Here is a 54,025-nt window from a genome sequence, read left to right as displayed (position 1 = left end):
GCCAGGGATAGGAAGCACTGGAAACAGGAGGGCTTTGTGCCACAAAGGCAAGCTGTACAAGAGGACAGCTGTGCAACAAAACCATCTTAAAGAACTTTTTTATATACATTTATATTTTGTAAAGTTTACTCTTCTATTAGTAGAAATAAAGGCTTTGAATTTGATGTGTTGCTAAAATCACAGTAATAATATTATTTCGAATTCCTATTAGCAATTTATAGAAACCTTAAGCTTCGGAGCATGCTATTTATATTTTTTCCCAGCGTTTATTCAACTTTCATTTGAACTGTTACACTTCCCATCCTACATATCCTGACGATATTATAATTATGCCTCCATTATTAATGCAGGTTTTTTTTATTTTTTTTTATTAATATTTTTCTACTCCCCTGCCATTGTGTCCAGAGACTTTTTCTATCTCTAAAATTTACAATAAAACATGATACATTATATACGCCCCGGCAACATCGGTAATATTATTATTAACAATATTCATGGGCGAGCCGGGGCGCAGGCGCAGGTTTTCTTTTACATAGTTCTGGACTTCAAAGTATTATTTAGTTAGTGATAGTATCTCAAATATGGTAGATCATTTTCATGTCAATAAAAAAAAATGTTGCCGCGACTTCATGAATGACGAAGTATGGGCAGATTTATAGCTATATATTATAGGTTAATAATTGGCAAGAGCAGTGTTGGTCTTACGGCTTCAGCGTGTGAAGAGTCAAGGGATGAGAGCATCCCTAGGTTCGAACCCCGATTGTGGACTAATCTACTTTCTGTCTCTGTGTGCATTTAACACTCGCTGGTAAGGAAAATCTTGGACCCAAAAAGTAGACGGCGTATGTCCGATACAAAGGGCTGCTCGCCTAATAAAAAAACAATCACGAAACAGACACAGAATTCTGAAGCTTAGACATATAAGGTTGTAGCGTCACTGGTTATATTTTTATATAAATTATACGTCATCGAAGAAGACACATTTTTGCGTCTGGTTTATCGATTTTTTTTTTAAACCAAGACACTTTATGACTTGTATAATTATCGGGAATTGAAATCAGAACTGTAGACATGATATTGCCGTTACCAACTTTGCAGCTGTACCTAAGACTGTGTATATTGTTTAGGATTTTCTTTAAATCTAGACTCTACCAAAGCAAGTTAAATTAATCAGTAAATGTTTATAAAATACAAAACAATAACTTTAGAATGTGTTTCTTTACATTCTATATACGGCAGTGAAAGTGACAAAAAATTATAAATGGTCCGTAACAGAGGATAAAAGAATATGTTAATTTGACACAACAAGCAAATGTTACTGAATACAATAAAGTATACTTAAACGGTGATTGATTAATGTATGTGTTTCATTATAAAGTGAAATGTGTATTTAAAGCATTATATTTTTTGTATTCTTGGTTTAAAATTCAATTTTCAATAGTAGCAATTGTATTCGTATTTATAATACGCTTTTGAATATTATGATTTGTTTTATTATTTCGCCGATTCGAGTATTATACAGATACCTAACTTACCTTTTTGTATATAGTTTTTTAGATTTTGTATCTTATTTGCGATAGTAATAATGCTATACAAGCTTAACCACGATATCTTTTTTTACATATATTCGAGAAATATTGTTTTGCGTTTATACAAGTCACCTTTTCATTTCAGATCGCTCACACTCGGAGGATGTCGACTAGACCAGAGTATTAAGAGAGGAGAAAGACTCGGTAAAAGATCTGTATAATAATTACAGGTTACAAGTAGCGATTAAAAATAGCTAGTATTTGCATTGATGTGAGTACAGCCTTGCGATCCTGTAACTCACTTTTCGAACTCACACAGCGGTTTTCACAGCGGCGGTCACGCTCAAATCAGTCGTAAAGCAGTCATTTTACGATTTGGCATTCTGAAAAGGTGGGAGCTTGTAGTTTATTGTTTAGGGGCAGAGTATTAAGGGATTAGAAAGACTCGGTAAAAGAAAAACATTTGGTGTCATAGTTACAGCTTACGAGCAGTGATTAAAAATAGCTAGTATTTGCATTGAGTACAGTAGTAAATTTAAATATAGAAGTTCATTGACGCTTATAACTGTTCATTATATTGTATTTAATTGTTACAGGTAAAAAAAAATGTTCGACGAATGCTGTAAAGACGACAACGTAGACGAAGCCTCATTACAATCACTCATAAAACCAATTAAGAATAGATTATATCAATTAATAGTTTTACAACTTAAAATGAAAGTCCGCATGAGGTGTTGCTTGAAATACGCACATTTTGTTGAAAACGAGATGTTTAATAGTCGATAAGGAAAGCTTGTATGAGTGCCTTTACATACAACGTATGACTTTTATTTTCATTTAAACGATTTTTTTTCAATACATTAATTTGTTAAGCCCACACCAATAGGGTCAATATTCAAATATATTTCATTTTATTTACCTAATACAAAGCTATTATATAATATCCATAATTTATGAGAGTAAAGAGACAATATTCTAAACCTACATTAAAAATAATAATAATAAGTGTATTTTTAATGCTGGCAGCATTTCCTTACTGTATTGCGATACTTATTTAAGCTGCGACGAAAGCATCAGCTCTGGTGGTACTATCTACTGCCAACTTGAATCATTAATTAGCCCCTTTTCACATGAACACACGGTCCAAGAGTCTATACTACGAAGGGATAAAATCCTAGGTTTGATGTTAAATTGATGTATTTATGGTCGAGTGTAAAACGAATCTCGCGTAACTTATAAATCAATAAAAACGGTGATATAGTAAAGTCATAAGACAGTATGAACACGATACGACAAAATCGTATGGTGTAAAATCACGAACACGACATAATGTTTTAAATTTGAAGACTCATCGTAATCACGACATGCCGACATAGATCGCAGACCGCTTTCGTTTTCCAGCCTCCATGTTTACTTTCGACTAATTTTTGTGCAAATTTTTAAGATTTATACCAAAATTTTATTTTAAACCAGTGTACACGGTTTTAAGAATAAATAAGCTGATGTTTGTGTAGAGTGGAATGTTTTAACACCAGTAAAAAAGTACTATTCCATAAAAGTATATTAGAAGATACCGATTTAATTTTTTTATATACAAATCTTATGTGCGTGTAATTTAAGTCACCGATTGTGGACCGATTTCTATGAACTTTTGTGTGTGTTTCAGCTGGATTCGAAAATAGGATTTACAATTACATGTTTTTTTTTTGTATTTGAGACGTGTGTACTGGACAACGGCTCTCGGGCCCACTAGTACTAATAAGAAAATTTAATTTAAAATAATGATTATTGCATGCTTTTGCTAAATTGTTAACGCACATACTGATCCAATAGTTCTAGGTTCAATTCCTGGCGAAATAATAATCGATTACGTAAGAACTGAATCGTAATCTCGCTCGATAGAAGTCCTTTATGTTATAATAGTATACAGCCTAAATAGCATACTAGTCTACTAGGCTATGAAAGGTTTTTTATAAATATTTCATCAAAGTCAAAACATTTATTCCAATTAGACCTAAATGGCACCTTTGAACGTTAAATAAATAAATACAAAATATATCAAAATTCTATCCGTATATGATAAGAACTTAAATTTCTTTGACATCATAAATGTGTCACACACACACACAGCATGAAATTTCTTAAAAATGTTTCCAGATAACTTCAAAATAATCGATTGAAAATTAAATAATATGAACACTGCATTTTTATGTTCTATAATAAAAAGCCATTTATTTGGATAATACAATATTCATTATTAATAATAAAGTATTTATAAAAATAACCGAGAAAGAGGCTTTATGTTTTCATTTATAGCGCCTAAGAAATTTATATATTTGAAACGGTGTGCTAGTAAACATATCCAATAAGATGTGTTATAGTCATGAATAGATATGAAACTTATTAATTTTTTTTATGAAGATATAGATTATTTTTATGCAAAAAAATGATTGTTTATTAAAAACTTATTTTTCATTTTATGAGTTAGGTCTATTGTTCATTAAATCTAAATTAGTTTAATTGCACCGTTAACAAAAGCACTAATTCATCACATATATATACCTTTTTTAAGCTTTGAAAATTATGTAAAATTAGACTTAGAAAATCTAGTAACTTCACTTCATGTTAGTTTTTGTCATAACTATTTTAATTCATATTCTATTATTATGAAAATTGGCATACGAGCAAACGAAAGGGTAAGTTTTGAAACAAAATAAAAATAATAACGTTTCTATCAAATCCACACACTGATTAATTTGAAATTTAAAACACATGGATTTTTTTATGTAGCCGTAATATTTAGTCAATGTAGTATTGGATACTATACTCTACGATAAAAAGTGGATTTTGGATTTTTTCAAATCTGACATTGTTCTACGATCATGACGATCTGTGCAATACAATGCTAGGCAAAGTCTGCGCCCCAACCTTTTGCTATTATTATTTATAAAGGCGTTAAGTAACTTACGGTCGCATTCAGATTCGTAATTTAAGCGTGCATGTCGAAAATAGTATATCATTTAAATACTTTTTACGTCCTGTTTCTTAAATAAGTTGACTAATAGGGCATTATTATTATTATTTTTAAATTGTAATTGAAATTACATCAATAATTTAAGCTACAGTACAGCTGTGTGGCTTGACGGCAGAACACAATTGATTGAGGAAGCAAGATATTATGTATATTTTAATTTAAAACAAAACATACAATTTATTATTTTTGTAAATATAAAACCTAAACACGATGGCGATTTAGTTTTTAGTATAATAACATTTCGAAAGAATTGTTTACCACCAAAACACGAACCTTGCATTTAAGACAATTTACGGAATATTGTCGTACTACGTGCTAGTTAATAGTTGTAACTACGATTTGTTTGTTCCCCATTACATAGGGTTATAGAATCTTTATTACATATATTTACACAAAAACATTTATAAATTATTTATTTGTTCGCACCGACTATTATATAGTTATACAATATACGAGAAAAGACGGAAACAACAGCAATAAATGACATATAGAAATACAATAATCTGACATATTATTAACATTGTTTGGATTTTTACTATATCTGAGGAGGAAATACTATTTCCGGATCCCTCGCAACTCGCAACAAGAGTATGGTATATATGGAGTATAATATTTGTTGTAAGACTTTAATTATATAAAATAAAGTTTATTAGACATCATAACAATCAAATATACAGTATTTATAATTTTATTAACCTACATAGAAATAGTTACAGTAATTAAAAATTTATAAAAAGAAAATGAAAACAAATTTAAAAAGTTTGGGCCCTGTGGTATCTTTAACGCTGGCAGCATTTCCTTGCTGTATTTTATTGCCTACTTTGTTATTTATTATTGCCATACTTTGTAAGATATAGAATTAAAAGTACAAAGTTTAATTATTTAAGCATTGGATGTGGATTCTGTCCTGAAATGCCTTAATTGATACATCGACTCGCATACATTGACTCGGGCCACTCTGAATATTCATAATTTGGCTAAGTATCAGCACAAATAAATAATTTTGATAAAAAAAATATCGACAAAATCTCCTAAAAAATTGTAGCGGTAAAATAGATAATGTAGGTACTTTGTGTTCGTAGTTAATACGAATTTGTCAATTTCGTTCTGTCTTGTACGTGTCTATGAGAAAACGATGTACGAAAGTGAGTGATTTATAACAATAAAAAAGTCATGTGAACTTCACATAACTAAGCATTGTTTGTAATTCACATTACTGAACGAAATTGGCTTGATTTTCTTTTGTAAACAGTTTAAATTACTATTTCCAACAAATTGCGGTGTATGTTCTATTTCCTATTGTATTTAATGATTTCTAGTTGTATTTTTGTGGTAAAGATGTTTTGAAGAAAAAAATATTTTGGTAAAATTAAGTAAAAAATTACTTTAATAAATAAAACCGTTATTTGGATAGTAAAAATCTTAATAATGTAACCTTATCGTCTCTTTATTAGTTGTATCTATTTCATTATTTTTCGTTTTAGGCAAGTATATGTTCAGCAAAGATTTGAGACAGTCATCGATATTCAATTTCAGTGTAGATTTTGGGTCTTCTATCTTTTTACGATATTTTCTTGGCCATACGAGCAACGGACAAAAAGAAGGTAAAGATGCACATTCGGAGTCAAAACATGACTCCAGTTGAGAATGGTATGCATAAAAGGCAAGTCTGAACATTTTATTTTCTCCTGACTGATTAATGTAGCTACTAATCATCTAAGAAAGGATTTTTCAGCTCAACCTTTGGCGTAAAATCATATTTAAACTCAAAACTACAAAATTGGGCAAGGAAACAGTCATAAGCTAATAAAAGATAAATAATTGATAAAAATTTGTATAAATATCATGGTGAAGAGAGAAACAGAGACTTGCTTTGCATTAGCGTACTCTAGAGTTTTTTATATTAATTTCTTTATCGTAAAACAAGTTCAAATGAGACGGATATTGACGTAACAAGTGCAAAAATTCGTTACCAACGATTGCGTAAGCTTATAAGATAATCGTGAATTCATTCATTCCGGTCGTTCATTCACTCTGACATAACATTCCGTTTACGGTGGATCAAATTTGGATGGCTGCCAATAAGGAGCTGATTTGAATAAATTATGTTTGGATATAATTTTATACCAAGCCGATCTTAAAGAAATTAAATTACTGGAATTTGTAAATTAGAATAAATTAAACACTGGGGTTAATTTTGCTATAAAACAAAGAATTCTAGGTATACATTTTCAATGTATATTTTAATCACGAAAGCTTTGTCCGTATTTCGAGTTAAATGAATATTAAAGAGGTTTGGCTTATTTATAAAATTGAGATTTAAAATTGGAAGAAATAATATTCTTTAAATAAAATGGCGTCTTTTTAAATATCACAAAAATCGAAAATTCGACAGTAGTTGGTTAAAACCTTCTCGTATAGTATTGTATTTTATTGACATAACTATTAGACATAGTAAAACACTTTTTTAACGGATTTGAAGTTATGTTTTATTATAAACTTACAATTATTTTACATAATTTTAAATTTAACCTTCACGTAGTTTTTATATAATTCTTGCACACGTGACTATAATCTTCACTTTCATAGCGATTTTGCATTAAAAGCCAATAGCGTTTGTGGTCACGGCTGTGGGTCAATATGACCATGATATGTATGCCTCCTTCGTCCCGCGAGGGAAAACTGGGCCGGCTATTTAGTACAACTCACTTTTCCGGCAATACACTTCGACAAATTATCTTCGACATTTTTATCCGTCCGGTTTTAAACGAGAAATAGCTTGATATTTTTTCAAATTTCTATTGCCCCTAGAGGTTTAATTAAGCCTATATAAAACTTTCACTCTCTCTCTAAAATCTCTAAGTTCCAAAGTTTGATGTTTGTGAAATGTAGAAGATGTAAGATCACATTTAAAAAAAGTTACAAAACGACACATAAAATACATGATTGTAAAATCATTTAAAAAGTGAGTGTACTCCTCCCTCAAAGGCCGGCAACGCACCCCCTAAAAATGGGTGTCTATGGGCTGCGAAGACTGCCCTTTTTGGTCGTCCCACAAGCTCGTATATATAAAAAAAAATGAACTTAGAACTTACATACAGCACCAATAAAAATTTAACAACTTCTTTAATTTCTTTTGCGGATCAGATCAGATCTTGATAATTGGATTGAAATGATGTAAATGAGACCACCACTGATCCTTTAAAAAAAAGGTTTACCAACGGACGGACAGGGATCAAGGAACACACAAATAACTAGATTCATGAAAATACCGATAACGTCGCACCTGGTATTAATTTTGTCTTGATTGGGATAGTGGCTAGTTCAATCATATTCAATGTGATTTTTAAAACAGTGTTTAGCGAGCTCTCTCATTATATATTCATGATTAAGGAAAATACTTAAGTTATATTAAAGTCTACCATTCACTCCACAACGTGCGAATCAATTACTTTTACCCAATATACGCCGTCATGCTGTCTAGAAGAAAAAACGTGTTTTTATTATGTAACAAACTTTTTGTGCTTGAAAATTCACAAACAGTCATCTGGTAACATTAATAAACGTCGAATGGTCGCATAAAATTTTAAATGAAGTAAATTAAAACGTAATAATTATACGTCTCTATATAAATCCCTCCAAAAATCATACTCCCTTATATATTACTCCGTGGTCTGTATTGTTTAATGACAGCGTAAATAGAATTCAAAAGCAAAGGACGAAACAGTAAATTTTGTTTTTACAATCTAATCTCCACTCGTTATAACGTTATATTTCTCTATAACAAAATACGCGTAACAGCTGTTTGGTTAAACACAAAACTCATTCATCAATGCATTCTTTGTAACGCAACAGCCATTCTCTATGACGAAGAAATATTATCATATTTTGGTTTAGTTTTTTTCTCTTCCTTCCCTATAACTAAACCTCTTTATAACGAAAATAAATGCTCGGTCCCTTGAAATTCGTTATAAACACTTTACAATGCATAAAAAGTAATATTTATAAATAATATTTGAATATACGAATATTACCTATCAAGATATTTTTAATGCTTCGGTAAAAATATGTATGAAATGCCTCAACCACCCTTTTAATTACTATAATTATCTTTAATTAACTCGCGAAAATTTGTGCGTAACCTGAATTAGGTGTATTAGAAAGTAAAAGTATGGAATCTAAAATTATAATTTAAAGATAAAAACAGTTTTCAATATGTTAATCATAATTTATTTTGCATTATCGCAAACCATTTGCAAAATTTTCTAAAATATACATAACAGGATAATATTTTTTTATTATTAAATAAACATTGATATTATAGGTGTCCTGATAGATAAACTATACTATGTGCGCTGTAGCGGGTGACAGTTGTTTAATTTTTCTTTTTTATTCTTTGTATTTGTAGACTAGAACATTCTGGCTGGGTTAAATTTAAGTTACTACAGTTATTAATGATTTAATATATTACGAATGTGGTACAGCTGAAAAAATAATAAATAATAATAAAGCCCGTTTTATTTTCAATCATGACAAAAACAAATTATAATACGCAGCTTAGATTATAATACATATTATTTTTTTGATTTTTATTCTATATTCTAACTTCCTTCAGTACCGTCGATCGGAACCCTCTTTGTCTCTCTGTCTATGGCTCTCTTTCTCCATTCGTTTCCTGCTACCGCTTCTATTTCTTTTATCCACCTTTTTATGGGCGACCTCTTCTCCTTCTTCCTCTTCCATATACTTTTTAAGGTCCACCTATTAACGGTGGACAGCTAAAAAAATCATAATTTGTAAATCGCGGCACCTTTCAAGAGTGACACGAAACGTTACTGAAACTGAACCATACAAATAAAAATCACTACTACACAATGACAGTAATGATAACTGTTGCCTTTTTCCAAAACCCAAAAATAATATTCAACTGACATAATATACTATTGGAAACTTAGTCGCCAAATATCTGATAGCTTTATGACAGCTTTACGAAAAATCTACTCTAAATAACTACAGTTTATTTATAGTAAATAGAAAAGTACTAGAAGAACATACACGTACTAATAATCTCATTCATTAATCGATCCCCAATTTGATCTAAGGAAAGTAACGTTGTAGTATTGTCTAATTTGTTTCGATCAAAAGGAAGCCAGACACGCGATTTATATCAATTACATAGTCAAAAATATTGATACCAATTTCTCACACGCACACTTATATAATATTAGAAATCACCCAATAAAATGTTAATTTTACAAATTTAATACATGATTCACGGATTCACGATCGCCTGCGCAGTGCATACGAGAACTTGATAGATATACCCGTAGAACTAAGAATGGTATAGATATGTGTACTAGGAAATCAAGTTCGAAATCAAAAATCGACCACAAAAATCAACTTATTTATTTACTTTACTATATCTAGCGACGAAGCCAGTAGTAAATTAGTAGTTATATTACGGGGAAGAATTTGCCTTTTGTTGTCCAGCCAAACACATGTACATGCAATGATGTTGTCAACCTTTTAGGAATTAAATAGGCATTTAATTTTAAATTTTAACAATTTATCATTGTTTATTCCACCTTAGTAAAATTACTATATAGTGTAAGCATTTCTGTACTACATAACACAGTGATTGTATTTCATATACCTTACAAAATGGTACATATATATATGTTTTATAGCAGACGGTGAGTCTATGCGTTCATAACTCTACATCGGTACGCGACTAGCAATTTTGTTACCACCGGCCCAGTGGGGGGCGTTAAATAAAACCGCTTTACCACACTCCTGTGCATTATACTCACCATCGTACCACCATGAAGGTCTTACTACTGTTAGTCTGTGTGGCGGTGGTGGCAGCGAAACCCACGACCGAAGATGAAGTCATGGGATCAGTTGTTGGGGTTGTCAAAAGTTGCGCGGAAAAAGATGTATCCTTGTGTTTAAAGGTGTGTTGTGTTTGTGATAAATTTGAAATTAGAACGTTTTTGCTTCTGTGTTTAATTATAGGGCATTTTAATTAATTTGGAGCTTTAAAATTTCATTAGTCTTTTTAATTAAAAATATATAGTTCTAATACGAAATTTGAAATAAACAAATATTTTGACGTATATTAACCCAAACTGCTTAGTAAAGTAAAGAAAATTCTACATTTACTTAATATAAACTTTTCCCACAGGAAAAAGCTTTGAAATACGCAGAAAACTTGGCATCAGCACGCGAAATTAGCATCACCGATGGCGTGACTCTCATTGGTACTGGATCATCACGAGGCGCCAGATCTTTCGAGCCCCTATCTGAAGAACCTAGAGCAAGAGAAGACCAGGTAGAATCGAGACTACTTGATGCTGCTGCTGAGTTCTTGGAGAACCACGTAATCCAGCTACGAGTACCGAAAGGAACAGTTGATGACGTCAAGCGGTCTCTTGAGGAAGGTCAGTAACACAAATGTTATTATTTGAAAGTTATACTTTCACAACACTAAAATCATTTAAATACTGCTTAATAATTTTAATAAGGTATAATCTAATTTCACGTGATTCGTTAATTTACCTAAAAATTCAAGAAAGCATACACCTTGCTATTGCTTAGGGAAGGAAACGCGAGAAATTTGCTTAAGTATCGTTATTAAATGATATGTTCTAGATATAATGAGAGTAATATTTATTGCTTGTAAAAATATTTTGAAAGTAATACAAAAATTATACTAAGATTTTATAAATCGAGTAATGTGTTTATACTATCAAAATTTAAAATATTGTTTTCTTCAACTGTATTAAGTAATATTTCACTATAAAATTTGTTTATAAACAATCGTTGCGCTGTTTGAATTACCGGGTAATTAAGATTCAAATTAATTGCTCGCGGAGATTTACACTTAATTTTAATTAGGCAGAAAGTGTGAAAGCTGTAATAATGAGTATAATTCACAGCTGAAAATGGAAAATAGTTATGGTATTTTAAGTTTATGCTAATATTTATGAGTTAAAATTCATTGTATAAGGTAGCTATGGATATTTGTTTGTTATAATCGCTGCTACTTAAAATACCTAAGTGGTATTATTAGTTCAACTTCCAGCAATACAATTATTGTTTGTCGCGGCTTAGGTAGTTAGAAAAAAATTAAAATTAGCCATATAGTATATTCTTATCCTAAGTTAAATTGATCTTTAAACTTACTAAAGTTCACACTTATATCGTATCTATAATTTTGGTGAGTAGCAAAAAGTTCAAACATATTAACCTCATTCATATTACGTAGCAGCATATCACTTACGGCAAAAAGCAATGTCCCAGTTTTTTGTAATATGATTCTAAATTCAAAAATGACCGGAAGTCCGCAAAAAGTTCTTAATTCGAAAACTCGCATAAAAACTGTCACGAGCACGTCACGTATACGCCCAAAGCCGCCGCGGGCGTAAAAAAAATTCGGCCAAATTCTCAGACGCTCAAATTACAAATGACGCAATAAAATGCGAAAATTATTACATAAACAGGCATATATTAAATTCGCTCTCACCGAAATTCCGGTATGAAGATAGAAAGTCGGTTCTAATTAAAATGATGAGAATGTAGGTTTTAGAAATTGCATCCTTAGTGTTTCCGTAAGTTGTTTGAAAGCTGGAACGGGTCTCTGGGTCTTATAAGGCTCGTTATAGTTGAAAGCTGACTTTGTCCAGTTTTTGCTATGCTGCTTTATCTATGCCAGCTTTTATCGCCCGTTTAGTTCATTACGAGACTGATAGTAATTATTGATATAATTACAATTTATGGGTATCAACTATTAAATTAAATTCCATTCAATATCAGTATTCAGTATTCGGCGCAGTAACTCATGCATAGGGCAAGGATGTTCTTGCGTCTAGTTCACTGATCTTTATAGTACTGAGTACGTCCTTCTGATATGAAACAGTTCACTGTTTTCCGGGGGTACAAAAGTCCGTACCATTCACAGATATACCTATTTTTTATATTTTCAAACGACTGTTTCTCTGCGTCTCCTACGAGATTTCAATTTAAACAGTTCGAAGTAACTTAATAATTGTAAACGAGAGTAAACTTTTATTACATATAAATGAGAGTTCAGGAAAGTGTAACATATCTACACGTTCTATGAAAATTGAAGATATTAATCCAATAATGAAAAAAGTTTAAAGTTACGTACAAGTGTAATTTTAATTTGCAATGTGACATATTTAATTAATGTAATGCAACTGGCAAAGCTTTCTCGTTGTATCGAATGACTAATAAGCTTTCTAAGCTATTATGCAAACGGCTGGCCAACTTGAATTTCAATGATTTTCATTGTTTTAACTACTTGGAATTCAATTCACTACTGATCGGTATTTAGATTAGAACTACGGTTTTGAGAGAAAGTGGAATTCACTATTGTTTGTGTGTGATTCGAATTATTCGGAAAATTTTCATTGTACTTTCAGTTTTTCCTTCCTTTATTACTTCTATTGCTTGAATATATCTAACGCTTAGTGCAGTATACATATCATTCACACATATTATTTGCATTCGTCATTCAAGAAGAATTATGTTTATACGTAATTAAAAGTATAGGAACAAATCAAATGATGATACGACTGGCTGAACTCTTAATCATTATAATATCATTTAATTCTTACCTTTTTTTCTAAGAAATGTGGGTATAGCATTTGCCATTAAGAGAATTTTGACAGCTAAAAATCCTTTCTAAGAAAACAGTTTTCTTAAAAATAGTATAATTAACATTTTTAATGCCTAGGTCGTGGAAAGAAGAAGAAGTTGAAGCAACTCCTCCCCATCTTCGCTCTCCTCCAACTAAAGATCCAGTCCCTCATCCCTCTGTTCCTTGGAATCATTGCGTTTGCAGCTGTCAAAGGATTATTGCTTGCCAAGGCTGCCCTCCTCGCATCTGCTCTTCTGTTGTTGAAGAAACTTCTCTCAAAACATGAGCCCCATGAGAGTTACGAAGTATATATTATTTAATATTTTTAATAAATTGAACCTTTTTAAATTCACATATTTAAGTAATTATTTTCGTAAACGACGATGCATAGACATTTTCATGTAACGTTAAAACCAATCCACAATTCATAAGACGTTTGTTACAGCGTTGTTTTATAATAATCTACAATAAATAACTCAATCTCTATATTTAGATAGCATAATCTGAAACAAAAGACTCTAAGGATGCCTACAAATTCAAATTTAATGACGTGGAATAAGTGATACCTGTATCTTATGTTTCATAATAAACATATTTATTGTATTTATTTAATAAAATGATTTTTCCAGGTTGTGGCCCATCCTCACCATGAGGAGCACTTCGCCCATGCCAGCCCTCACGGTGGTTGGGGAAGATCTCAGGACGCCCAAGAAATGGCCTACAATGCCTACTCCAACTGATACCTAAGAAACCTCATCCATTAATTTATTTAAATTATTTAATTTATTTAAATTATTCATAAACGTATAGGCTATGCGTCACCAGTATTTATTTATGTACCTGTTCTTTATATAGTACAAATAGGTTAATTCTTTTTCTTTACCTAGTCACTGCTTTTTAAAGCTTTTGTAAATACGCAAGTTCATAATTATCTATGCGGTTATGTATTCGATTTTATATGTATTTATATGATATGTATAATTTTTATATTGTATTTTGCTGAAATATTTCTTATCTATTTTATATCTGATCTGTATCTTTTTCGTATTACTTTATTTTTTTTCATATATAGCACGTTGGTGATGCCCCTTATGTAAACATTTCGCCCACCATTATCATTGTTATCATGCATTTCCAGTCATTTAATTTATTGATGCTAGATTCAAAGATTGTTTTGTTAATAAACAAATATATTACATGTTTTGTTTTATTATAATAATAAAAGACACGAAACCCCTTTCAAAGCTACTTTTGAGAATTACGTTTATAACCAACCTATATTGGTGTTATATCTTATCTTTTTAATCCATACCTACTCTAAAAAAATATCTCAATGATACAGCACTACACATGACAGTTCTGTCAAATTATCTGTAAAATTGTAGTTTGACAATTTACCATTTCGTTAAGCCTATCCTAATTCTATGTTAAAACGACTAGTCTTTATTTTCTTTTATTCTTTAATTAAAACTTTGGTTAACTTTAATATATAAATCCCTAAAAACACTACTTTAATATAATTTTCCAATTAAAAAGTTTCGTTAGTTTTACCTAGATTTTTCTTTTTGTTCAGAACAGTATTGGCCCAGTGGCTTCAGCGTACGACTCTCATCCCTGAGGTCGTAGGTTCGATCTCCAGCTGTGCACCAATGCACTTTCTATGTGCGCATTTAACATTCGCTCGAACGGTGAAGGAAAACATCGTGAGGAAACCGACATGTCTTAGACCCAAAAAGTCGACGGCGTATGAACAATAATTATGAAACAATTTCAGAAATCTGAGGCCTAGACCTAAGGAAGTTGTAGCGCCACTGATTTTTCCCTTTTTGTTCTAAATTAAACTCGGCTAAAGTACCATGAATGGTCACATATGGCTCGTTGCGTTTTCCTATTGTTCAAATACTTGCACCAATTCCCACAGTGTAAATTGTTTCAAAAAAGAAAGCTTTTGCGCAGGAATCTTCTTTAATCGTTAGGTCAGTATATCTATTTATGTCATATGCCGTTGGGAAAAACATTCTCCATTGGCAACGTAGACAAAATCTTTTACCATAACGAAAAATACAGATTGTAGAAAAAAAATTGTATTCCTATTTGAATTAATTATTATTAATTGGGTACAAATCTTCGAAAAACTATCAAAAGGTTTAAGGAAGTTCTTCAAAATTAAATAGTACAAGAACGAAAGTAGTAGTAGGTAGTAACATAATAATAAATATTTATTTATTATTTAATTTAAGGCCACAAAAGGCCTGAGAAGTATGCGCTGCACAAATGGAAAGGAATATGTCTTTATCCAATTATTTCTAGAGATAATATCTAGCTCTACACTAATATGATAAGCGGGAAAGTGACTCTAAAGTTCAATGAACATGCCCATGGCATAAGGCTCTCTAACCTTTGCAAATCTAAAGTAGAAAGTTCATAGACTTTCTTGTTGGTGCCCTTTAGGTATTAAATGTTTTCTTTGATTGATATGATAAAATAATATGTTCCTTGCTTAGTTACTTAAGACTATATATAAAATAAAAATAATAGATTTTTCTGTAGCCATGGATAAGGCTTATTTCTGCAGACTACAATCACTGCGATGACGTCATACACTAAATCGCGCTAAAAAGTAAAAAAAAAGTTAATTCTCAGAACAAGAACAACATCCTTCCTCTACATCACTTATACTACGTTTTTCATGGTGATTTTGAGTAAATTATACTTTAATAATATAAGATACATATTTTATTAAAATCTAGGCACTATATTTGTAATATTTTTGTATATAATCAAGTGCCATAGAATATTTATTTATTAACTTCTCCGCTATCGATCAAAATACCTTTTATAAGCTGTAATTAATATTATATACAGCTTAGGTTAAAATTTTAATGCTAGCTAATTATTGTATCCTAGTTAAAGTATCATATTTTATATGCATTGTATAATAAAAATGGATTTAATTATTATTAATAATATGTATATAATTTAGGCAGATTATATTAGTTACAAGGAAGTAGCTTATAATAAATTTAAAATTGATTATCTTAAAATTTTGTAATATCGATTATAATTGTAGACAAAAATGTATTGTAAATAACGCCATCTAGTAAATTATGGCGGAACCAGTTTCATGGCCAAGTTTGTTTAGATTGTGGCAATTAATTAGCACAAGCTTGTGAATGAACTTTACGTTCAAGGTTTTATTTACTAGTTTCCTGCAAAGGTGCCAATGAACTGCGCTGTTTATATAATATTCGTGACTTACAGTTCGAAGTATAATATAATAACTTATAAAAAGGAATTACTCTAACTAAATCTTTTCCGTAATAATTAAAGTGTAGTTATACTATTACTATAACTATTAATAAGTTATTATGTGCTTTAAAACGTTTTCTTTAAAATTTACAAATTACTATATTAATTATAGCACAGTTTTAATAAGAACAAACCTTTAAGATATTTTATTTTAAGTTTAAGGTCAACGACATAGTTAAACACATTAACGCTAGATGTCACTGGTTTACAAATTAGCCTAATCAGAAAAGTATAACAGAATTTTATATTGGAATCATAAATAAAAATTTACCAGGAAATTTATATATAGAATACGCATAATATGAAAATTCTACTATAAAAAGTACTTTATCAGAATTTAGCTCTTATAAATTTATTACGTAACCATCACTGTATTTTTTTTCGGAGACTTGGCGGGTTGATGTCCATGTCAGAAATATAATAATTGAATATATTATTGCTATGTTTAATATCCGCTTTTAGACTATTCATATAAAAAAGGTGCGTGCATACAAATTATGTAAGTACATAATATCAGAATATCAGAAGTGAAACTTCTTTGGAAAACTAATCTTTAAGCCATGTTCATATTTATACAAATCTAAAACATTAGATTTCCGATAATTAGAGGGAGGGAAAGAGGAAGATATGTTAGGAATTTAATGGATTTAATTGTCATAAAGTTTTTTTATTAAAAAAATGTCGAAAATTAATACAAATTATATATTTCTTTGATAATAAAAACTTGAGATGAAACGGATAGCAGTTTGGCCGGATGCCTATCCGACCGAATACCGGATATCCGTTTCATCTCTAATAAAAACACGTGGCATTTTAATTTATAATCAATTTATAACAAATTTTTATTCAAAATAGTTCATAAGTTTCTTTATAGTATTCAGTGTAAATGTAAATTTAGAACTTTTTGGTTGACGTTTCTAAGTGTACTTGTTTCCATATAAATAAAGTCAGGTATTTTGAGTTTGAGAATTTTATATTAAAATTGTTTATTTATGTTTAAACAGTTACACGTATTTAAAACAATCAATACTTAAACATTTGCTCAATAAAAAAGTTACAAGTTACCTATTACTTAATCTTCATTAATTCGAAAACGAGATAATCCAAGTTAATGAGAGATAGCCGAACTAATGGGTGCATTACACGTGAGCTTAATGTATAAAGATTTTATCTTAACCGTAGCTTAACGGCTCTGTGCACGAATACCGTGATTAGCTTATAATATCTCCTATTACTGACTTGTTACTGACCCACTGTTGTATCCGCATTTCTCTTGCTTTTACTTGTACATGTACATATATTATTCTAGGAGCTTCTTTACATAAACTAGAGCATAATATAATCTATATAAAGCAGCTTATAACGCTCGAAGAGTCAAAAAATCACTCGCATTTGAATCAATACTGGTAAGATTTGAGAAAATGCGGATACAGTTCTTTATGAAATTGAAGTTTTTTTATTAAACTGATATGTACAAACATAATGAAGAACATAAAATGTTTTCCATTTAAATCATGAATCATTTTTATAATTAACTTACACCCAAGTACTTTTATGAATATATATTTTTTTATTCCAATTCCATATAAATGAAAAAAAAACGTTAAATGATAGGCAACGTCAAGCAACGATTAATCATTTGTGCTTAAAAAATACTACAAATCCTTTACATCTCTGTATAATTAATAACTATATTCATGAATTTAGCACTTATTATTTACTGCTATACTGAAATAATAACAAATCCAAGTGTTGAATGGCTTCTTTTAAAGAATATATAGGAAATACGCACATTTCTAAATTGACGTATTTTTATTACGTGCCTATTAAGAAAGTCCCGTACTCGTGATATACTTTTAAACCAATTCCAAAAGGTTTTTTTAGTTCCCTGTAATCGAATCCATGAACATATGTAATTATGTAATTATTAATGAATTATAAAGGTAATATAAATGATCTCGAAATAATGGTCAACGCAACTTTTTCAATCTTTAATAAAGAACTCCAACATACTTAAACATCTTCAATAAATAACAAAAATAAATGCATAACAAATCATTCAAACAAAAAAATTGCATACACAGATACAAAATATATATCGCGATATATATAATAACCCGTTATATTCAGGCAAATAAATCTTATATACTACTTAAATAATAATTAAAGCCAGGTACTCAAACTCTTATATATAAAACACATTCAGTTTATAAATACAATCACTCCACAAGTACACAAGAGAGAAATCGCCTAGAATATAGGTTACTTAAGTAGGCTTTTGCGCGGTGTAGGCTAGACTTTGCGCGTCTAAGGCACGCCCCCAGCCGCTTCCGTGACCCGAACCACTGCCATAACTGGCCGTGTCACCTCCATACCCAGTTGCACCACCGTAATCATGACTTGATGTATGACTTGTAGAATGCTGAGGATGCGCCACGACCTCATAAGTAACATGCTTTTGTTGTGACAGCAGCTTCTTCAATCCAATTATCGCAGACAAGACCAGCGCCAACTTTCCTATCAACAACGCTTTTCCAGCGATTAAAGCGATAGCACCAATCGCTAATGGTAGTAAAGCCATCATTTTCAACACAACGGCTGCAATTAGGGGTCCGAGAATCTTCGCCGCTTTCTTTTTCTTGCCTCTTGATTCCTCTGATAAATCATTGTCGTCAAACGAAGATACCGTGTCTTCCAATGCTCGACCCACACTTGAAACTGTATCTATGACATCGGATCCTTTAACTTCGACACGCAATGAATGTGTTTCAAAGTAGTTTTGTAGTCTGGATACTGGGTCTAAGGCTCTTGGGGCACCAGTGGCTGGTGGTGCATCCGCTGCTCTTACGACGGTCACGCCATCTGTCAAAGCGAACGTTTCCTTTTGTCCTATCATTTTGTCTACGAAAGAGAAGAATTTGTACTTGAGACATGATGTGGATTCCTTTCGGAGGCAGTCACCGATCCCGTCCAGATCATTGTCGGTGTGCCCTGCGTCTTGGGCGGGGAGGGCGGTGCAAACCGCGAATGTGAGTAGAACAACCGTCCTCCACATAGCTAGATTTCTTAGTGACTGTGCGCCGGCGCAATGTATCTGACCTTAAATAGCGTACGCTCTGCACCCCTCGATGTGACCCGATGAAAAAACGGATCAAAATATAATGGACTTTCCTAGTAAAAGTAATGTGCCGTAATGTTGCGTATTTGAAAGCCTGGTCAATAGGGGTCATGAACTTGAAGTATTGTATAATATATTGTTTTTGTTTATGTTGTAAACAATTACTTTCAAGTTTGTTCACACATTAATAATTATAAATAAAGTCGAAAGTGGTGATCGTTAGGAATTCAGTTAATAATAAATAGGTAAGTATATATTCAACAAATTCTCTTTTATTTTTACACTTCACAACAATCAAAGACAGTTGATTTATTATAAATTGTTGTTCATTGTTTTAAAAAATTGTTTTAATTTAATCAAATTTGACTAGAAAATTAATCATATAAATATTAACATCCTACGTTTGCAAGGTAAATATTAGGATAGAAAGTTTGAAAAAGACTTTGTGAATTAGGTTACATTGTCACCTACTTTTATATTTCAGATTTTACTTTAAAAATAACTTTGAAACATACTTCGTAGATTTGCACTCTATAAATAAGCTATACTGTCCAATAAACATACTATACAAAGTGCCAATTTATAAATAATGACTATAAGAAACATCTTTGTTTATTGTGTAATATCTCGTATTAATTCATAAATCAATCGTTCAATCTAAGAGTAAATTTCCGGAAAAAGGCGATTAAAAACGATAACCAAAGCTTTATTAGGCATTTATTCAAAAATATGTTAATATACTAGAACATTAAGTAAGGAAAATCAAATTAAAAGAAATAAAACAATTAAATGTTAAATCCGGTGAGCAACATAATTTCACATTACGTTAAGACCAGTTTCTATCCTATGAAAGTTGGCGACACTTGATTTAGTACTTAGTACTAGACTTTCAAAGATATACACTGACATTCCTTTCTGTCGCTTTAAGTTACGACAAAAAAGCTCTATTGTTGACTTTAATGACTTTCGATATCTAAGGATTAACTTATTGTTTGAACATTTTTGTTTAAGTTACTTTTAAGTGAAGTTTTTCATGCTTTTCCGCCAGTATACTAACCCGCAACAATAATTGTTTAACCGGTACCAAACTTTTCTTTCGGTTTGGATGTAAATGTAACTTAATAATTATTTAGAATATAGGCAAATTATTGAACAAGCTGTTTATATTATAATCATATCATCCAACAAAAAAATGCACCACTAATGCTATTTAAAATAATAACCATAAAAATGTTGTATTTAGTTATTACAACGTGTATTCATAAAATTATACAAGAAAATATGACATCACAATTTACACACATACACATCAATTACCTATAATAATAATAATAATAAGCCTTTTTATTTCGTGTTTTACAATAGTTGGTAGTTGTTATATTAAAGTAACCAAAAATATTGATTTTGTTAGTAGGTTAGCTTAAATTATGTTAGTAATATATATTTATATTATTTATTTAACAGGAACCCCGGTTTGGGTAAAGGCCTCCTCCAAAGATGACCATTGTTGACAAAATAAAAAAACAAACAATATTTAAAAAAATAAAATAATAATTAACCTCAAACCACATTAAGAGCATGATAAACAAAATTACGGTAAGTTGGAAGATTGTTGCAAAATAAATCAATATTTTCATCAATGTTAGTAATGAAGTTGTAAGAGCAAGAGCCTTTTTACTGGACCATTAAACGTAGAAAATACTTTTAGTTCTAGTAGCTCTAACAAACAAAGGAAACAAACTTATTAAAGTTTGCTAAAAGTAACATCAGAATATTCTATCAAGTCTAAATTCTTGCCATGGTACCAATTTTGCTTTGAATTGAATAAAGAATACGACAAGATTGCTGAATGACATCTCTAGTACTCAGTGATATGCTGAGACCCATATTGTGTTAAAATATCATGACACCAAATATTAAAGTAACATTGATTACAATAAGTAAACACTAATAAGCTTCAAAGCCTTCATGGCCTTGTGAATCCTATATTTAATTTTATTAATCAAAAATCAAAATAATTTATTCATATAGGTAACACAATGTACACTTATGAAGGTGAAAAAAGAAATATACTATTAATAATTTTACATTTACTATCAGTTCTCAAATCAAGGGCGTAGAACCGAAGAGAAGAACTGGCAATAAACTCTCCGCCGCTAATAATATAAAATGCAATAATTTGCATAATTTTAGGTGCTTTTTTAGTTTATAATGTTTTTGAAATAAATTTATTTATTAATGACGTCTTTTACTTGATATAAAGTAAAATACTTTAATTATTAATATATTTATTGATGATATATCAGATCCAGGTAAAATTGTATAAATTAGACGTATATAAGTATACGCTTCGACCTCTTGTTATTGGAATTGGAGCAACAAAAAAGAAAATGTCATTAAACCAGTATGGTCTCTATTGACTATTGATTGTAGTATTTGACATATACGTGATCTAACTGAAAATGGCTTCCGTGATCACGAGTCAAACTCTTACTTTTAATGTTTGAATCGAATCCGAATTGTAAGATTATGAAGAGAAATTTAAACTTGATCTGGTTATGATCTATATTTGTGCTATTATCTATACTAATGTTATAAGGAGGAAAGATTTGTATGTATGTATGTTTGTAACGAATTGGCTCAAAAAGTACTAGACCGATTTTTTAAAATTCTTTCTCCATTATCACTGGCTACTTTTATTGGAAGGAAAAATAAGGATCCGTTCTATAACTACAATAATGGTACCCAAGGTGTAAAAATATCCTATAAAAACTCTTTCATCGCATGCGCTTCGAAAACTATTGGATAGAATAAAAAAATGTTCTACAATATTAAAGAACATATCAATATCTAAAATTAAAAAAAAATGTCCACCCGAGCGAAGCCGGTACAGGCCGCTAGTGTAAAATAAGTATAATATGAAAAATACCTCGTAATCTCCCAAGGGTAGCGGTAAGGTGTCAACCGTCTTTGCCCACCAAGCTGAAATAATTATGGTTGCCAGGAATAAAAGCCAGGGCCTGGAAATATAAACCATAATCACTAACCCGTAATCATTATTCTTTAAAAAACATATTATATTAGTTTCAATTGTTAGCTTAGACCAAAAATTGTGACACACTCGTTGAAATTGAAATAATTTTATGAATATAATTTAAATTACTAATGTGTAAGATAAAAACTAAATATGTGGTGTATATAAAACGATATTTTTGTATTTGGGGGAAATAACAAGTGCATCGCGTTATATTTTTGGCCTACTTATCTACTATAAATCCAATATTCACACATTCATATATCACAAGAATCTAGTTCATATCGCAAACAAAGGTGATATAGTCCTACTAACCGAGAATAGTCAATATTAACGCGATGAGAACTTGTACACTTGAATATCGTTTTTATAAATACATTTCTATGGACATAAGTTATTATAATATTTTACTAATAAGTGGTTTTCATTAAATTAAGCTATTACGATAATAAGGCGTTTTGTGGTGCCAAATTACATATAACGGAATATTAATTAACACTTTCTTCCACCAAAGCATTTTAACAAAGTTTTACTACGGACAATTTCGACTTTCTAATTCTGAAACAATTGATATCGATTTAAACGAACAGGCACATCAATCGATCAGGCCTTGGTTCGAATATATTCAATTCGATATATTTGCTTCGTATAACAATAACATTATGTATTTAAAAGAAATTAGAAAACAAAATAATTTTGATTTTTTTTAACAATTTGATTACAATACCAATTTTTATCAAATTAAAGCGGGAACAATTAAAAGCTTAAAGTCGCTTCGAAATAACTCCGAAACAAATTACGTATGGGTATAAATATTACGCGAACACAAATTATATAATGTATTGTCAGCAAACCTGCTCAATGAAAATAGTCGAAGAGGTCAATGGCTTAAGGCAGCTTATACGAGGTTGTTATAAAGTATGTTTGTATTAAAGAAATTCTTCACATCAATAGCTCAGAGGGCCTTCAACCCTTCGTGGGCCTTGGTCTCACATTGCATCCTGTGCCTTTGATTATTATGCCATAGGCATGTAGGCTGAGCCTTTTGTGCCTGACACATGTCTATTTTTGGTTATAAGGTATGCCGGTTTCCTCACTATGTGCATAGTTTTCCGTAAAAAAAAATTATGTAATCTAGTGCACATTCAGGATTTGAACGCACAGCGTTTGGGTTGAGAGCCCCACGTTCTAAACACTAGGCCAACAACTACTATAAATACAAGGACCTAAACATTTAATGAAATATAAAATTTAATTAAAAAAAATATTAAGGTAATATGCATTTGGATAAAACTATAAAAACTTAGGATAGAAGTACAGTACGGCCTTAGATCGTAAAATATTATCTTGGTTCGGTTTACTTTCCGTTTGGCCACATGCTGAGCTGACAAGCTTCTTGAAACTAGGACTAATACATATAATCTGGTTTAAAAAAGATATAAACATCAACAACAACTCTATCTTCCTTTAAATTTCTTCTGTACAAACATTACCTGTCCACATCGTATCCCTAATCTTAATAATACCTACTAACTGACGTGAGACTGATCTTAAATTAAATTATAATGAGTCATGTGCACTTTTTATTATTATTAATTTTTTTTCATGTATCCTTGGTTAGTTAGTTTAGTTTGATGTAATTATCTTTCTATTATACCTTTATCAATTATGTTTAATTCTTATATTATAAAGCAACAAAGTGTGAATAAATAAAATAAATAAACAATTCAATTAATAATTTTTATAATAGAATAGTTATTTAAATCTAACATCATAATATGTGGAATTGACAAATTATTTAAGTGCCTCAAATATTTTTTTTATACTTATGGTCAATGTCCTTTTAAAAATATTACGAAAAAATCCACTATTCTGTCGCTGCTTATATTAGTTAATCTTTAAACTCGGTTTCTATCCATAATATTCGGATCAGTCGGTACAGTCCAAAGTCACGTTGAATCACAATCTCCACATTCTTTTATTAATAATGCCACGTACCTGACATACAGTGAACCCTACCTATATAATCGTTGACCTATGACCGCGGGCGAAAGTAAGCGAAAGTCAAGGGCTCCGTGAGAACACGTCATGTGTCTTTATTTTACGAATAACAGGCCGTTATTACAACACTATTTAAACTATCTAATAAATAATACATCTAAGCTCTTTATATGCCTCTACTTAATTATTATAAATCATATTAAACGCCTGGCATTCGAAATTCACATTTAATATAAATAAAATTGATAAAAGTATGACTATATAATATATCAAAAAGTTTACAGTTGCAGTTTCATTGTTTTCGATGAGACATTTTTTTGGGCGTTTATATTAAGACTGTATCTATCTAAAAAACATAAAAGAAAGTAATGTGTGAATTAAACATTCATAATTGTCAAGGAATACCAAAATATATATAATGAATAACATAAAACTTAATATCTGCCAGGGTTACAGAAAAAGATAATACCTACTTATATTAAAATGTCCACAGTAAAGTTCATTAACCTCTATGTAGATAAATAGGTAAAGCACGCAACTTGAATTATCCAGATCCTAGTTTCGATATCCCGCTTAATATTGAAGTAAGTTTGGAAGTCTATTAATAATTTTAATTGAACATGCAGAAATGTATTAACGTACTTCTTACACAATACAATTACTAAAAATAAACTTAAATCAGCAAATTTTTAATTTTTTAAACCTGCTATTTTCGTTTGCCTAAATTTAACTAACAATTTATGTAGCACTGATTTCTAAACATACTTCGAAAACAATAGAAACACGTTTAATTATAAAGAAATACTACAGAAGAAGATTCTCATGATTACATTAATCATTTTAACCTGTACATTCATTTCTACGTTTGATCTAATAACCTTGATAATTCAGCTTAGGATTTCCATAGTGTAAACTCTATACTCTCTGAACTGTCAATGTCAATGTCAAACAATTCTTCAGGATTTCTGGTGAACACAGATTTCATATAATCAACAATGTGTGTACAAATAATTCATAAATAAATTTAAAAATCGTAATTACAACAACAGAAAGATCTGTAAAGAATAATTAAGACTACTGATTAATATGAAAAACTATATCGACATTATAACCTAATTTCCATATGATATTAATCAACCCAGATACAAGTAATTATAGTACTCTCTACTACAATTGTCAATGAGAAATAGGGAAAATGTGTGAGAATGTCGTTGGAAGCGGTCATTAATAAGCAAATTAACAGTATAAGCCGATATCATCATTTTACATTTTACTCTACCTATTTCTCAAGAATGATTATTGTACTATGTAGTATACGAATATTGTTAATACTTTTTACATAATATGTAAATTAGTTATATAATGATTTTATTCTAAATACAATATAAATAAAATGTCGTAAGGAATAATATAACAGATGGCAGAGTTTCATTTAGTTATGACATTCGATACTTAGGTAATTATTTATTTATTAAAAAAATAATGGGTTGCTCTATAGACGAAAAATATGGCACAGAGCGCCCCACGCTTTTTCACAATAATACCAGTATTTTTTCATTACCATTTTCAGCCTAAATTAGGAATTATTTTTACACTTTTTAGTTTGATGTGCTTTAAAAGCGTGTTTTTTAGTTTTTTTTAACTATTATTTATTTTTTAGTTAAATTTTTTCAATTTTTTTTTCGGATTATTGCATTGTCATCGATCTTTGACAGGTGCGCAAAATTTGAATAAAATCTGTCCGTTTAAAGTGGGTCAAAATCGAGTCCCAAGGAGTCGGTTACATACATACATACATACAGGTGAAGCTAATATAAAGCGTGTAATAAATATTTTTAGTCATTTAATTGTTTTACTAACATTGCACAATTATTATGAAAAATAAAAATTGAAGGCGTTTTCATGGTTATCTCCTTCCATTTAAATTCCATCTACATTTTTAATAATTCAGACGTAAGAAACTTTGAAAGTTACACAAAAAAGAAATAACGATTATTATCTACTATATAAAAAAAATACAAAAGTGTAGTGCGTGACCAGGCCTCCATGAGGTTTACATGAAAGTCAGAAGAAATATGAATTATAAAGTATTTTTTAACGTATGTATCAAAGAGATGAATCTTAATTTGATGTTTACGACAAAGAAACTTTCACTGTTCTTAGATCGTCGGATATTCAATAGAACACCAACTTAGAGTGTTCTCACACAATTTGTGTAGAAACTTAATGGTTACTTCACCACTAGGGCACATTTAATTGAGATAATAAATGCGGCTCTGTGCCTTCGGAGTTCGATTCCCGGCGTAGCAAAAATTATTTCTGATGAAAGGCTACATGCCTTAAACAATCACAATTGAAACAGGCGCAGAAATACATCTGTCCATACTGAAATATATATGTTCAAAAACTAGTTGTTTTAACTCTCGATAATATAATCCCTAACCCCATAATCATAGAAACTGAATCAGTCTAATTGCACTTAAAAAAATTTCTCATTTGTCTCATTCAGTCAAATCGTGTTTATGATCTAAGGAAAAGAAGCGGATTAGCAGAAACGGTGCAGTTCTTGGATATGTAAAATTATTACATTAGTATGAATAAGGAAGTGCAGTAGACTCTCGATAATTGAAAATGTTTTCGGTCCCTTGAAGAATACTCGATAAATTGAATAAAATCAATGATAATTGGTCCCTTCGGTAATTTGAAGTTGAAAAAGTATTATCTTGCTCGCCAACATGCGATAATTTGAAATCCGGTCTTCCCTACTCTCTATAATTTGAAGCGTATATACGTACGTACGGTATACTAACCGATACCGAATTGATGAGTATGGTCTCTCTAGACGAGGATGATGAGAAAGAAGATGAAGAAGAAGAACCGCCAACTCCGGTCACATTGAGTGAGGCAAGAAAATGTCTTACTACTTATCGATTACTTTGCAGCTCTCACCCCTATCGAAAATTCTTTGGACAATGATAAACTGAAGTCACTCATTCAAAAAAAGATTACAGACTTCTTTTCGAAATATAAATTTGTGAATAATTGTGATTACATAATAAGAATATAGAAATAATAAGTAACAAATTTTAATCAAATTCTTATTTCTTTCAGTCGCCCCTCCCCCTCGTGGTTATTCAAACACTTGTTATTTTGAACTCTTGATAATTTGAATTTTTATTTTATCTCTGGTCCCTTGAGTTTCAAATTATCGAAAGTCGACATTGTTTTAGTTTAAAGATTGAAGAAAAAAAAAATTGGTTGTTTGTAAAGTAGGTTTACGATCGAGATGTTTACGTGGTAACGTCTTATTGGTGATATAAGTTTTTGGGAAGTAAGGAATTAATGAAGTTATACCTGCGATCGCGCTCGTGAGGTTTTGGTGTGACACAAGTTTCTGAACATGTCACCCGACTAAAACGATTTTAAAGACGTTATCACGTCAAAAATAATTACAGTTTTTACAGTATTAAACAATAATTAAAATAGTGATGGATGTAAGCAACTATAGACCTATTGCTATATTCTCAATGCCGGCAAAGGTTTTTGAGTCAGCAATGCAGCGTAGTGTATCCTCACAAGTAGCGGCACAATTGCGTGATGAACAACACAGTTTTCGACTAGGACGAAGCACAACTACGACTCTGTTGGACTTTATGACGTATTTGATGCCTATAGTGGATGTTGGGGGTGATTTAATTTACCTGCACATATAACAAGCGTTTGACACAATGGGCATTGACATTCTTAGGCAGCGGAGGTCGGCTGAACACCAAAACTGCTGGTTGCAATTTGGGCCATCAATGAAAATAAGTATAAGTTGATGATGGGGTACAAACGACGGCGGCTACAACGAGCTGAAAGTACGTTAAGAATTTAAGAATAACGCGTTTGCGATTCACTTAGTAAAATTGTTACACAGCAAAGACAGCAATTCGGTAGTACTTTGCTTTGGCTATGTGTCTGAAGGGTACGTCAGTAGGGACATCGTTCGCTGTTGCTACATGTGTTAGTCAATTAATTAAACAGGTTTACGGATCTTTTATTGTTAGTTGGATGAACTGACAAAAGTTCTACTATTTCTTTTTTCTAATTAACTATTTTTTATTCATTTTGTAAATATTTATTAGAATTTTTTTCCTAGTTAATTTCTTATGTTTGTTCCATTGGATTTGTTTTGATGTATTCTTGATGATTTAGGGCCTACTAGGACAATATTTTGTACATTTTCTATAACAAAAATAAACTTTGATATTTAAAAGAGTGACGGAGAGTTTATTGCCTGTTCTTCTCGTCCGTTCTACTCCCTTGATTTGAGAATTAGTAGTAAATGTAAATTGAGAAGCAATAATTTTTTGTTTTTTTATTTTTTTTGTAGCATTTTCCTGATGTTATTTTTCATGTTATACAGAAGTACACATATATGTAGGAATCATCATAAGAAATATAACTGTAAATGTAGTGCATATTGTATTAACTTGCTACCGAAGGCAGTTTTCTAACATAGCAAAACCGGATCAGGCACGAGTCACAATATGTTACGTACAGACAGGCAAAAAAGAATTACATTTTTGACTGTGTAGTTGTGTGTTAAAGAAACTTAAGTAAAACTAAATAATTAATTCTAGTATACAGAAAATAATTTAGTAAGATCAGTGACATTTAAAAAAACATTATATTCGCTTCCATCTAAATTCTAGAAAAATCTATTTGGTTAGTAACTAATAATTATATTTATCAGTTACCTTGAAATCAATATAACGAAATGATTCCACAAACTATTTAGAACCAAAAACTTGAACGAGGATTCCCGACTCATCTTTAAAACTCAAAGTAAAGAAAACATGTAAAATCAAATACAGTTTGAGCAATTGTCTTTAGTTAAACGGAAGACGAAACAAAATATAAATATAGACAATGCGTTCTTTTGTTTTTGGCAGTTTCTTTGTCAAGCTAAAAGCGCGGAAAACGCGCTAATCAAATTTGACATAACAGAAAAAAGTTATTTTGTATTTTTATTCCTTATATATGTGTATAGAAGCATTTACCTCTCTCTTTTATAAAGGCATTCTTTATCGGCATTCTGACGTATTATTTTTTCTTAAAAGCAAATCCTTCGAACTAAAAATAATATCAATAAATTGCTATTAATGGACAAGCACAAAATGCGCAGATTGAACTTTATTTCTTAAAACTAAAAATGACTTTTACTTTTTTTTTGCTGATGCTATTTGTTGACATTGGCTATTTAAATGGAGTAGAAACCGCAATGATTGCTGTTGCGATTTGTATAAAAACTGCAATGTACTACTATTTTGACAATTTACTACAGCAAAATAAAAAAACCTGATATTAAAATAAAATGCTTTGTTATGATGAGAAAATAGATTTACAACCTAAAAACAAACACCAATTCATTGTCAAATGTCAATTATCATATTTCAATCTCAGCTATAGCGAGCGTAGCTCACTTTTGGGTGAATGCCATTTGTATTCACACTTCATACATGTGTAATTTTCTTAGCCTCAATAAGCACTGTTTGCAGTAGATGGCAGTGATGTAGAGTTAAAAAAGGAGTTTTAACAATGTACTCTGTAGTTTTAACTGCCATGGCGTATTCAGTCATTAATTTCCCTGCCCTTGGTTAACCTTAAATTTCCAAGTTTTCTTGCCAACTTACCGTTTCACAAATTTCCTATAATTTTTCAAAGCTTGGCTTGATTTCTGGTCTTAGGAAATTCTCTTTTACGTTATACTTTTGTATTTTTACATTGGACCACGTTTTTGCCTTGATTTGGTCTTTGTTAAAAATTTACTTAAGAAAAAAGTTATTGTGTATCTGGCAGTTTCGTAAGTATACTCATAAATATACTTATCAGATTGTTACATACATATTTGAATTCTCATTTTTTATTTAGTATATCGCTTGCCCCCGGGAAACAAAGTCTTTCCTTACTTCGCTGGCTAACACTACACAATTATTTTTGATATTTGATATTCTATTTTCATTAAGTAGAAGAATATTTAAAGAAGAAATCATTATGACAAGCCTTTACAACTTTTTTTTTAATTTTGCCATCTTCATTGACATGTTTATTTAATTTATGTTTAATGTCTTAGTGTAACAACCTTTTCAATAATCTCTGATTATTTTAGTGTTCACACTAAATAAATAAAGATTATCAAAATGGTCGATGGTAATTTCAAATTATATGCATATGGGCGTTTTAGTAGTAAATTAGCTAGCACAACAACTTCTAGACAGCGCTAGTCCGCTACAATCCCGAGTGTCGACTCTATATCCTATAATATTATAATGTACTCTATGGTTAATGCTATCGGCGCAGTAAGCGCGCCTTTGTTAGTGAATAAGTGAAAGAACTTGAACGTTGTTAATCTGTCATCAATCCAAAAAATATAACTGCTGATCCAATTTTCAATATTAACTATCTATCTAACGAATAACGAGCAGGAATATAATTGTCTTTAAAAAAAAGCTCCATACCTAGAAGGAAATTATAGTAAAACTAAAAACAAATCCGACAAATTAAATTCCACTCGAACAAATTTGTAAGAAATAGATTTTATATTTACAGGTGCCATCTCTGTCTGAAATGAACAATATACTATGTAACAATGACGCCGCTTTATGACTTAGTAGTTAATAGCACGTAGACTAGAGGGCGCTTATATCAGTTATTTAATATAGTTATTTTACTCAATAATTTATAGGTTTAACAATTTAATTTTACTTAACAATATTTATAAAAAAGAAAGAGTACTTTCTGCTTTAGTTTTATGAACAAAAACTTATTAGTTAAAAGTCTGTAATCTAGAGGGCGTTGTGTGAATTTTTGTAAATTAATATTCGGTTGTATGTTTACTTTTAAAATTTTAGATATTAATAAAACTATTAATTGTATAACGATCGTTTCCTGTTTTGCCTTGTATACAATTGATTTAATTAATAAATTTTAAATGAAATCTTAATTTATATACATATTATATAAGATTTAAAAAAAAATGTAAATAACTGATGAATTAAGTTTTCAGAATTCGATCTAGATGCATTGCGGGTAGCGGAGGTGCTATACAGCCCAATGTGGACCTTAGCCTCCTCAAGTATATTTTGCCATCCCAATATATTTAGTGCTAGTAGCAAACACAACTTTAATCATAATATCTCAAAATATCAGGAGTATTAGCTGTAATATGCCTAATCTCATTCAGTTCTTGTAGCGATCAGGATTTCCTAGGGACATCCTTGATTTGACGGAATGTTGCCTGCCCTGTACTAAGAACCTACTATACATAAAATAAATTAAAAACAAAGGTTTGTTCTCTATCAACAGGAGGCATGGTGAAATAGGAGCACGCACTTACATTCTTGTGGGAACAACACGCAAATACATAGTCGAAATTACTAACATCACCGCATACACGAACTCAAGTAGGAGAAGTCACCACAAGTAGCACCCGCTCTCGAGTAGGTATAATTGACAATTCAAAAACAAAACATTTTACTTTAATCATCGACATCGTCATATGAGGAAGTTCGCTTCAAGATTTGTGATCTTGAAACTTCCTCGTTGTAAATCTCAAAGACACTTAAATATTTGCAACCATGCCCCGAATATGGGTGTGTTTCCGAGACCATTTAAATTGGCACTAATTACACCTATTCACAAGGAGATTTACGCGTGTTATTAACTATAGGCGGATCTTAATCTTGCCAACACTGTTCAAAGTTCTAAAGCGTCTAGCACCAAATCAATTAGGCTGAATTTAGTGTCACGCCGACCGCACGCGCACCGTCGGCGCTGATGGTCGAGATATATGAACTTCTAGGAAGCGTTTTTGAATGACGCGTAGCTATCAGCGCGCACGGTGGTCAGCGCCGATGGCTGCGAGGCCGTACGCGTCGCGCGTCGACGCCGCGTAGCTGTCAGCGCTGACGATCGCTAGAGCGCCTCTGCTTTCAGTGAGCGTTGTAGTGTTGAACGGACGTCGTCAGCGTGTACAGTCATGGCAAATCGCGAAGTGGATACAGGTCAAGTAAGGCGGTCAGTACGATACTAAAACGAACCACGCTGAGCGTCAGCGCTGACGAACTACGCGCTGATCTATGAGCGCTGACGGTGAGCGTGAGACTAAATTCAGCCTTAAGGTTCTGACGCGGAAAAACTACTATATTCTTTAGACCTAAAATATACCTACCCTCTTTCTAGGTTTAGCCAAAGCGTTAAATGCAGTTCACATTTCTCTTCAATTAATCAAGTTGGAATGGATTAAGGTTCGTGGTGTAGCTCTAAGCTTCAAGAAAGATTGTCTTTCTAATTGTAGTCAGGATCGATGTTAATAAATTGAGCGAAGAACACTGTTCTTAGTCTACATAAATAACTTGTTTCATTGAAAAAAAAAGAAAAATCGTTGCCTGCGCTGATGATCCGACTCTCTTCTTTAGCGACTCATGGAAGGCGGTCTTCTCCAAAACCCGAAAAGGCTATGTATACATATATACTCGTATCGACACACCTTCTATCTCCTCCAAACCTATTAATAAATGCAAACACCTGTTCTTCAAGTTTGGCTGGTGGTCCATGGCTGTCAAGTATTAGGGCGTTCAAGTCAATCAGTGCTGAACTTTCAACCTCACTTAGAAACGAATGTCAATAGGATGATTGATTTACATGTTTAGAAGTTTAAGTCTTAATGATTAACATGTTCTGAAGATGGTTTTTGGCATTTATATACTCGATAGTTATGGTATTGACATTTGACACATGGAGAGGTAGCGCCAATATTTACTTCATTGAAGTGGAAAAAGCAGAACGTGCTATTCTCAAAGTAGGCGCCGGTCCACTATCGCTATTTGCGGTAGCACGTTATACAGTGTGGTATGTCAACACAATAAGATAATTTTATCTTAAATGCTATATTAAACAAACGTTTGACCCCATCACGCTATAAACGGCGTCAGGATACTATTTGCAAATCTATTTCATTCTTAACATTCACGTAATATTTTCAGCTTACTTAGGCCATTTTTACAATACAGCATAAGTACAATAAACTTAATTCTGCTTTACGTAAAAAATATAAAAAAATTAAAATAGGTGTTTCAAAATTTTTAACGATTTACGATTCCAGATCAGACAATTCACTTAAATTATTTTACACACGTTTAATTCAGATACTAGCACACCAACACATTCACACATACACAGCCACTTATTATTATATTATTCATTGTAGGTTGAGCTTCAATTACAATTAAAGAATTTGTACTTGTACCCTCTGGTTTTTTAACATTCGCACGTGTATTGTTTTAGACTTAGAAAGTTAAACTTCGGGTAATATTATTACAAGAAACTAATTAACAAACTATGCGAACGTAGCGACATAAATGTTTCACTATTTGGTAACATAATTATTGTAATATAACACCTCAACAAGTACAAAAATTATTTTTAGCATTCCGAAAACTTTGGGTTTGTCGGCTTGGATAACGAAAAATCTAAATATTTTCTTTATAAACAAGAGATTCATTTCCTGAGTATGCCGTTTCCTCTTGATGTTAATGAAATGATTTAAGATGAAAAATGTGATCGGAAAAGGTATTTCGAGCAGATTTTTCTCAAGACCTCTTTATTACAGAGGAAATGTTGAAAATATGTAGATTGTATTATCACAATAAATCCACGTTTTTCATCTTTCATTATTTATTTAGAGTACACTCCGACACCATGTCTTTATTTATCGAAATAAATATTTGAAGTACAAATAGTAGGCTACATTTCGGCGTCCTGGTAGGTATTGACAAACAAATACTGTTTTTATTATGTGTATCAATTTATGAAATGTCAAATAAAGTTAGGGCACTTGTCACGTATTCCTGTGTTCAACATGTTTATCACGAACTGACACACATTCTATAGCTAACACAAGCTGTAGAAAAAGCCCCTGATGCCCCTAATTTAATGCCCATTATGAGGGAATCCATCAGGTTTCAAGTAGGTCCATCATAGTCGAAACTGAACTGTTTAAATTTACCATGACGACATTTTTAAGGCATCGCACTGGTAACGTTACCTACAAGTCATCGTATCCTTTGAGACAAATAAATACAAGGAATCTCAATTCATTAAACCAATGTTGTATACATCATACAGGTCTATCCTAATTCCTCCAATTTGTATTTCATCTAGTAATTTGCATAACAATTGCGCTAATAAAATAATTAATTGATTTGTTATGCACCAATAATTATTTCCTTGTTGCCAATTACAACAATTATTATTTTCAATTATTAGATGCGTACAGTGGGATATAAGAAGTAATGTTTATTCTTTAAGCGATGATTATCTCACCAAAACTTAAAAAATCTTTATATACTTGAATTTGCTTCTTACATTTCAAGGCCAATCAATAAAACTGTTACGATTTATTATTTTTAGTGCATTAAGGAGTCGGATAAATTAAGAAAAAACTATAATTCCCACGCACAAATCGTTCAAGTTCACCTATTCATAGATTGTCCCTGATCTAATAATATAAAGTTTCCATATAAAGATAACATATTTGACACAGCTGTACAATAAACTTCCATGCGGTATTAAATCCCATTTTATTCGTTGCCCAGGTACCCTGGCTTGTGTCGTTTCCGCCTGAAATGAGACCATTCATGTCTGTTATGGGGGCCTTCCTTTGTTCATAAGAGAAGCGGAGAGCGTTTCTAAAATTTAATAGTTTTATATATAATTAAAATTGTTATAATACATTTTAGTTTATAGCCTGATACCAAAAAGTTCCTTTTAAAATGATTTAAGATAGTTTTAATTGAAGCTTATTATTAATTTTTAAATTATTTTACTTCTATAATCATATAGACTTGGTATTAGGGTAGAGAAATATAGAAATCTTTAAACAATTATGAAGCGTTCCTCGTCGATTCAACTAATCCTGATGGTCAACAAAATTGAGTAAATATTTTGAGTTATAGATTTTTTTTGATAAATTAATAACTGCAAAGTCATGTTATACAAAGTTTTTCACTGTCAAATTGCCAGTATTTGCTAATATAGATTGTTTTTAAACAAAAACATCCTTTGATGAATCCATGAATGAAAACATAACAATCTGCGATCGAACGTAAAACTAGCACGCAAATGTCTAATTATAATTTAATTATTAATTATGTCTCATTCTATTGTTACATACATGTTAGTACCTCAAAACTAATCATTTAAGAACTCCCACACATTATTGAAGCCTTTAAAAATCCAATCAATCTCTCATCCGTAACCGATTCTCTCTAATTTGAAACCAACACCCACAGCTGCGTTGGATCCCTCTCTAGATACAGTATCTTTAAATGTATTTAATAAATTTGGGTAGTTTTTTGAGGATTGTAATCTATTTAATCTTTAATACTTTGGATATTGGTACAGTAGTGTCGTAGCCATAAAAATATTACAGGTTCTTATCAGATAATCAGTAAAACCACAGCCATAATCTATGGCCCATCCCAGGATGTCAGGTTACCGATTCGAAATTACTTATACCTAAAAAGTCCCACAGACTTCCACTGAAAATAACTAAAAACTACGTGTAAACTCGTAAGTAGTAATGAGTCAACTTTATATAATTTAATTTGTGTAATCAGACCTATATAAAATGGAATGATTAGTAGATTTCAATACAGAGTTCGATTTAGTTAGAATGAAATCGAAACAATATAAGGACTTACTATCATTTGGTAAAGTGTGTAAGTAAAAATATAACCTCTAAGCGTGTGAATGTATCCTTACCGTATGGAAAAATTTACGCATTTATGGTCCAGTTGTGTTTATTTGATTTTCTATTGTATTGCTTTTATCTTTATTCGCCGTTTCTACAGGTGAGTGAATAATGTATTTAAGCTGAATAAACAGTGTGGAAATGTGTTAAGAAGTTTTGTCCCACTTAGTTTTAGCTATTTTTAGATATTTACTAGCTGATAAAATAGATGTTGTCCGATTCTCAGATATACCCAATATGCACACAAATTTTCATCAAAATCGGTCGAGCCGTTTCGGAGGAGTATGGCAACGAAAACTGTGACACGAGAATTTTATATATTAGATTATTATACATAAAAGGATTTTGCTGTTAAATTTTAAGCTGTGACGTTTGTTAACTACTAAAAGGATTTAATGACTTTTGACAGGCAATTGTTTGCTTATAAAATATATTATCGTTCTAGTATAGACAATATTGTTGCTGTTATATTCTACAATAACTAATTTCATACCTGATATTTATTCATAAAAATTACTAAGATTATTTAAGCTATTGAAATGAAAAAAAGTTTTAAATAAATAATTTATTTACAAATAAATAAACACTAAAAACTATTCATTCTGGTATTCAGTCCATCCCTGGTATGGCAGAGGCGTTGTTATTTCTCGTCTCCGTCTATGATGACCATGGTGACCAGCGTATATCACCTGGTGATCGTCGTGGTCATCATGAGAGGTCAGCTTCTTGACACCAACAATCGCTGACAGCATTAAAGCGAGGGCTGACACCGCTAATGCCTAGAAGTCAAGGTGTTTAGTTATATTTATTAACACGAAGAAAGATCTCTGAGAAGTCGGTATGGAACTACGAGTACGACCACATCGAATTAACACATTATTGAACTGAGAATTATATACTATAATCAGAATTATACTTTGATACACTATCCAAATATCTATACCCTATATCCCTAATATTTCCGAAATTTTTGTACATACAATAGAGGAACAATATCATGATAAATTGCTTTCTTATATGTTAATGAAGGTAGTGTTTGTACTCTACTTATTTCCAATAACATTTTCGCAATGATACTAAGGGTCTGTTTCATAATGTATGGATAAAGTACCAAATAGCTGTGCAACACATAAATTATTTGGAAGATAAATTGTGCTATTTGACACTTCAGCGGACTCATACTTATGATGGACTTTATGTAATGGCGCGTCTAAACGGGCCATATTTTGCTGCAATTGATGGCTGCAACACTGTGGCCGGCAACATTGCAAACAATAGCAGCCACACTATGCAATATTGCAGTAATGTCCCGGCCATATAGCCAAACATGTTTTGTATAGCCACATATGGCCGATGTTGCCCCGATGGGTGGCCGGACGATCGCTAGGCTATCGAATTCAACTGCAATATTGCACAGCCAGTTCTCTTGTTGTTTCAGTCACTCTCTTTGTTATGGCATAGTGTATCCTTTTCTACGCGACATGACGTTTGCTTTGAGTGAAGTGTGCCTGTTGCTTTATTCTGTGTTTTGCGATCAGCTGTATTTGACGTTAGATTACTACGTTATATTTATTACATTCTAGTTCTTGAATAATTTATTATCAAGACTTATTTCTAGACTCAAATTGTCTACAGTTTCACGCCTATTTAAGTAAGGTCGAATCCACAATCTCTTCTCTTTTTCCGTTTCTTTTTTAAAACAATATAAGCTGCTGCAACAAGTGTGATTTCGTCAGCCATTGTTGCCGGTTTGTGTAGCCCGTTTAGGAGTCTGCATCATGGGCCATACTATTGCAACACATTGCCCAGCCATAGATTGTTCGGCCATCAGCTGCATTAAAATATTTTTGTAATGGCCGGGCAATTAGTGGCCAACAGTGCAGCCATCAATTGCAGCAAAACATGGCCCGTTTAGACGCGCCATTACGAATAGTACTATCTGACAGTCGTGAAACGCAACAATAGTGTTTATCCTACCAATAAGTAATAAATAGCTAATTTGGAACTTATGTAGAACTTATCCGTACATTGTGAAACGGGCCCTAAATAAATCTAATTTTAAGGAACACAATATACAATATGCGCGTCATAAAATTAACTACTAGACTAGTTGTGCGTCTATAATACGTTACAATTAAACACATAAATAGGCAAGGATTATCAATCTTTAAAAAAATATTACCGTAGAGACCATATAACAATGATACACTTATTTAGACCCCAATGGGAAATTCACTTAAAATAAAATAAAATTCAGTATCATATGGGGAGTCTAATGTATTTATGGTTAATGAAATGATTGAGTTCCATTCGATCTAATACAACACCTAATACAATTACTTTGATGGCATTTCATTTGAAACAAATATTGGTAGGAGCCAATGCTCCTTGCGACAATAAAACTACATATAAGGCATCAGTTAGAGTAGATAAGAGCTGTACTGCTGTAGAGTTTTTTAAGTTTTTGATATAAAAATGCTTACAATTCATTCACAATAGGTTCTTAATGCTACTACTACCTCTGATGATACCTAAGGAAAGCCTTATTCATAAAAAGCAATTGCGTTAACGATTTGATTAAGTAAAACTTAAATTATTATATTACGTAATAGAAATACTCTCAGCCATAATCTGAATGGTTTAATAAATTACATACTTCATTTTAAAGATTTAAATAAGTACATAACACAATAGATACAATACGGTAAATACAAATGAATTACAAAATATGTTGTTCAAAACTCGAAAACGGCTGGACCAAGTATTTTTATTTATTCTTTGAACTCTGAGGAAGAGTTTTTATAAAGCAAAATATTCCATATGTTGGTACATTGCTACTAAAAAGGTAGGCTAAGTAAAAAAAACTATTAAGGCGAAACGAAGTTCGCGGGGGCAGTTAGATATTCATAATATCAATCGTTAAACACGCAAATTTTGAAATTTATAAATTTTGGGAAGTTCTGTAGTCTCGACTGAAATAGCTTGGTTATCTGACCGCGTCTTCAAAAGTTCATTTAATTTATTTTGATAGAAGGATACTCGTAAACTGGTTGACATCTGAATTGAGACTCCATCATCTCTTGTTCTCTCAAGTATATCGGAGAGAATATATAAGGGTTACAAGTTCAAGGACTGATCATAATAATTATATTTAAATTACCCTATTATATTCTATATTCAATGTCTGACAGGGTTATAATTGTGGAACTTGTCCTTTTGAAGCACCAATTTGCATTACAGAACTAAAACCAGGAATGTAAAAATGAATAACGTTATAATATTCTTAACCTACAAATTATAAATCAAAATATACAATTATTTTTAAAATAACTAAAAAGTTTGGTCCCTATAGAATTTCCTCTTTGTATTGCGATACTTATCGGTTGAGCAAAGAAAATACGTAAATTAACAAATAATTAAATTAATATTATTAGGTTATTGATTACTAACAATATACATTAACACTAAATAACAATATATACTTCATAGTGTTGATAAGGGATAGTCATATTAATCTAATTATAGCTTAACATTACGTATTCTTCCAAAGTAGTTAATTATTATCAACATTAAGTACTTACAAAACCAAATATATATTTTTTAAAAACTAAATAAATAGCACAATCGTAAAAACCTTGCTAATGGCAACCACTGGCACGTGATAGCACACATAAAAAAATAATACAATTCAAATTAAGTACTTTCGTTACAGATTAGAAAAAAGAGCTATATAATCGTAATATATATTGTATAAGCTGAAGTAACCGTATTAAGTAACCATCCTTACCTTCATAGTGAGCAATCCCAAACCGCCGATTCCAGCCGCCCCTAGTGTTTTCGCGAACATGAGCCCTAATAAGGCCATTGAACCTCCGCCATCGCCCTTACCACGCCCCGTACCTGTTCATAAATTATCTTGTCAGCCTTTTCATGTCTATTCGTATTTTAGGTCGTTATTTCTTAACGTTTTCAAAAAAGGAACGATTTAGTGTTTAAATTTTCGTAAGATTTTCAAAATCGAGAATTTATCAACTCCTTTATAATTATTAAGAGTTACTGAAGTAAGTATCTACCGAAATATATAATCCGTGCTATATAAAAAAGTTCATGTAATTTAAATATAATTTCTCTCGTTGATCACGACGGGTGTAAAGCTTATAAAACATTGAGTTAAAAAATAGTGAAATACATTCACGTCTAAATGAATATATTGTATTTTAATGTATATGTTTTCTAAAGTATTTAGATCAGAAAATGTTCTAAAGTTTATTTAAATATCCTAACTTACTGTATTGTATGGGTTACCACTTTTTCTTATTAAAAAGCCAATGAACCTTTCCGTCGTTTATCTAGACAATCATAATTACGCTAAATAATATATGTGCTGTATATAATAAGTGTATTTAATTTTAGACTCACTTTCGACTAAGAAAAGCGTGACATTTCACTCACGCAATGATTCAATATTCGATAAAAACTAATGTAAAACCTAGTTTTTATTGTAATTCCGTTCTCGATATGTATTAATGTATTTTAAGCGGCTTAGTGACAACTTTGTATGCGAGTTCTGATCATAAAACTTTGCGTTACGTTTAAATAGTAATGACAATATATAAAGAAACTTAATTGAATTATTAAAATGGATTATAATAGTATATTATTATAAATAACTATAAATTAAACTATGTATATATAACCCTAAGATATTATTTGAGTTCTTCTTACCATTGCTTTCCTTATACGACTCGTCAACAACCTTCAGTGATTCCTGGAAAACCCGACTAAGCTTATCCTTTTCGATCAGATTCGGCAATTTAACGTGCAGCTCATGTCCTTGTAGGAACTTCGCCACTCTAAACAACATTGAATCACCGAGCGACCGCCCAGATTCCTCCAAGCTATTAGATATAGGCACATTGACTAATTTCACCCCATCTGCTAAATCAATATCACTGTCGAGCAACGCGTATGTACCCGAACAAAGGGCAAGCATCACAATTTTCCGGAACATTTTTCAAGGCACTGGTTCGAGAAATAAGTGAGAAAGGTTTGATATAATGTCTTTTATAGTGGCTTTCGAAAAAACGACAACAACGCGAGAAAAAGTAAGAAGGCTTCGAATGTCATTTTACACTCTGCGACTTTGTAATTATTTAGATTGTGAATAAAACCTTTTTAATGACTGTTAGTGGAAAGCTTTAAACGTATGAATCACTAACTTTAAGAAAAAATATGAAGGACAGTGGGACCTTTTTATTTAAGCCACCTTTAACTGTAATCACTTTTTTTTTTAAAGACAATTCACACCAATAGACCGAGTCCCATGCTAAGCTGGTGAAGCTTGTGTTATGGATACTAGGCAACGGATATACATACATATTATAGATAGATAGACATATAAATACATATTTAAACACCCAAAAGCTAAGCACAACACCAATGCATACATCGATGTTCGTCTCAGCCGGGGATCGAACCCGGGACCCATGGATTCGCAGTCAGGGGTACTAACCACTAGACCAATGAGTCGTCAAATCATCGTCAAACTTCTATTGTTATTAGCGATTTCACAAGGTAATAAACTATTTAGATAATTAAATATGTATTTGTGAATTAAAAGCAAGCTTTTTGTTTCAAGTTATTCCTTCTTTAAGACTATACGAAAATTATAAGTATTCTCATAATCTATTAATCTCGTCTTTTCATACAGCAAAGAAATTCCGCTTTCGTTTCTATAATTTTTTTATCTACGTACATTGTTTTTGTCGTCAACGTTGAGAGATTTTAAGTTGTTTTGATACCTCGAGCGAAGGGACGCTTTATTTTTTTTTCTATTTAACACGGAAGGCAATATCACTTTCAAAAGAAATTTAACACAGTTGAAAGAGACCTTTATATTTATCAGAATAATCATTATACTACTAGCTGGCCTGGCGAACATCGTACCGCCTAACAGTCGATTCTTTAATTTTTTTAATACTTATTCTGCTATTCGGGACACCGGTCTAGCTAGTAAGATAAAAAAAAGAAATTTGATAATACAACAAATACATTATGTCAAAAAATAAAAATTTACCTTCCCGGAACCCCTCCACTAACACTTGAAGTTTATGATATGGTATTAAAGTTCTATCTAATATGGCTTTAAATATTATTACGAATATTTTGTATGGGAATATAGAAAAGTGTTGTTTTTAGACATTTTCACTCAATTTTTTTTAATTTTTCTCTCCGTAAGAACCATCCTCGTACTTCAAGGAATATTATAAAAAAAGAATCAGACAAATCGGTCAAGCCGTTTTCATGTTATGTCGTGACAACGGAAAACCGGTTTCATTTTTATATATATAGATATATAACGTCTAGTTATGTATATATTGTAATGTATTTATATCCGTAAGTTTTAAATATGTAGTGTTCGCGTAAACAAAAGACATCGGGGCTGTTTGTGTTAAAATCCTGAAATTGCGCGTTAGACTCTCAGTCTCAACACATCTTTCTAAATCCCCGAATTGAACTTGTCTCGTACTGTGAAGGAACGACGTGACCTGGCAGGTATCAGACAGCTTGTCAGACACAGAATTCCAATCACCTTTTTGAATAGACAAATTATCATTTGTTTTCATCATCTGGTAGCGCCCTTTTCCATTTAGACATTAGGTTCACCCGTAATAATGATATAAATTGAATGAGAGATAATAACAATACATAATAATAAAAGACCTTTATTCACTGACCTTTTAAACTTACATACTACTCTTATTTAAAAGAAGTATCTTAAAGCTAATTTACGTAGCGAAAATAATAATTTATTAGCAACCACTTTTGTCAGGTTGTCTGTCGACATAGGCCTCCCACGTCATGACAATACATACAAAATAATGATTGTCTATTGAAACGTTGTTTATGGACATATTCGGTACACAGTATGTCAACATACGATGAATAGCCTAGGATAGAATGCAATTCGAAGCAAATTGCGTTTCTGATTGAAATTGAAATCGCATTAGAGTTTCGTTCCAAGTAAATTATAAGACCTAATATAGAAGAAATACCGAATTAATTCACTATTAAACTACGTAGTTCTCAATATGTATAATATTAAGGTATTTTAATAGTGAAAACTTATTAAAACTTACTTCTAACATTTCTTTCATCTAGAGTAAAAGTCGGAGTAAAATATTGCAATATCCCACTAATATTAAACGCGAAAGTTTGTAAGTATGGATGGATGTTTGTTACTCTTTCACGTAAAAGCTACTGAAAGGATTTTAATGAATCTTTACAATAATATAGCTTATACATCAGAATAACACAACAACACACACAATAGGCTACAATTAAAGATATTGTGTGTATTGTCCAAAATATCGAGTAAGCAGGAAAAAATCTATCATGCGCTGCCAAAACTGCTAGTGTTACACATATTATGTATGATAAAAATGTTTATCTTAAATAGTCCTACAAAAAGCCCACCACAGTATATATCTATGTCTTATGTGTAAGCCACTATTATAGCCAAAATAGTTAACCATTACTACAATAAAAATTGATAATTAATTTCAAATGCGTATTTGGTGGTAATAAATTGATTTCTAAATGAAAATAGATACTTTTATCGCTTCTGGTATTTAAATTAGATAAAATATGTCTTCTCTCTGTCTTTCACGCTTTATCATTTGGACAAATATTATTTTATTCCTGCGCAGACGAAGTCGCGGGCACCAGCTAGTACATAATATATTCAATAGATGTTTTTATTTTTAATCGTGGACATAATTCAACATCACACATCAGATAATTAAACAATAACCTACTGAATATACATTTTAACAGAAGAATAATGTTGCATAACTAACAAAAAGATTAGTTTAGAAACTAGTAATTTAACTTCCAGAACGGCAATGTTGTAAATTAATTTTATAAATCAAATTTTATTTAATCATATTGGAAGTTAACATTACGTAGTTACGTATAGCTATGATCTTCAATGGAAGGTCAAAATTTACATTTACTACGCCCTAGAACAAGCAAGAAGCACTAACAAAAGACTCAGCGCCACTCTTTTTAATGGCCAAGTATTTGGTTTAAACGGAAATTTTAAGGCACCTACCAAACGTCTTCACCAACCGTTAATGGAAAACTTTAAGTCTGGCTTTAGCCAGGTAGTTCATAAAACGATTTTGTGTTAGAAATCAACATTTATAAAAGATAAATACTTTAGTACACAATAAATTCTTCTAAATAGTTTCGTGTAAAAAACTCAATGAAATAAGATAAATAAAATTCATTGTCATGCTTTCTACTTTCACTATCGACTGGCTATCTATCCTTTTCTAACCTGTCTTAAAGATCACGTCGGTCTCTGTCTATTATTTGTTTTTTCTACAATAGATCGGTGGAATAGTTTGTTACATATTGTTACAACGAGCAGTGTAATTTTAATTGTAATATTATGACAAAGGTTTTTGCTTTTGCAATATTGTTAATATTATTTTGGTTATACCACATAATTTTAATCACAATTAATAAATCAAACTCTAGGTGTTTTGTACTTTGTTATTTATTTATAGAAAATAAATTCGAAATTCAAAAATTATTTTTTACTGATTAACTAAAATACTTCTTATTCTAAAAAGCAATATACAATTGCTCCATTGGCTTGGTGACTAGCTTTGGGGGCTTCGGGCCCTCAATTCCTGAGTTCCTATGAAATAATGTAGTTGGCCAACCTACTCTCCATTAAGTTACTCCAGTAACTTAGATATAGACCGAGCCCAGAGAAACTAAACAACAAACAATCTTTTTTACTTCTGTATTTACTTCAATGTTATATTCTATAGTTATTTAGTCCATTATCAATTAATTTATTACTTTTACAATATCTCAAAATGAAATCCTAAACCACAGTCAACTATATTCCAAGAACGTATCAATTTTGTATTCAATCAAGGTTTCGATGCAGGATATTTTCGTGTAATCATTTTATACTGAGCTTGATTTGTCTATTGTATAATCAGAATAGCTATTCATAAGAGGCTAAATATAGCTATGTCTATATGGATTGCATGCTTTGAATCCAATTTTAAAACAAATTGTATCTCATACCAAAGGGGTATTTACTGCATGTGATTTTTTGTCCGAAGATCCTAAATCTTATATTTAGTAATTATTATCGTTAAATTTGATTTTTAATGCTGTGTTTAAGGTACATTGCCACAGGGTCCAAACTTTTTAAATTTGGGTTGATTTTCTTTTTATATCATTTTTATTATTACTTTTTGGTTAAGAAAATTGTAAATACTCTATACTTGTAAATATGATTTTATAACAAATTTGTTTATTTAAGATAAATTGTCCGTAATTTTTTTTTATTAATATTAGAGAATAATGCAATAAAATCAAAATGTGTTACATTAGAAAACCGCTGTGGTTTGTATAAATGTAACCATAGCAGTCTGGTTTAGGTTTAAAGAAATTAAATTAACATTTACTACCCGTTCGCAAGTCAAGGGCGTAGAGCGGGCAAAAAGAACAGGCAAGAAACTTTCCGCCACTCGCGGAATTTTTAATCGCTAAGTTTAGAGTCATACAAATTGTTTGAACTCGAGCAAATGAATCCCATTTAAATATTCAATCTAATTTGTAAAAAAGCTGACTGGGTAGACCATTTATTAGTCGCGGTAACAACTGTGAGAATTGTAAGATATACAGTTGAACCATTGACTATATTCGTTATTATCTGTTAATGATAATTTTGAAGACATAACTTGCATTCATAACAGCATTCTATTTTCAAATAAATTCGCATAAAAATGGCTTGGCTCAAATAATACAAGTAAACAGTAAAATTTAATTTCTTTAACAAAGAAGTGCACATCGAGGAACTTCGTAACAGAAAAATAAATTTTAATGGAATCTAGATATACCAAGTAGGTTAATTGTCTTTAACTGTTAATTTTTATTTACTGTTGCAGCTCCAACCACAAATATTTACCAAGACACTAGTTTTAGTTTCCGTAAAGTAACGGAAAGAGTGAGCGAGTTGGCATCGGCACGAGTAGCGTCATGCCTCACTTGCTTGATGGGCAAAGACAATGACTTAACGTAGATGCAGCCTTTATATATTGTTTATGGTTTTTTGTATAGTTGAAAAATAAAAGAAGTTTTAAGTAATTGGAACTATCTGTTGCTTTAGTATTTCGTTATTTAGTGTTACAGTATATGTTTTACAAAAGTAGCAAAACCATAGACGATTGATAGCGATGAATTAAAACCTCCATAGTTTTTCCAAATTTGTTATATTCTAGCCGTTGGACACGTTACGTCACTTTTAATGGCGGCGTTCAGTTGCAGATGCAGAAGTTGTAAGGACATGGAGCAAGATGAAATACGAAGCTCCAGATCTAACATGATAGAGACTTAATGAAGACGTCCTCTATGCCTCTATCCATAAAAGGCCGGCAACGCACTTGCGAGCCTTCTGTGCAATGTTAGAGTCCATGTGCACTATCAGGTATACGATGATATCTGATCCTCCTGCCTGAGTTTGCCTATTGTTATGTGAAATAAAAAAATGCAATCAAGGGTACATATATAATAGAACATATAACATACGTAATATGTATCTAGATTTTAAAGGAAACTAACAGTGTGAGTCTAGGTGCGTGATTTTTTCCTATTCCGGGCTGTGCACTTGGTAGAAAGAAACTCCATTAATTTTATACTTGCTCGTACGGTGAAGCTAAATATTCTGAGAAAACCAGTACGTCTGAGGCCTTTATGTTAACAGTTCAGAAGGATGATCATCTATAAATAAATCCTTTAACACGTTCACTGCGTAACAGGCCGATATCAGCCTGCCGCGGTATTTCCGCTGGTGCGGACGAAGAAATCTATGTCCCTCTCGCTGGTGCGTAACGATTATCTCAGGTGTTTGTAAAAATTCGACAGGGACAAATATATATTTCATCTTGCGGTCAAAATTGTAGGTTTTCCCCATCAAAACATAACGGCAGGCTTTTATCGACCTACCACGCACTGACGCTGCTTTGCATCCGCTGAGTGCGGCAGTGGGCCTATTTCAGCCCGCCCACCCAACAGGCAGCTGGCGACCCGATACCGCAAAGAGCGCGCGCCCGACCAGTTAGTGTTGTGCTATCTAACTGATCTAACATAGCGTTCGGTATTATCAACGATGGCAAGCAATACAAGAAAAATACAAATTTTGAAAAATAGAGTAATTCGCCTTGCAGTTATTGACAGTGATAGTGACAGCAGTGAAGAAATATTTTCCACTAAGAAAAATAAAAAGTATTTCTGTTTCCAAGACAGGCATACATAAGTAAATAAATAAATTTTTCAGTTCCTTTAGTAGTAAATGTAAATTTACGATTAATTTAACTTGACGATTCAAAAGTGTACTTGGTTACCCTCTTGAATAAAGATATTTTGAGTTTGAATTTGTGTTGAGTTTACGATAATTCTGTTTTATTTTCGATATTTCTCTGTCCCATCACTACTAAAAATATATTTTAGTGCGGTTCAGGTCGATATCGGCCTGCCGCTTTTCCTGCTTTATTTCTCATTTCCTGTTTGCCAGATCCCGGGGCGAATCAAACCTAAGGAAGTTGGGTTCAAGGTCATTCTAACAATATAAAAAAAAAATGTATACATTATGTTTCCACAAAGTTATAGCAATTTAATCTATCCTAGTGCTGTTGGGTCTAGAAAGACCTGCCACGCACCGGCGGAAATATCATTGGGGGCGCATTTTGGCCCGCCGCCGCACCTGATGAAATATTATTATTTTACTTGCCGCAGTGAACGTGTTAAAGAAAATATATGAAAGGAACATATACGATTGATTGGCTGGAAGTCTTCCATTAAATTTTCTTTTGTGAACTAGCGAACTATAATCGATTCCCGGTAGGGGTCTTCCTTGCGAAATAAAACCTTCAATTGTTTAAAAAAACAAATCAAAATCATTTATTCACTTAGGTAATACAATGTACACTTATGAACGTCAAAAAAAATACATTAAACGCTTCTAATTTTACATTTACTGCCAGTTCTCAAATCAAGGGCGTAGAGTGGAACAGAAGAACGGGCAATAAACTCTCCGCCACACTTTTTTTTAAAAAGAGCATACTCCTCCTTCATAGGCCGGCACTCTACTGAATGTTCATGGGCTGCGATGACTGGCCTTTTTAGGCGTCCCGAAACATAGAACATTTGCCAAAAAATATTGTGTTTTCATTGATTTTGATACTTAATAAGATTTTATTTAAATATGTCGAACTAGTTAATGTTCCATGGTAACAGAAAAGCAAAAAGTTTTGTTGTTTCTGGCTAAATGTATGGATATAACAGATCTGATCATAATAATCTTTGAGTAAGGAAATCGTTCGAAGTGAACTGCGTGCAGCGATACGGATCCTATTATACAAATACACATTTCTACTTCCTAATTAACGATTCGTGATTAATATACGCAATCTGATTTATTTAGTCTTCCATTAAATACTTTTATGACACTTTAGTGCCATATATTTTATGCGAAAGGTTAATGAATTGAAACGTTTTTTAATAATAATTCAAAAAGACAATCGAACAATACCGATTCCAAAAAAACATTTAATTATTGATATATGCTTTATTTATGATATTAGTACAAATATGTTGCTATCTACACAAATATATTTCCGCCGCAGCTCCGTGGCACAATGGCGTGTGACATTTTTATGCAAACGTAAGCATTTAATACGTGAAACGTATCACAGCAACATGTAGTTCTTTCCCGATTTGAAAACAGCCTTGCGATTCTGTAACTCACTTTTCGAACTCTCACTGCGGTTTTCGCATTCTGATAAACAATGAACTACAAGCTCATGCCAAATCGTAAAATGACTGCTTCGCGACTGATTTGAGCGCGACCGCCGCTGCGAAAACCGCAGTGAGAGCTCGAAAAGTGAGTTACAGAATCGCAAGGCTGAACAGTAAAACAGGCACAGAAGTATATTCGCCGGTGGAAGAGACTCATTGTTCTTAAAGTTAAACATGAATTTAATTAAACATTTTCAATAATAATATTTTAATTAATTACATTTATTTATAATAAAACTAATTACACAATAATTAATACATTACAATATAATCTTATCCTAAGCAGAACATAAGAAATTAAAACGGTTGGTTCATTTATGTACTCTCTTAATTCTGGCAGGTATTTTCTCGCTGTGTTGCAATACTTATACGTCGGGCGAGGAAAGCTCAGAAACAGAAGTGTATGTAAAAAGGAGAAAACTTAATTTGTATGAAAATGACAGTTAGTGACAAATTTTCATACAAATTAAGTTTTACACGTTCTACTTAGTGTGTATACTTCTGTTAAGGCATCTTGACTAAACCCCCAGGGGTCACCCTTACTGTCTACCGGGCGTCAACTGAAACCTTTAAACAAATATATCCATACTATAATAGTATAATAATTATCATGCTGCATACAATGTATTAATTCAAATAGCACTTTTAACTTATTTATGGTCGAGTAACATTGTATATTTAAAGCTATATGTTATTGTTAACAAAATAAATCTATATTAAAATAATAAATAGGAAAGATTTGTGTATTTAGAATAAAGCAGAAACTGGACCGATTTCAAATATTTTCATTATTTATTGCTTAAAACAAATAGGCAATATTATTTCAAAAATATTTAATTTAAATGTGAAAACATTTAATTATACTAGCGTTCATTTAATGTTTTCACCGCAACATTCATCTCGTTTTGGTTAGAAATAGTAGATTAACTTCTGAAACACTGTTCCGTTTCTACTTAACTTTAATAATTAATGTAGTCCTTGATTAATACTTAATTTCAATTTGATTCCTTCCGTAATTACTTAGCTACCATCCGTAAGCTTCTCACTTAACAATAATTTAAATTCATATACGGCAAGATAATTAGCATAGAACTTGTAACATATATATTATTATATTTTCAAATTGATATTAATTTGAAAATAAGGGTAAATAAAGTTTAATGTTAATTATTAGTTTACCAATTGATAAGGTATTAAATGCAATATCTATCTATCTATCTCGCTGTTCTGTTGAATGAGATAGACGCTTCTTAGAATTTTCGTTTTTGAAACAAAACTGTTTTACTAATAATATTTTTCATTTATTCGTATATTATAGCAAAGCCTAAGAAATTCTGGTTATTTATAATCAGGAAACTAAGAACTGAGAGATAGAAGAGGAATAATAATTCTTTCCGGTGAATTTTACAAAGATTTGGTTGTTTAATCGCATATGATTTAGGTATTGTAATATTTATGGAAATATCTTATTAATATTTAAATAATATTCAAACCAACAATAGAATGTTAAGCACTGTTATGAATTTTGCACTGTCATATAAATCATTTTCAAATTTAATTCAAGAATTAATATTGTTAATAACATTCGGTTTTTCGATTTTTCCCTACTTAATAATACATTTGAATTGTTTTTACGTTTATAATATATTTTCACTTATCCATAAACTCCTGTCATAAATATTGTTTAACACAAAATGGATCAATAAGGGTGCTTTAGTCATTGCCAGTATGCCATTGGTTTCATTTACTAAAGACATTGTTAAAGCAAATCGAAAAAATGTTAATTTTGTTCCAGTAACCAGTTATCGTTTAGAACTTTTTAAAAATAATTTAAATGAAAAACTGCCTGGTTTGCCTTATCACAATAACCCTGACCAAGCTTACTCTTCATTATTTAACATAATTAATTCTCAGTTTAAGAAGGTTTTTACATCTAGATCAGTTTCTGTTAGTGATCGAGTTTTGTTTAGTGACTGGGCAACACCAGGTATTTTTAAAAGCAGAATAAGATTATTTGAATTATATAATGAAAGGAACCATGATCATAGTGAAAGGTTTAGGGAGTATGTTAAAAATTACTCTAAGACTTTTAAGAGAGCCTGCGCTGCCGCAAAATCTTTACACATTAAAAACAAAATACGATCTTCTGCAAACAAAATTAAAACTACTTGGAATATTATTAATTCTGAAATAGGAAGAACCACAGTTAAGAATAATGATTTTCATCTTAAAATTAATGATATAGATGTTAGGGCGGATTTGGAGGTGGCAACCGAGTTTGAATCTTTTTTCACTAATATTCCTGTATTAACAACTCAAACTTTGTTGTCGTCTTCCGGCTCCGCATACAACATACTTAAAGACTGTGTCGCAGAATGTGGGACAAGTTTTGAATTTACAGTTGTTAGTGCTAAGGACATTCTAGATGCATTTAAAGATTTGGAAGTAAAAAAGTCCACCGATCTTTGGGGGTTGTCAGTTCAAATAATATCCTCAATAATTGAATGTATTTCCCCATTTCTGGCAATTGTGTTCAACTCTTGTGTCGCATCTGGTGTGTTTCCGGACTTAATGAAGTTAAGCAAGGTGATTCCACTCTTCAAATCTGGTAGTACAACCGATCCTACGAATTTTCGCCCTATCTCAATTTTGCCTACACTGAGCAAAACTTTTGAGAAAATAATTTTAAAGCAAATGCTAAAGCATTTTAACAGACAGAATCTTTTTCACTCCAAACAATTTGGATTTACTAAGGGTCGGTCTACTGCAGATGCAGGTGTGGAACTACTCAAAAATGTATTCGAGGCTTGGGAGAATTCACAGGATGCTTTAGGCATATTCTGTGACTTGTCCAAAGCTTTTGACTGTGTTTGCCATGACACACTTATCAAGAAACTACACCACTATGGCATTAGAAATAAGGCTCTTAGACTTCTCAGTTCATATTTAGACAATAGAATACAAAGTGTAGATATTAATGGCAAAAAATCAAAAGGATCTGTGGTAACTATGGGTGTTCCGCAGGGTTCAATTCTAGGTCCTTTCTTATTCCTTATCTATATCAATGATTTACCTTTTTGTGTAAGGGATGATCACAAAATCCTATTATTTGCGGATGACACTTCGCTTGTTTTTAAAGTTAAGCGTCAACTTGAAAATTTTGACCATGTTAATTTGGCACTATCTAAGGTTGTCCATTGGTTTAATGTTAATAATCTGCTTTTGAACTCAAGTAAAACTAAATTAATAAAATTTTCTACGCCTAATGTGAGACAGTTAAGCACCAATGTACAACTGAATGGAGTAGAGTTGGAACCTGTTGAGTCAACTGTTTTTCTTGGCATTACTGTTGACGCTAAACTACAGTGGGGCCCACACATTAACAAATTGTCTGGAAGGCTCAGTTCAGCTGCCTATGCTGTAAGGAAAATTAGACAAATTACTGATGTGGATACAGCCAGAATTGTTTATTTCAGTTATTTTCATAGCTTGATGACGTACGGCATTCTCCTTTGGGGAAACTGTGCGGATATTAATACAATCTTCTTATTACAAAAAAGAGCTGTCCGCGCTATATATAACTTAGGTCCTAGAGTTTCTCTCCGAGAGAAATTTAAAGAGATAAACATTCTGACTGTAACTTCACAATATATTTTTGAAAATTTACTTTATGTTCACAAAAACGAACCGGATTTTGTCAAATTGTCTGATCTTCACTCCCGAAATACTAGGAATAAAAATAATTTAACAGTTCATGCTACTCGCCTTCATAGAATAAGCAACTCGTTCATGGGTCAATGTATACGCTTTTACAATAAACTTCCTATGGATGTTCGTAAACTTCCCCTTAAGAAATTTAATTTTTTTATTAAATCAAAATTATTAACTAAAGGATATTACAGGATATCCGATTATTTAAATGATAGAAACGCCTGGGATTGAGCTGCTCGCTTATACAGCTATCGCTTGTGTTTTTTTTTTAAGCTGTCTTTCACTTCTTTTTTTTTTTTTTTTTGCATGTTGTACATATTTACAATCTGACATGTCTTGTGCTTTTGCATATGCATTTTATTTTATTCTATTGACATGTTTGTGCCTAGTGCATATTCATTTTTTTACATTTTTTTTTCTCTACATTACTGACATGTTTTGTGCTCTTGCATACAATATTTTACACTTTGACATGCCAAGTGAATAATGTTTATATTACGATTATATTTTTCAATTTCATTATTTTTTCCTTGCTTTAAGGTACACCTTAAAAATACATTTTGTATCCATTGTAAGTGTAAACATTATGCGGGTATATCATAAACTCTTTTGCTTGATTTATAATTTGATACATTTTAGTCTATAGTTATTTTGGGCTGGCGATCTGAGTGAGTTGTTGCCCCACATATTTTTATGGTGCCACTGGCGGTATTGTTGTGTACCGGGTTGTGCAGCTCCCTCAAAAATGGTTGAGCTGCATGAGCTATTCGGGGCATGCTAGCCGTCTGCTGGCGCAGGCTTGCTCAGATCGATCTGGTTCTTTCTTCCAAAGACCAGTCCAGTAAATACTCTGCATTTGTTTACACCAACTTATTAATTTATTATTGTATTATCTGGACTATAAAAGAGACCAAGACCCCCGAGTTTGTTTCGACATTTCTTCTC

At 31.6% G+C, this 54,025-nt stretch overlaps 3 protein-coding genes across 3 annotated transcripts; 1 reads left to right on the top strand and 2 right to left on the bottom strand.

Annotated features, from left to right (window-relative positions):
* Nucleotides 1-10,354: 10,354 nt before the first annotated feature.
* Nucleotides 10,355-14,423, top strand: LOC125054884. Its single transcript, XM_047657028.1, has 4 exons — nt 10,355-10,517; nt 10,748-11,003; nt 13,322-13,530; nt 13,855-14,423. Exons 1-4 carry the CDS (start codon nt 10,386-10,388, stop codon nt 13,963-13,965), a joined length of 708 nt encoding a protein of 235 aa, XP_047512984.1. The 5' UTR covers nt 10,355-10,385; the 3' UTR covers nt 13,966-14,423.
* A 4,239-nt stretch (nt 14,424-18,662) lies between these two features.
* Nucleotides 18,663-19,623, bottom strand: LOC125054900. Its single transcript, XM_047657046.1, has one exon. It carries the CDS (start codon nt 19,587-19,589, stop codon nt 18,801-18,803), a length of 789 nt encoding a protein of 262 aa, XP_047513002.1. The 5' UTR covers nt 19,590-19,623; the 3' UTR covers nt 18,663-18,800.
* A 17,454-nt stretch (nt 19,624-37,077) lies between these two features.
* Nucleotides 37,078-41,641, bottom strand: LOC125054642. The gene is made up of 3 exons (XM_047656650.1): nt 41,210-41,641; nt 40,272-40,384; nt 37,078-37,263 (listed from the first exon to the last, which is right to left on the bottom strand). The coding sequence occupies exons 1-3, from the start codon at nt 41,493-41,495 to the stop codon at nt 37,078-37,080; spliced, it is 585 nt and encodes a 194-aa protein (XP_047512606.1). The 5' UTR covers nt 41,496-41,641.
* Nucleotides 41,642-54,025: the final 12,384 nt, after the last annotated feature.

Source organism: Pieris napi, chromosome 12, assembly GCF_905475465.1.
Source record: "Pieris napi chromosome 12, ilPieNapi1.2, whole genome shotgun sequence".
NCBI classification, from domain to species: domain Eukaryota; kingdom Metazoa; phylum Arthropoda; class Insecta; order Lepidoptera; family Pieridae; genus Pieris; species Pieris napi.
This window is presented reverse-complemented; position numbering and strand designations above follow the sequence as displayed.

What these genes read in the sequence shown, in the direction of transcription:
- LOC125054884 (XM_047657028.1), top strand. Translation starts at nt 10,386, where the DNA reads ATGAAGGTCTTACTACTGTTAGTCTGTGTGGCGGTGGTGGCAGCGAAA. An exon ending in ATGTATCCTTGTGTTTAAAG is followed by an intron (nt 10,518 to 10,747) that starts GTGTGTTGTGTT and finishes CTTTTCCCACAG; the next exon opens with GAAAAAGCTTTGAAATACGC. An exon ending in AGCCCCATGAGAGTTACGAA is followed by an intron (nt 13,531 to 13,854) that starts GTATATATTATT and finishes TGATTTTTCCAG; the next exon opens with GTTGTGGCCCATCCTCACCA.
- LOC125054900 (XM_047657046.1), bottom strand. Translation starts at nt 19,589, where the DNA reads ATGTGGAGGACGGTTGTTCTACTCACATTCGCGGTTTGCACCGCCCTC.
- LOC125054642 (XM_047656650.1), bottom strand. Translation starts at nt 41,495, where the DNA reads ATGTTCCGGAAAATTGTGATGCTTGCCCTTTGTTCGGGTACATACGCG. An exon ending in GTCGTATAAGGAAAGCAATG is followed by an intron (nt 40,385 to 41,209) that starts GTAAGAAGAACT and finishes ATTTATGAACAG; the next exon opens with GTACGGGGCGTGGTAAGGGC. An exon ending in TGGGATTGCTCACTATGAAG is followed by an intron (nt 37,264 to 40,271) that starts GTAAGGATGGTT and finishes CTTGACTTCTAG; the next exon opens with GCATTAGCGGTGTCAGCCCT.